The sequence below is a fragment of the Silene latifolia genome, chromosome 11 (assembly GCF_048544455.1).
Source record: "Silene latifolia isolate original U9 population chromosome 11, ASM4854445v1, whole genome shotgun sequence".
Classification (NCBI taxonomy): domain Eukaryota; kingdom Viridiplantae; phylum Streptophyta; class Magnoliopsida; order Caryophyllales; family Caryophyllaceae; genus Silene; species Silene latifolia.
Genome location: NC_133536.1, coordinates 27,264,458 through 27,336,546, shown reverse-complemented (window position 1 = coordinate 27,336,546; position 72,089 = coordinate 27,264,458). Strand labels below are relative to the sequence as shown.

Genomic DNA, 72,089 nt, shown 5'->3' with positions numbered 1-72,089 from the left:
CTTATATAATTTCTTCTATTATGTGCCCAAATACTTGTCAATATTCTTATACTTATTTTTACCAAGTAGAATCTTCAATACTTGTTTTACATACTGCATTTTATTTAAAACAAATCTTAAAGATTGGAGGCCACCCCACCAATATCCAACTGATACCCAATTTTCAGTTGCAAAACAGGCCTTAAAATACTGAGCTCAACTTAACATACAAACCTGGAAAATCTATTCCTGGATTGTATAACATAGATGGGTCGTATGCCCTCTAGACAGGCAAGGGACGTAAGCCCTCCAGACAGGCAACAACCCCACCCATAACACAATAAACTTGCGGATCCAAAGGCAAAAATGGCCCGATCCAGTCGAATAACTGGCCAGATCCAGTAAGACATTCAATACTACAAATGCATTATCAAAACACAAAAAGGAACCAACAAAGACCAAATATTTATTTACCCAAAATAGCTGGCCTCGCCACAAACCTAATTATTCATTCCAGGAACATTCCCCCTGGATAAGCCAAAAAATACCTAAATATTCATTCCAGGAACATCCCCCCTGGATGGGCCAAAACAAAAAGAAAAAACTCCAAACTAAGTAGGTTTTTCACCAGTAACCGACTCACAACCATCCACCATTTCCTGATCACCAGATTTTCCCTTGGAAGGAGGAGAATCCGCCTCATCTTCTTGACCCATATTGGCCAAATCAGGATACTGGGCGTCCAAAGCTGCCTCATCACGGTCCGGGTCCCAATTAGCCCGATCAGAATCCGGATCCCTCATAGCATTAACCCGGCCTTTCCCAAAGAAATACTGAGAAGCATCAGCAAGCCGCGCCTCCACTAGTTCCTTCTCAGCACCAAGCTCTTCATTTTTCTTCAGCTGGTCTTGCATAGCCTGCTTCTCAGCAGCCAACTCCTCCCTTACAAACTCTAACTCTTGCCTGACAGCCTTCTCAGCATTTTTTGCAGCCACCTCACATACTATAGCAGCCCTGGACGCCTCTCTAGCTGTCCCTAGATGAGATTGAAGCACTATCTCATTACTCCTGGATGTATGCAGCTCACGGTTAACTTTATCCACTTTCTCTTCCAAGCTAGAAACCTTGGCCTGGGAATCCCTGAGTTGACAAGCAGTAGCCAACCCAACATCCAATCCCTACAAAAAATAAAATCAATCAGCCAAATATAAAAGTGACACAAAGAACACACAACAAATAAAATATCTCTTTATAGCTAACCTCCTTAGCTTGAGAAGCAAGTTCAGCAGCCTTTGTCACAAGAGAAGTCAAGATAGAGACCACCTTAGTGGAAGACTCAAGGGTATTAGCGGATAAAAGCTGGCTGCCCATCTTGGCAGAAAATTCATCTATCCGTGCCCGGGCAGCATCCATATCATCAATCCTAGCAGACACCTGCCTGATACTCCTGATCGGTTGAGCCTGAATAGGCTCTTTCTCTTTCTCCTTCTCCTCCTCCTCCTCTTCAGGGATGACATCTTCCCTCCTCCTTTTGGGAGCCTGGACTACCTCCGGTGATACTAGCATGGGTGGATCTTGAGGAGGCTGGACATCAGAAACCAGAATGTCAAGCGTCTTGTCACTCCCACTAGCCTCCTGGCTCTTGGACTGTTCAGCAATCCTAGCCACCCCAGCCTTTAAATCTTTTGCAGTAAAGCTAGCCAGCCTAGCAGAAGACCTGAACACTGAATATATAAAGAATGCACATGAATATGAGAAGAGAAGTCATAACAAGACAATAATCAAACACAGAAACATGCAGAAAACATACAGGAAAGAGCAGTGGAACTAGGCTTGCCTTTGGGCACCCTAACAGCACTCAGCTTAGTCTTCATATACCGGCGCAATAATTCCCTGCCCAGACTAGCAAGCCAGGCCCTCTCTTCCTCAGGAATAGCGAGGAAAGCCTCTATCCTGGAAATAGCTTCCTCATCGAGGGGATCAGAGTTCCAATCAGGGGCTGCAAAAATTGTCAAATACAAAGGTGAAAACTCAAAACATCCTAATTTCGTATAATATATATTGCAAATTAACGGTACAGGAAACCTACCACTTTCCAGAGGGGGATATCTCAGGTAATCAAAGCCTGACCCCAGGCTCTCAATCCGGACAAACATGAAAGTCTTTGCCCAGCTTTTATCATCTCCAGAGTCCAGGTTAGTAATTAATGGGGACATTTTCGACTTGATTCTCAAATTAAAACGACCATTAACAGGATTTTTCATATGATATATTGCCTTGATATCATTAATAGTAATTACCAGGTTGTGTTTAGCACATAAATTTTCAATGGAATGAACAAGTTTCCAAACCATTGGCATAATCTGGAAAGGTGATACTTCCATAGCACGAATAGTGTCAATCATTAAGGGAGTAAAAGGTAACTTACAGCCTGCTTTATACGCCCATTCAAAAATACAGAACCAACCAGGTGACACCCAGTTAGCTCTGACTGGACAAGACTCAGGAATCCATACCTCAGTCGATTCAGGAATTATTTTCTTCTCCCTGAATACCCTATCATAGTTTGTTTCCAATAAGTTTTTCTCAGGAAAGTAAGGATCCAAAGATTGAAGGGCAGTGAAAATAGAATCCTGATATTTAAAAGCCACAGCACGAGCAGGAGGGTCAATTTCCATCACTTCTTCCTCCTGGACGTCTGAGGGTTCAGACTCAACAGCAGCCTTCTGGGATGCAGCAGCTTTCTGGGTGCAGGACGCTTTTTGGCTCCCATATCCTTTATTATATAGTTTATTATGACGGAAATTATGAATTAGCAGAGTAAGATTCCTAGGAAATACGGGAGAATTTTAGAGAAAGTTGAGCAAGAAAAGTGGAAGAAATTTTGTGAAAAACAAATCCATCGCAAGTACCATATTTATAGGAAAGGAGTAACGGTGCAAAAACCCTAGAAATTGCAAAACTGTCAGCATGACATCACTTAGCCGTTGCAGTGTTTTACGGTAACTAGGAGTCTAAGAGTCATTGAGTAAATATGATTCTTTTCATTAATTAACCCGGTAGAATTGACATCTCACCCCTGGCCTGATCCAGCACGGGTAAAATGTCAAGGGGCAATTGTTAGGCCCAGTTTAGCCTGGCTCGACTCTTACCCGGCTCGACCAACTAGGCCGACTAAGGCATCCGAGACCGGACAAATCTAACTACTATTTAGCTGTTGAAGAATATTATAGCAAGCAGGCTACTAAATCCTGGAAGAGAAGCCTGATGGTCAGTATAGAATAGCCTGGCGGAGTATTAAAGCAGGCTGGATTAAGAAGATGAACAAGAAATGCAGTTGTACAAGTCAATAACCGTGTCCTATTCTCAAGGAAGACCAAGTCTAATTATGAGACTATATCATCCATGAACTTTAGACGTGCAAGAGGGGAAAAGGCTAAGAATCAATCGAAGAAGAACGAGTCAACCGAATTAATAGGGAGTGTGCCCTATTAATCCGGCAACAACCCCGACAAAAGAGAAGAACGTTGAAGATCAATACAACGTTCATGTTTATGAATATAAATATTGTAATCTGGCATTTGTAAATTCATTCATCATTCATCAGTGTTGAACTACTTCACTATTTATTTTTCATTATTTTACGAGCATCCAATTACTTAAACAAATTTGTATTCAGCTTATCTAAATAATATAAACATTATTCTTTATACATAGTCTCTCCTTGTTATTCATTTACAATATTCCAAACTTATAGAGCTAGATACCCATATTATTCTTTAATCAAGCCGGACCCATTCAGGGAAAATCCTGCTAAAACATAGGACATCCTAAATACTTACCCAAATGAGCTTCCTCGTTCATATGGAGAATGCCTCTAAATGATTCACGAAGAGAACGCTCAATGTTTCTAGTGCATTGAAAAGTGGATTTGTCAAAATTAACAAATTGTCCGGAAATCGTGCAAAATTTATCTAAAATAGACTTAATAGTTCTACAACTCTGGTTAGAGGCTTTAGCGAAAATGATAGTGTCATCCGCAAAAGTGAGAAACGGAATTTTCTCCACCCCGGATCCAATTCTAACACCAATATCACTAGAGCTAACATCACTATTGTTTTGTAGAGATCTTGCTAAAATCTCGACGCACATAATAAATATGTATGGCGAAAGTGGGTCTCCTTGTCGAATACCTCGAGTGGGTCTAAAAACGTCTCCCGGTGTTCCATTTACTAATACTGAGTAAGAAACAGTGTTTATACATGCCATAATCCATGAAATCCACTTAGCATTAAAACCCATTTGTTTAAAAGTTTCCTCGATAAAATTCCATTCTAGTCTGTCGTATGCTTTCTCCATATCAAGTTTGATTGCAATCCAACCTCCTTTTCCCTTTTTACGTTTAAACGATTTGAAAATATCGTGTGCTAAAAGAATATTATCTTGAATGAATCGATTAGGTGTAAAAGCACCTTGAAACGGGTGTATAATCTTATGCAAGACATTTCGAAGACGATTAGCCAAGATTTTTGCAATAATTTTATAAATTGTTGAACAAAGACTAATCGGGCGAAAATGGTTTGTTGTTTGAGGATTTTCAATTTTAGGAATCAATGCTATGAAAGTATGATTTATTTCTTTTAGTAATTTCTCAGAATGGAAAAATGCTAAAACTGCATTAGTGACAGAATTTCCTACAATATCCCAGTATTTTTGAAAAAACTCTGCAGGAAATCCATCGGGACCTGGACATTTATCAGCGGCTAAACTAAACGCAGTTTGTTTAACCTCTTCCCTACTAATATTACCTGTAAGAAATCTGTTATCTTCGTCTGTAATTAAACCACAAATAGACTTAAAATCCTCATTCTTGTCAAAATTACAAAGTTGATTTTTCGCAAACCTAAGTTTAAACTCCTCGGATATTTCTTGCTTAATAAGATTCTGATCAGTAATACAAGCACCATTCTTATTTATAAACTGCTTAATACCATTTCTACTACGTCTAATTGTGGCATGAGTTTGAAAAAACTTTGTATTATTATCTCCAAAATTAGCTTTGTTTATACGAGCTTTTTGTTGCCAGTAAACACGTTTATAGTCAAGGAGTGCATCACGCTTTTTCAACCATCTCACTTGCGCGACTTCTAAATTGGTAATATGAAATGTGCCTAGTTGATTTTGAATATTTTCTAATTTTTTTTCAGCAATTGAAAGTTGTCTAAAAATATTTCCAAAAGTAGACCGGTTCCATTTCTTAGCCTTTTGTTTTAGCAATTTGCATTTTTGGGAGAGACAGAACATATAAGATCCCTGAAACTGATATTGTCAACACTTTTTTACCATTTTACTAAAATCATCTCGAAGAGTCCACATAAGTTCAAATCGAAAAGGAGGAGCTTTCATATGAATTTGGTCATGAAACTTCACATATATAGGACAATGGTCGGAGCTAGTGAACGCATGGTGCACAAACTGCATGTTTGGATAAATACTAATCCAATTAGGAGATGCTAAGGCTCTATCCAGGATTTCAAAAAAATTTTCAGAACCAGCTTTCTTTTTTCTCCAAGTAAAAAAATTACCAGAAAAAGGTAGATCCACACAATTAGTATTACTTAAAAATTTAGTTAATCTCAAACAACGCGCATTTGTAACTTTGGCACCCCTTTCTTTTTCACTAGGACTCTTAATCTCGTTAAGATCGCCTAATAATAGGAAAGGCAAATCAAGACTAAGCAAAAAAATTTGAAATTCATTCCAAAAGTCCGTTTTCTCAGCCGCTTGAGCAGGAGCATAAACAAAAATAAGGCAAAACACCACATTTTTGGTTAAATCACACACTTCACAAGCAATGAATCTATTCGACTTAAATATGACATTAATCGAAAAATCATTGAGATAGACTCTTTCCAAAATAACCAAATACCGCCAGATAAGCCAGTACTAGGAATAAAATCGTGGGGATGGGATTTTCTAACCTTTCAAAAATAAAAAAAATTAAAAAAATTAAAAAAAATTAAAAAAAATCTCAAAAATCCAAAAACAAGCTCATTCCTTTGTAGTGTAAATTATACATATTGTATATATTTGTGGTTGTTTGTTACTCTTATCACATTGGACCGACTACGCGACATTCGAGGCATAAAGGAAATAGAAGACCGCATGGTATGATCTTTCCAAATCTGCTTCCTCCTTTTTTATGTTAATGACAATGTGACTTTATTTTGGTTGATGCGGTACAAACCAATGTGTTGTTAAGAGCTTGCATATAGTTTATATGGCATACTAGTAGATAGAAGCATTTGCATTAGGTTGTATATATGCTAGTTGCATCATGGCATGTAGTTACATTCTAGAAAAATTTTGTGAAAACATCTATTTGGGAAGCTTAATAAGTATAAATAAGGCCCTTGTAGATAATTTTCTTCTTGAGACTTTGCTCATTAGAATATCTCCAAAACAACCTAAGATGTGTTATGCTAGTATCCTTTAACCCATGGATTAAGGCCTAGTCAAGAGTACCTTGTGGTGTGATAACTCCTTGTCTACCGTTTATTCCAAGGTGACCCTTGAAACCATGCAACCATCTTCCACTTATATCATATCTTTCACACAAAAGGGAATAGGCACAAAATTCTCAATTTGAGTTCAAGCATCAAAATGTAAATCAAAAAGGTTGCAAAATTGCATCAAAGAAAAGAGGAGTAGAAAAATGAGAACTCCTATGCTTCAATAAAATCACCCTCATTACAAATAAAAAGGATGACTTTGAAAAAAGTTCAAACAATGCAAAATTGAAAAAAATTGCCAAGTATCAAAATGTCAACCACCAAAGAAATGGCACGAAATTGTTCTCAAAATGTCAAAATTCCACAATAATTTGGGGGAGGGGGGGGATAACAAATCAAAAGCAAACTCCCATTATGAAACTCAAAATCATATTGATCCCTTTATCCATTGATTCCACTTTTGTGCATGGTGGAGAGGGGACGACCCTTCTTCGTGTCTAGTCAAGAAGGGAAATTCCGCGATCCTACAGTGTTTCTAACACCATAGGGAGTCTACTCTTAACAAAATCATTTAGCGATAGTGGACAAAGGTACCCTAACTTGACACAACTTGGAGGTGATTTGTTGGTATCCTCCTAGGCTTAGTAACTTGAAGAAACCATATCTATAATGGAGTGTGTACCCTTAGATTGCTTCCCTTTTAGATAATATCCGACACTTAGATGAGGAAAGTGGCTATTCCTTTTTTTAGATGCATCCATTACTTGTTTTGTGTGCTTAATGATTGGATGTATCGCCATTTCAGCAAGCCCCACTTTGCCTTGCAAGAAGGCATCTTACCTCATGGATGTCTTGTTGTGAGTTGAAGGGGCGGGGTGAGACCCGCTAATTTTCTCAGATCGGCTATATTAGTAGGCTATTTTAAATAAAGGTCATAGCTATAGTCACCTCTTTACTCGAGACGAGCAAAGGTTCGATTTGGGAATATTTGATGTGACTCATATTTGTGCACATTTAGTCCCCGAATTAGCCTCGTTCCCATACTTTCTAGCAACTATTAGGGTCATTTCTTATCTTTAGTTCCCTACTTTGCATATTCTTTGAGGTTTTGTATCCTTGGTAGGAGAGGATTGCTAGCATTGCATTTACGGAGCAAAATGGAGCTAAATGGATTGCATCTAATGACCAAGCATCGAAGAGGAGACTAATACTAAAGGCCTAAGCAAATAAATCAATTGAATTGGGCAACGATGAAGATCCCCACGGCCCTAAGACAGTCCCCACGTATTGTTAGGCAGCCAAGAATAAGAGGAAGAACCCTGTTCCAGGATCCGGGCGTCCCGAGCTCAGGACGAGCGTCCCAGCCCATGATTCGGGTGTCCCGAGCATTCTCAAGGCCAGGACGCGCGTGTCCCTGAGGACTAGCTACTCAGCCCACGCGTGTCCCTCGGGATTTACAAATCATCAAGCTTCTCTTAGGGTCTTAATCGTCTTTTAAGCCCTTAGTAACCCTGATTCTTGTACTTAATTTTAGTATAAATACCCTATTGTACTACCTAGATGATTATCAATCTTAGAATAAAGTCCTAATCTCCTTCTTAATCTCTTAATTTAGTCTTAATCCAAGTTGTAATACATATTTGAATATTAATCACATATTAATCCTTCCTTAATCTCTTAATTGTTCTTAGTTTTAGTTGGGTAATTAGAATATTATTTGGGGTTTATTGGAGGATTGACAACTCTCCATCAATCATCAAGTATCCTTCTATTATTATTTCCTTTATTATTTGGATCATCTCAAGTTGGTATAATCCCTTTTACCTTTGCTTAATTATTGTTATTTCCATTACTTAATCATCATGTTTTGCTTTGTTAATATGATTGACATCCTTATTAGCATGTTAAACTTGATCATGAGTGAGTAGTCTCTTAGTTAGGGTTAATGGAAGATTAGGGGAATCAATCATGGGATTAGATCTATGCTTAATTTAATATGCTTTCATAATTTAATGCTTGCTTGTTGTGATTTCAACCTATGCACATGTTATGTTTGATGAAATGCTAGACTATGAAACCTTGCATTTATTTACTTCTCTTATCTTTTCAATTAGGCTTGTAAGATATAAGCCAACTCAAGCCTTGTTAGACCATGCATAGAGTTGAATAGGAAGAGACTAAGTCGACTTGTAGGTGTTGTAAAGTCTTGATCGACTCGGCTCCGGGACCTAAATCTTCCTAGGAATTGTAAGATATACACTAACTCGATTCCATCACAACAATAAGTTGCTTGCATCTATTTGAAAACATGTTTGTATGATCTATTTCCATGATACCCTTATGAACCCATGACACCCTAGTGCCCTTAATCAATTGTTTACAAACTCCTTTAATTGCTTTACTTTGCTTTCATTAATGTACATTTATCTTGTTGATTATTTTAGATTGCATCTCATCTTAACCCAAATTCATGACACCTTAAGACATAACTACTTCCAATTTAAATCTTAAATTAATACCCGTCTCTTGGGATCCGACCTTTGCTTATCGCTCTACTAAGAGTAGTTTGTAAAGAAATAAATTTAGTTTTGGTGAAAAGCAATAACGACACACACACGACTCAACACCACCTAGATCACCTCACTCTCAATCCTGAGGTACTACTTCTGATGCTCTTGCGAATTATATTAGCTGCAATAATTTTTCTATCCGCCATAGACAATTTATTGCAACTATGACTACAGATGTTGAACCTCATACCTTTCGCGTGGCTACTAATGATCCTTCTTGGTGTAAAGCGTAAGCGAGATGAAATTGCTGCACTCGAGAGTAATGGTACCTGGGAACTTACCGATCTCCCCCTAGACGAAAAAGCTCTCGGTTGTCGTTGGGTTTACCGAATCAAATATAACTCTTAGGGTAGCATTGAAGGTTTTATATCGATTGTAACACCCCCATACTCCAAGTGCCTTACCAGGACCACTCAGGTATAAAAGTGTTACCATCTCGGTTTCCCGAGGCAACGATAATCATAAGACAATAACGAAACGACATTTAAATAGTATAAGTTTAGTGAATAAAATACAATCCAAAACCAAATACCAAAATACGGTTACATGTTCTCAAAACCAACTGTCTAATCAACTAAATGAAAATGTCTGACAAACTACTCAAGCTACAACGGAAGACTCTATCATCTGAAAGTGGCACATCCCAGCTATCCCATGTAACTCGAATCATACCTGCTCAACAACTGCTCACCATCCCCGAATGGATCACCACAGTTTTTAAAACAATAAACGGGGTCAGAACTAATCACACAATTTATATAACTCAACAATACAACAAACAACACAGCTCAATCGTCACAGATATAGTCCAAACTCCATTACCAACTCCACAATACTGACTACACACTAAAGTGTGTAGCCCTGCCAGAGTACCCATCGCAACAGGTTACTCCTCACCGCCAGTGGGGGACCGCAGCCGTTTCCACATAAGCCCCGCTCATCTCCATTGAGCGATAAACCCAAATCCATTAATGTGCACATCCCTTCTGTGGCGGGTTCCACAAAAGGCGAATAATGGGCGTGAAGCCACTCCCGCAAGTGACTCTACTCAGCCAGGGATGCACCCCGAAAAACACAGACAGATACAATCAATCATAACTACTAATCAGCAATCAAAACCAACAACCGTCACAATACTTGTATGATAACAATCAACAATCACAAATCACCACCAACACATTATGGGACTAATACTGAGTAGGGAAACCCTACCTGGAATGCAATACAGTCAAACGATCTCAACAGCTGTTATCAAAAAGCCTCCTCTACGAATCCTCCTCCAAACATAACAGCACATATATCACTAACCACACATAACTAACACAAATCCCCCAATTCCCAAAATTAGGGTTTAACAAGACTTAATTAAATATAACAAATTCGGTACGTAGATCTTACTCTCGACGTAAGGATCACAAAGATTTAAAGAAAGATGAATTCCGACCTTCCAAGCTCCAGGATTTGTCAATAATGCGAAGAATGCGAAGTACGTAGGTTGAAATCTCTTTTTCAAAGTAATTAGGTTTGTAAAGCGTATTATGAAAGTGACGGAAGTGTTTATATACTAATTCGCATTATTAACAAAACCCGACAAAACATTACACGTAAACCGGGCTACTCGGTCGAGTAACTGACGTACTCGATCGAGTACCGCCTACTCGATCGAGTACCAAGGCTACTCGATCGAGTACCCTACAGGTCAGAAACTATTTTAAAAAGCAAAATACCCTTACTCGACAGAGTAAGGCCCACTCGATAGAGTACCCAGAGACTCATAAAACCGTAGTATTACAGTCTTCCCTCCTTAAAAAGAACTCCATCCCCGAAGTTTAAACCACAACAAAACAAAACACACTACCATACTCTCGACACAACAACCAAAACAAAATTTAACATAAAACATGTTACCAACCAAACTCAGCCCGACTCAACCACTACCAAAACATACCGAAACAACACAAAATGGGTATAAAAACTCTTAAAAACTCTTTGCGATCATCTTCTACCCCCCTAAAAGAAACAAGGTTACGTCCCCGTAGCCATACATACCTGATAAAAAAGAAAAGGGTAACGCTCTCTCATGGCCTCCTCTGCCTCCCATGTAGCTTCCTCAGTCTCGTGATTAGACCAAAGGATCTTAAGCAAAACCGTCTCACCACTCCTAGTCTTCCTAACCTTCCGGTCAAGAATCTGCTTAGGCACCTCAAGATAAGACAAGGACTCATCTAGCTCTATGCTCTCTGCCTCTAACACATGTGACGGATCACTCACATACTTGCGCAACTGAGATACATGAAACACATTATGCACCCTCTCCAACGCAGCTGGTAAAGCCAAACGATAAGCAACCTCTCCAACCCGTTCCAAGATCTCATAAGGGCCTATGAAATTCTAACTCAGCTTGCCTTTCTTCCCAAATCTCATAACCCCACGCATAGGGGACACTTTCAGAAGAACCTTGTCCCCAACCTGAAACTCTATATGCCTGCAATGTAGATCTGCATAACTCTTTTGCCTATCCTGAGCCGCTCTCATCCTTTCCCTGATCATCTTAATCTGCTCAACCATGTCATGTACCATCTCTGGTCCTAGAACCACTGCCTCAGCACTATCGTCCCAACAAATCGGACTCCTACATCTCCTCCCATATAAGGCCTCAAACGGCGCCATGCCAATACTAGAGTGATAGCTGTTGTTGTAAGAAAACTCAATCAAATCTAACCTCTGTTCCCAGCTACCACCAAAGTCCATCACACAAGCTCGTAACATATCCTCAAGAGTCTTGATTATCCTCTCAGTTTGACCGTCTGTCGCAGGATGAAATGATGTACTCATCTTCAACGTCGTTCCCAAAGATTCCTGCAACTCTTTCCAAAACTTTGAGATAAATCTCGCATCTCTGTCAGATACTATGTCCTTAGGGACTCTATGCAATCTCAACACATGCCTCCGATAAGCCATAGCTAATTGTTCCTTAGTCCATGTATCTTTCATTGGCACAAAATGAGCTGACTTGGTCAATCGATCCACTATTACCCATATCATGTTGTTACCCTGTTGACTCTTTGGTAAACCCACGATAAAATCCATAGAAATGGATTCCGACTTCCACTCAGGTACCTCTAAAGACTGAATCTTACCTTGTGGTCGTCGCTGTTCCCCTTTAACTCTCTGGCATGTCAAACAATGGGCCACAAACTCAGCTGTCTCTTTCTTCATCCCAGGCCACCAAAACGTGTTCTTTAAATCCTTGTATAGCTTGTCACCACCTGGATGTACTGAATACGGTGTACAATGTGCCTCTGTCATGATTGTCTTTTTCAGCTCCTCATCATTAGGGACACACCCCCCCCCCCCATCAAACCTCAAACTACCATCTAAATGAATAGAGAATCGAGACATTGTCCCTTTCTCTACTCCAACCCTCCACTCTACCATCTTAGGATCCAACGCCTGTTTACCTCGAATATCATCATAAAGATCAGGCTGCACTGTCAAATCTCCCATGGCATCCCCTCTTTGCATCATATGTATCCCAAACTTCCCCACCTCATCTCTCAACCTCATCAAAAATAAAGCTGTACACAAAGAATGTACACTCTTCCTGCTCAAAGCATCTGCAACAACATTGGCTTTCCCTTCATGGTAGATAATATCCATGTCATAATCGCCAATCAGCTCCATCCACCTCCTCTGTCTCATGTTCAACTCCTTTTGAGTGAAGATGTACTTGAGACTCTTGTGATCAGAAAATACTTTAAAGGTCGCCCCATAAAGGTAATGTCTCCAAATCTTGAGAGCAAACACCACTGCACCCAACTCTAGATCGTGTGTAGGATAATTCTCCACATAAGGCTTCAATTGCCTAGAAGCATAGGCAATCACTTTACCGTTCTGCATCAGCACACACCCCAACCCATTCTTTGAGGCATCTGTATAAACCTCAAAGTTCTCAATCCCTTCAGGCAATGCTAAGATAGGAGCTGTGGTCAAACGCTCCTTTAATGTTTGGAACGCCGTCTCACAACTCTCATCCCAACGAAACCTGTTCTCTTTCCTCATCAAAGCTGTTATAGGTCTAGCAATCTTGGAGAAATCCTTCACGAACCGTCTGTAATATCCAGCTAAACCCAAGAAACTCCTGATCTCAGCAACATTCTTTGGTGCTTCCCACTTGGTCACTGCCTCAATCTTTGTCGGATCCACAGCTACCCCATCCTTAGAGATCACATGCCCCAGAAAATTAACTCTCTCTAACCAGAACTCACACTTGGACAACTTAGCATATAACTCATGCTCCCTTACGGTCTGCAACACAATCCTCAGATGCTCCTCATGTTCCTCCTTAGTCTTGGAATTGACTAAGATGTCATCGATAAACACCACCACAAACTTGTCTAAAAACTGTCTGAAGATTCTGTTCATCATATCCATAAATAGAGCCGGTGCATTAGATAACCCAAAAGGCATCACCACATACTCATAATGGCCATACCTCGATGTAAAAGCTGTCTATGGTATGTCCACCTCTCTAATCTTCACCTGATGGTACCCCGACCTCAAATCAATCTTGGAAAAGACTGATGCACCACTCAACTGATCAAACAGGGCATCTATCCTTTACAAAGGATACTTGTTCTTCACCGTCACTCGGTTCAGCTCCCTGTAATCTATACACAACTTCAAGCTCCCATCTTTCTTCTTCACAAAAAGAACTGGTGCTCCCCACGGCGATACACTAGGTCTAATGTATCCCTTCTCTATCAGATCATCTAACTGTTTCCTGAGCTCCTCCATCTCCTTAGGACCCATCCGGTACGGTGCCTTAGAGATTGGCCCCGTCCCCGGTTTTAACTTGACCGTGAAATCTATCTCCCTTTTCGGTGGCAACCCCGGAATCTCCTCCGGATAGACATCTGCAAACTCACCCACCACTTGTATCTGATCAACTGTCGGACTCTCTATCCGGTCATCTCTCACATGGCACAAGATCAAAAGGCATCCCTTCCTCAGATAGGACTTCAAGGTCACAGCTGCAATCAACTTAACTTTGGGTTTGACCACAAACCCACGATAAGACACACTAACGCCCTTAGGACCACTCAAAGACACTTTCTTTTGATGACAGTCTATCTTAGCTTTGTACTTTCCCAACCAATCCATCCCGACTATCATCTCAAAACCGTCTAAAGGAAACTCTAGCAAGTCTACAGGTAGATCAACTTGCCCAACTATCATAGATACATCCCTAAACAACCTCCCACATGATGCAGACTCACCTAAAGGTATAAAAAATTTCTCACTTACAGACTCATATACCCTCAGACCCAACCGTTTAACATGACTCCAAGATATAAACGACTGAGACGCCCCCGAATCAAACAAAACAAAGGTATGAATACCGTTAACAAGAAAGGTACCAGTGATAACATGTGCATCGTCCTCAACTGCTTTCTTGTCCATCGTAAACATGACTTTCCCTTTGGTCTTCCGCCCACCTCCCGGACAAGATCTTGGTGATGTGGTCGGCTTAGCACCCGACCCACGATTGTTCTTTGTTGTTCGTAGCTGGTTTGGTTTCGATAAGAATTACCGCCATTGCGGTTACCTCCACCCTGGTTGCTCGACCTCCCGGTTGGACCATGACCCAGTGGTCATTTGCTCGCATAATAACTCGTGCCGGACCCTGAGAATAGCTCCCCTGAGCCGGTCTCTGAAAAGCTCCCGGTACACTCGTGCACTCATGTCTCTTGTGGCCTACACCACCACAGCCAAAGCAGGTCATCCCCCAACTACCATTATCGCTTCCACGCCCACGCCCAAAGGAAGCCCCAGTACTGAACCTCGAACCAGAAGAAAACGCTCTAGCCAGATTGTGGTTGCCTTTCTTGTAGTTAGATTGGCCACCACCCTCACTCTCAGACTTTCTTTTCTCACCTCCTCTCTCCCGGGCCATCTCCACCAACCTCTCAGCTCTCCCAACCCTCTCATAAGCTTCCTTGACATCAGTAAGGACTCCCACGGGTAACTTGTCCATAATCTTGGGGGTCAGCCCCCTCTCAAATCTCAGCGCTAGGTTCTCCTCACTCAAACCCATGTCCTCAGCATATCTGGACTTCTCATTAAACTGCTTGTAGTACTCAGCAACCGACATATCATATGTCATCCTAAACCCATCAAACTCCTCCCTCAGCTTGCTCCTCACATGTTCAGGTACAAACTCTCTCCTCATAGCCCTCCGAACTCTTCCCAAGGTATAGCAGGCAGACCCTGCTTCGCATACATCTCCCTAGAACTCACCTTCACCTTATCCCACCACTCACCAGCCGCTTCCCTCAAGTAGAACGTAGCCTGTTCTACTTTCATCTCATCAGGACCATGTACCAGTTCCAGAATGTTCTCCATCTCATGATGCCAATTGTCAAGAAGAATTGGCTCCCCGGTTCCCTTGTACTCTTTTGGGTTGAACCTCGCTATATAAAGACTGATCTTAGAATGATCAACCTCCTTATCCTTCCCCACTCTATTAAGGGCCTCCATAAGAGCATCTTGATGCTCCAACATCTTAACGATATCATCGATGTTCATGCTCTCAGCTCTCGCATACAAAGCGGTTCTCTTTGGCGGCATCTTGAAACTATATAAGAAAAGGTAGATATAAACATACGTACTATAACCCCAAACACGAAAACATCCTGCCCAGAACCCACTCGATCGAGTAGAGGCTACTCGATCGAGTGCCCAACATACTCGATCGAGTGCCCCGACTCCAGACCCAAAACAGACCTTCTAATCTCTAACATACTCGACCGAGTAGCCTAGCCACTCTATCTAGTGACCCCCTACTCGATCGAGTGCCCATATGTACTCGATCGAGTACCCAAAAACACGCTTCTGATCATAAAACGTCAAAATACCCACTCGTTCGAGTCAGACCCATTCAATCGAGTACCTCACCTACTCGATCGAATGCCCCCTACTCGATCGAGTCATGTTGACTCGTACATACTACCCGCATATTATCTCACATAACCCAACATGTTATTGCAACTTCATAATCTCAACATTATAATATAATTACGCATGCAATTCTACACAATTCCTCATATGATCAACAAATACACTACTTCATGTTATCAAATGCCACATAATAAACAACCATCATGCTTCTTTATATAAGCCAACATATAAACACACTTCACCAACTTTGCAATCACAATTTCAATCCTCCTCTCCCAGCATCCAACAACTCACAACATATACCGTTACTTTCACATACAAACCAACAGACACCACATACGACCTTGACATATATCCCCCATGTGACCGGTTCAAAATTGTAGGGCGAGTTCGCGACTTTAGGATGTCTCCCAATCCTTTGCATTAGCTCCCACAAACTTTACCCCGGGTTCATTTTAATTGACTCCCTATGTTCATTAGATTCATTAGTTACAGGTTTCAGGATCGTCGCTCTGATACCATTTTGTAACACCCCCATACTCCAAGTGCCTTACCAGGACCACTCAGGTATAAAAGTGTTACCATCTCGGTTTCCCGAGGCAACGATAATCATAAGACAATAACGAAACGACATTTAAATAGTATAAGTTTAGTGAATAAAATACAATCCAAAACCAAATACCAAAATACGGTTACATGTTCTCAAAACCAACTGTCTAATCAACTAAATGAAAATGTCTGACAAACTACTCAAGCTACAGCAGAAGAATCTATCATCTGAAAGTGGCACATCCCAGCTATCCCATGTAACTCGACTCAAACCTGCTCAACAACTGCTCACCATCCCCGAATGGATCACCATAGTTTTTAAAACAATAAACGGGGGCAGTACTAATCACACAATTTATATAACTCAACAATACAACAAACAACACAGCTCAATCGTCACAGATATAGTCCAAACTCCATTACCAACTCCACAATACTGACTACACACTAAAGTGTGTAGCCCTGCCAGAGTACCCATCGCAACAGGTTACTCCTCGACGCCAGTGGGGTACCGCAGCCGTTCTCACCTAAACCCCGCTCATCTCCATTGAGCGATAAACCCAAATCCATTAATGTGCACATCCCTTCTGTGGCGGGTACCATAGAAGGCGAATAATAGGCGTGAAGCCACTCCCGCAAGTGACTCCACTCAGCCAGGGACGCACCCCGAAGAATACAGACAGATACAATCAATCATAACTACTAATCAGCAATCAAAACCAACAACCGTCACAATACTTGTATGATAACAATCAACAATCAAAAATCACCACCAACACATTATGGGACTAATACTGAGTAGGGAAACCCTGCCTGGAATGCAATACAGTCAGACGATCTCAATAGCTGTTATCAAAAAGCCTCCTCTACGAATCCTCCTCCTAACATAACATCACATATATCACTAACCACACAAAACTAACACAAATCCCCCAATTCCCAAAATTAGGGTTTAACAAGACTTATTTAAATATAACAAATTCGGTACGTAGATCTTACCCTCGACGCAAGGATCACAAAGATGTAAAGAAAGATGAATTCCGACCTTCCAAGTTCCGGGATTTGTCAGTAATGCGAAGAATGCGAAGTACGTAGGTTGAAATCTCTTTTTCAAAGTAATTAGGTTTGTAAAGCGTATTATGAAAGTGACGGAAGTGTTTATATACTAATTCGCATTATTAACAAAACCCGACAAAACATTACCCGTAAACCGGGCTACTTGATCGAGTAACTGACGTACTCGATCGAGTACCGCCTACTCGATCGAATACCAAGGCTACTCGATCGAGTACCCTATAGGTCAGAAACTATTTTAAAACGCAAAACACCCTTACTCGACAGAGTAAGGCCCACTCGATAGAGTACCCAAAAACTCATAAAACTGTAGTATTACATCGATATTGTTCATTATTTGTAACCATAAAGTAGAAGGTATTGACTACGGGGAGACTTTTGCAAATATTTTTAAAATGGTGAATATACGAGCCTTTCTTGTTGTGCCCGCTATTAAAAATGGGAACTTCATTAGATGGACGTGCACAATATTTTTTTGCACGGTCATCTAACTGAGGAAGTATATATGAAGCTAGCACCGGATTGCAGCAAGGGTAAGGAAGGTAAAGTATGTCATTTGCGGAAGTCGTTGTACGGTCTATGCCAGGCTCCGAGGTGTTGGTTTGCCAAGCATGGTTTTGGTTTGCCAAGTTAGATGCTGCCTTGCAAACATATGGATTTTTTCAATCCTATTCCAATTACTCCTTATTCAAGTTGTTTAAGGGCAAGGTATGTCTCCATGTTTTGGTTTATGTTGACTATCTTGTTATTGCTGGGAATGGCTCGGCTGCCATGTCCTGCTTCACGTCTGATGTTGGTAAATGCTTCCATATGAAAGATCTGGGCACCTTGAAATATTACTTGAGAATAGAGATTACCCGGAACTCTGAAGGAATTTTCTTAAATCAGCGGAAATATGTCGGTTCATATTATATCTGAGACAGGCCTTTTGGGTGCAAAGCCTATTATTACTCATATAGAGCAACACCACTCGCTTGGCCTGGCAAAGGGGGATATTCTTGATGATGTAGAAGCTTATCATTTGTTAGTTGTTCGTCTTGTATATCTTGTTGTGACGCGTACCGATCTCTCTTATGCCATACACAATTTATCCCAATTTCTACACCAACCGCCTAAAGAGCGAGGCCAGGGGATTCTGCTATGTTCTGATAGTGATTTTTCTACTTTTGGTTGGTGGGACTCATATTAGGCAGGTTGTCCTTTGACTCGACATTCTATTACGGGTTGGATCATTTTTCTCCGTAATTCTCCGATTTTGTGGAAAACCAAAAAGCAACAGACAGTTTCTCGCTCCTCTGCTGAAGCCGAATACAATTCCATGGCGTCTGTTCTTTTTGAATTAAAAGGGGTTATGGGATTTTTTATTAGTTTGGGGGTGTCTACCCCGCGTCCCATGCTCTTTTTTGTGATAGTCAGTCAGCTCTACACATCGCTCAAATCCTGTCTTCCATGAACGAACGAGGCGTATTGAAGTGGACTACCACTTTATTTGTAATCCTATTTCCGAAGGTTTGATTCTACCTTTTCATGTAACTACTCATGACCGTATTGTGGCTATTTTCACTGTAGCCTTGGTTTCAGTCCAATTTGATTTTCTTCTTCAAGTTGGCATTCTTGATCTTCATGCTGCTCCAGTTTGAGGGGGGGTGTATTTGGCCGTCTTTGATGTATTATTTAATTTATGGGCTATGACCCATTATCACTTATATTTATATCCCAATTATGCTAATGAGAAGGCAAGACACATTTCCACAAAATACAATACATTAACAGCCTCATAACAAAACTCGAAAAACACGTGAATACCACGAGAAATAAAATTAGTTGAAGTGCTAAAAAAAAGATAAAAACCTTACAAATAATTTATTTCTCACGTGTTACAATATGTGGTGAGACAAGTATCTCAGAGATTCTGTAATAGGAATTCCAAGGCCTTAACGAGCAGAGACTCTGACTGGCTCAAGTCCCTCATTTAACTGTCCTTTTAATGTATTTTGTAAGTTCATATTTGAATTCATAGGCGGAGATTATTTTGTACAATATTCAGTTCATCTTTGAATTCATAAGCGAAGATTCTTTTGTACAATATGGACAACTTCGATGGAATCTTATTTTTACTAATATAGAAGCATTTCCTGCAATTCTGTGCGTCCACGTCATCATGTTCAGTTTTTTTTTCAGAAAACAGCAATTGTGGGGCCCGTGACAGTACAACTGAATTAATAAATATACATATTTTAGTTTTTAAAAGTGGTCTCCTCATTTTCAGAAGTTTTATTTCTATTCCTCCACTCTATTTATACAGAATTTTAACAATCTATAATTATACAATCAAATGAAAAATCCATAAATAAAATATTAATTACTTAAGATATTACAAAAGTGATGTGAATCAAGTTGCTCTATTTGCATAAAACTCCAAAATTCAATTTAAATCCCATAGACTATCACAAAAAATGTCATCTTCATTAAAGAAAAACCTGCAAAAATATAAGATCTGGGAAAATAAGTTCAAGGCATTATTAAACCTAAAAAATACACCAAGAAATAGGAAAACTCAATACTTAAAAGGGTTATTTCATGTGAATAATCCATTCTATACCCCTTCTTTTCATATTAATCCGTCCTAATATTTAACTGAGAAAAATCTCATCTTTGACCTTATTTAACATATATTACACTGAGGCCATAGTTGACCTGTTACTAAGTGTTTTCCAACCGGTCATTTTTTTTAATTTTGTTAATGGTTTCTCCATTATTACTGTATCATCAGCCATCATCGCGCCCCTCCACTTATCGGAGTAAATTCCTCGTTGAAGGGTTTGTAGCTAAATTCCCAGTTCATTACTGAAGAATGAAGAACAGCAAACAAGAACCAGCAAACACGACATTCATCATTCTCCTTCAGCGACCTCCCACACCACCGCCACCGCCTCTACTATCTCTTCTTTGGCCACCATAATTTCAGATCTGCTCGTGGGTCGTTCATTGGTGCCTGGTGGTGCATGCGGTGTCAGGTAAGAAATTGGGTCCTTGGAGGTAACTAATGGGGTATGGTGAATTAAATGGAGGAGGTAGGATTCGAAGATGATGGGACTATGGTGGTTAATTAATGGATGCAATTTGTGGTTGATAATTGAAATTGAGGGCGTGGCTATTACGGAGTAGATTGAAATTTTGGTCAATGTGCATAAAAAATGCTTAAAGTTACAGGAGGGAAGGCCGAAGGGGAGGAAGGGAAGGGGTTAAGGTTAGTATTATTTTTATTGATTTTACTTTCTTTTTTTTTTGGAAATGTGACCCGGCAAACTAGTACACATATAAATACAAGTCCCACACATGAAAGTTACACCCTTTATTACACTCCCCTGAAGTCCGTTTAAACTACAATTCTAATCACCACTTTAAGAGGAAGTGGTTTCCTCCTCTGGTTCCTCCTCTTCCTTTGGTTCCACTTTCTCATTCTCCTCATAACTATCTAAAGAAATCACATCATCGGGTATCTCAATAATGTAGTTTTCCTCAAATATAATAAGCTCCCTAACCAAATCTTCAAAAGTTGGATACCATATATCATAGGTACCCGACGTAGATATTTATCGTAGTTTGGGAGTCCGTGTATCAATAGGTCAGTGACGAGAGTGTCGTTGGGGCTCTCAATTAAACACATTTTTCCTACTTTTAAAATGCATCAATTTATAGACACACACACACAAGTATTATTAAGAAGATATTTTTCCAACTTTTAAAATGCATCAACAATTTATAGAAAAATATACACGTGTATTATTTAAGAAAATAGTATCAAACTGGACCGAATTAATTTAGTTCTATTTTCCAAGTGTTAAAAAATAATTATAAACGCTGAAGATTGTGCTGCGTGCGACTGTGCGAGAAATAATTAAAGAGAACAATTAAGGGATGACTTTACAATTATTTAGATCAGTAGATCAAAATAAAATAAAAGAATAAAAACGAGAAAAAAAATTAAGCAAGCGTTGGGAAATAATTAAAAACAAAGAAAATGGTGAAAATAATGATGGATGCGAGTAAATAAAATGAAGGACATCATACCTCCAGAAGGCTAAAAGTTAATGCCATGTAATCTTTGATGGCAATTGTTTTATCTAGATTCTGCACAGGGCTGAATCAGGTCAGGGTAGAGAGTTAGCAGGGTTAACTAGCTCGTTTATCTTGTATGTGGCTGCAAGGTAGGCTTAATGTAATGCAAATGAAAAAAAATAAAGAGAACAAATAAGACAACAATTTTTGTACGTGAAAAACCCTTAAATTGGGAAAATACCACGGGCACCAAGTCCGGAGAAATTCCACTATGATATTTAGGAGAATAATCGTATGTTAAGCTTAAACAATGTAATGTTGTTCTAAGTGTTGTGATAGTAGGGCCCGTAAGCTTCTCTTGTATGATAATGTGTAATAGGATGTGTCTTCAAATGGCCTTCAGCTCTTCTTATAGCAATCTTCATATAACCGCAAGATCTTCTCCTTTAATGACATAATATTCTCTATTCATGAGTCCCTTGATTGCTGTCTTGAACGCGCCTAATTAGCCGAATAAATGCTCCATGATTATGACTAATTATTCTCCTTTACTGATGTTTTAATTACCATAATTATATGATAATTACTCCATATATTCCTTGCTGGCTTGGTCGACTGATGTCTTCGTATTTGACCGTTGTCCTCTTCCGCCTGGTGCCTAGCCTGAATTATCTTTAGGCTTCTGTCTCAATGTTAGAGCAGTGCATAATAATACCATGTATATATCGTGGAATTATCAGGCTTAACAATTGCCCCTTTATCATGTTCAAGCTTAAACATAAATGAAAAGGCCGGATAGAACATAAATTATAGACCAGAAATCGGAATTGACCAATTTTTTTTCATATATTGATTATCTCTTCGAGATCTATAATTTGATAAAATAAAAAATGGTCATTCGAAGATTTAAGATCGAAGTTATGGTCGATTTTAGAATTCCATGATAAAAATCCCTAGAAAAATTCAATCGACAATTTTTTTTTCTCAAATCGTAGATTATGACAAGAAAATGTGTGTAGAACAAAAAATTGTCCGATTCCGAATTCCGGTGCATGGGTTATGCTGAATTTAAGTTTGTTAGAGCGACAAAAAAGACATGGTGTGTGTAAATATCTAACGTAAAGGGCAACATGTACACAAACTTAAAATATTGGGTATCATGCGCAAAGTGGCAAAGTTTAGGGGTACTACGTGAATTTTCCGTTATTATTATTATTATTATTATTATTATTATTATTATTATTATTATTATTAAAAGAAAAATAAATGTTTACATGAAATTGGTGGGGAGCCGAGAGACAATCTGGTCTCCCACACCCTTAGCAACAACAAAGCTAAGTCTAGTAAAAATGTAAGCGGCCACCCGAGCCCCCGCATCCTGAGATACCGAGAATTTCTGAATCCGCTTGAGCAAGGCAACAGCATCCGAACCCAGCTCCCCAAGTGAAGAGAAAGAAAAAGGAAGGAAACCATAACCCGCTGCCGCGCACAAATCCCCGTACTTAGCACACTTACGCTGAGCAGCATCAGCGACAACCTGGCCAGGCACAAAATCCGTCATCCTACTCTGAGTCAAAGGAGAAGACCCTGTCAAGTCAACGCACACATCACGCCCTCTGTCCCAAGAATAAAGCAACAAATCCGCAGGACGAAGAGAGCCATCATGCCCATCAACCAAACCGATATCAACCTCCTTTCCGGCAGTAATACCAGATCCATAACAGATGTCGAAAAGAGTGTCCCAGACGAGGTTATGCCGATGTTTAACGCCCACAGTACCAGTACAAGAAACAGCGTGGTCCCCAAAAACATCCCCAGCGAAAACCCGAGAGCAAGCAGGACAGGGCCTAGATGCCGTGAATAATGGAACACCCAGACGATACCCAAGCACACTACGGTAAGTCCTCCCGTTCATAGTCTGACCCAACCCCGAGATAAGAACAGCACGTAACCAATCAGAGGAGTGAGAACCCTGCTGATACTGCCATAAAGCAAGCTGACGCGGTGTCAAAGAGAAAACAGACTATGAGGCAGCAGCAACCGTCGCGAAATAAATGTCTGCCGATTTCTTCATAAGTTTGGGGGCAGTAATTTCACTAGGGTTACCTAAGATACCAGAGCCTGTAGTCGCAGTAAACACCCACACGGCATCATCAAAAGCAGGGCCAGCAGCTACAATACCAGAAGGGTCGAGGAGCTTAGCCTGCAAGCCAGCAGACTGCAAACGGGACGCAATAAAACGCATAAAATAAAACATCTCCCGCCGCATAGACACCAAGACCACCAAGATGAAAAGGTAATGTAGCAAGGCGCCACTGCCAATCCGAAAACCCGGCCCAGACGCGGTGACAATACGTTCCAAGCTGGAACGAAGAGCGACATCAAAAGGAAGATGGACCGACCCAAAAACACTAGGGGAGCAAGTACGAAGTGAGAAATAGAGCTTAGAAATACCAGTACAAGCTCGAAGTAGAAGCAACTCACATTGCGGATCCTCAATCCTCGCAACCAAGTCCATTAGCTCAATGGTCTTAGTTACTCTCTTCGCCACAATCTCTCCTTTGCCAAAACCGGGACAAATCTTGACAGTCCACCCAAAACTGTAACACCACGCAATGGCCGAGAAATAGAAGGGGGGACCCAGGAAGCCGACTCTAAGGATCCTAAACAGGCCAAAAGACTTCCGTCTTGGAGACATTAAGATGCAGTCCAAAACGAGGGTCATCCACCATAATCAAATCCAAGACCTTCCCCACATCGAAAGTATTACCCACGATTATTAATATTATTGTTGTTGTTGTTGTTGTTGTTGTTGTTGTTGTTGTTGTTGTTGTTGTTGTTGTTGTTGTTGTTGTTGTTGTTGTTGTTGTTGTTGTTGTTGTTGTTGTTGTTGTTGTTGTTGTTATTGTTATTATTGTTGTTATTGTTATTGTTAATGTTGTTATTGTTATTGTTATTGTTATTGTTATTATTGTTATTATTATTATTATTATTGTTATTGTTATTATTATTGCTATTATTGTTATTGTTATTATTATTGTTGTTATTATTGTTATTGTTGTTATTGTTGTTACTGTTGTTGTTGTTGTTATTATTATTATTATTATTATTATTATTAAATACTCCTTAGTTTATTAGACCACTAGTATAAGACCTTACCTTAGACAATTAGAATTAGAAATTAGAAGAACTTAGATTGTTTTTCTCCTCTCAACATTTATAGAACCCTAATATTTCTCCTCTCTCGATATTTTCTTCAATTAAATTTGTAATCTTTACTTAATATTAGTGTAATTGTTCTCTAGTTTATCCAAGCTCATCTCCTTTCACCAGTTTACATTTAAATCTTGGGTTGTATTTGGAGAATTGAAGAATCCTTCCATTATTATCCAAGCTTGCTCATTTCCTCTTAGTTGCTATAATTCTCATCTTTTGTTTACATTTACTTCATTAGTTTACATCTTTTATGTTGGTTAATTGTTATTCACTCAAAGTTACAATCTTTATCATGTTTACCATGCTTGTTTGTATTTTGTTGGAAATTGTTGGTAATTTCTCATCCATGAACATGTGTGAGTAGTCTCATCTAGAGTTTAGGGGGATCTTGGGTCATTAATGGGTGTAAAATTAGGTTATTAACATTTGGAATTGGGTGATTACTTGGTATTTACTTTCATGCATATGAAGTGCTCGATGAAATGTTTGAACAAAAGTTTGAGTCTTTCATTAGCATGTTTAACTTATCTTGGTGCATTATGCTATTAGATGGTCTTTATGCTATGATTAGTAGATCGATATACCGATCCGAGATCTTGGAATTCGGTCGGATGCTTTGATTTACAATCTTTAATTACGACAGAGAAAATGATGCCATTCCCTGTCTTTTTTCTTGCAACTGTGATTTCCACTCTTGTTCTCATTCATATTAAGTGTTCGTAGAATCGTTTGAATGCAAGTTTGAACCTTTCTTTGACATGTTATTGGAAGGTCTATATGCCATATTAGTGTTGAGTTCATCTTAATTAAGTGACAACTTGTTAATGAACTTAAGGTGACTAGGAAATTAGTCTTAATTCCTTGACGGCTTGACCATTGTCATCACCCACATCTTGTTTTAATCTTGTTTTATGCCCTCCTACCCAAGTGAACCCGAAGACTCTAGTTCTCCCATTAATTGAATACAACTACATTTAGTTTAATTTTATTTTTTATTTACATCTTAGTTTACAATTAATCAACCTCTTACATTTGTTTGACTAAACTAAAGACTTAAACAAACCAAGTATCTAACCCCCGCCATCTTTATGTCTGACCCCAATTAAATACTACTTTTTAATTGGGTTTTATAAATTGTTTTTGATACCGGAAGTGACGGCAAAAACCGGTCATCACTAAGTACCTTACTTGCTTGTTGATCCCTCCCGTGTATGTTGGGATCACGATCTCTCCTAGTGAGTTAGTTGTTTCCCCACTAAATCCCGCCAGTGGGATGGTTTTCTTATGTAGGTCCTTCTCATTGAATCCCATGTTTTTTATGGTTTTCAGCATGACCAAATTGACTGAGCTTCCAGTATCTATCAGGACTTTTCTCACTGTACAATTGGCTATGGACAGTGCTAAAATAAGTGCGTCATGGTGCTCCTGACTCTCGTGGATATCTATTTCATCGAAGATGACAACGGGCAGGTCCCTGTGGGAGACTCTGCAAGAGGTTTCTAGCCTATCGCCCTTGGTTTCTGTAGTGTGTCTCTTTGCTGCTGAATATGTCAAACCACTCAGATTTGAGCCGCCCGTTATCACGTTTATTATTTTGGTACATGTAGGCGGCGTGGAGAGCTTAACCTGCTTTGAGGACCCTACTTTGTCTTGCTGCTTGCCCCAACGTGGTAATAGGTGGCTCAGGTCTCCTTGCTCGTACATGCGCCTGATCTCCCTGCACAAAGTGTAACAATCCTCCGTAGTGTGTCCAATATCGCGATGAAATTCGCACTTCTTCGTGTTGTCCTTCCTCCATGCTTGTCCTTCTATTGGCGGTCTGGGCCATTTCACCCTGTCTCCAATTTCCCTTAGTGCTTTCAGGATTCCCCCGATTCTAGTTGTGAACGCATACTCGGCCAGCGTTGGAAGCTATTGAGTCTCCTCCCTGTTGTCGATTTTGTTTACTCCTCGGCCATATGGTTTGTATCTATCTTCTTTTTTCTCAGTAGGTTGTTTCCTGCCTGACTTCTCTACAGCTAGTGTACTTGATACGCTTGGCGTGCTCGGTATGCTTGCTCTAGTGAGCATATCTTCTTCCAGTCTGATTGCTGCCGCGGCCTTTTCCTGGACTACCTCAAAGCTGTGGCAAGGATACTGTTATCAGATTGTATAGATCTGAATCATGGTGTAGGCCCCTCCTAAATGCTTCTACTGCGGTAGACACGTCACACTCTCGTACTGCTACCTTCTCGTTATTGAACTTGGTATTGAAGTCTTCAATCGTCTCATCGAAGCGTTGGACTATTCGGTACAAATCGCCAGCGTGCTTTCGTGGTTTCATGCTGCTAGCGAACTACTGAGTGAACGCGTTTACCAAGTCGTCAAATGTTGCTATTCATCTGTTAGGTAGACTTACGAGCCATCGGAGCGCTGGACCTGACAGTGTTGACCTGAATCCCTTGCACATGCAAGCTTTCTTCACATGCCCAATGGCTGTTACTATCATCATTTTTTGTTTGTATTGGCTCACATGGTCAAAAGGGTCCGTCATGCAGTCAAAGAGCGTCATATTTGGGTTGTTGAACCCTTTTGGCATGGCGACAACTGATATCGCGCCCATATATGGTGAGTCTGCGTAGCTATCAGGGTCTGCCTTCTCAAGTGGGGGAGGCATTCCTGGTACCCTACTTAGCATTTCTCTTAACTCTAAATATTGCTGGTTTGTCAGGCTGCCTGGGCTTGCACCGAGGTTGCTAGCTGGTTCCGGATGCTGCTTCTTGGCCAGAATTATCCAAGCTTTGATTTTGTCCGTTATCTAGAGGGGTTGTTATTACAAGCATCCCCGGGTGCCAGCCTATCTGTGTCCTGCCTACGAACCCTGCGCCAGGTAGGGATGGCAGTCCCACTCTTACACTGTGGATATCCATCCACCCGAAATTAAATGGGTGGGATATGGATGACGATTTTTTTTCGAATTTAGGGTAGGATATGGATATGGGTGAATTTAGGGTGGGATATGGATTATCGTCTGTCACCCGCTTAACCACCCTATGGATATCCGAAATTAATATTTATAATTAATTTTTTATTAAGTTAATAATTATTTAGGTCATTAATAATTTCCTTCAAAAGTATATTTATTTATCAGAAGTTTTACTTAATTTTAATATCATACTGTTATTTAGGAAAAGTAAAACTTGTGTTTATGTGGATGTTATTTTCACTAATCAAAGTAACTTACTTTTGTTAGTTTAATCAATAATATAATGCGTTGGTGGTTTCTTTGTAGGTGGCGTGGCGTATTTGTATGGTCACTTGCTTTGCAAAGACACTTTGTTGTTGGATCACTGGGTTGCTATTTGCTAACACATATTGTTACTTGAATTATGTATGCCTTTTAATTTTATCGCCACAATTTTTTATGATATATTATCTTTAAATTTTATAAGTTGTGAAAATATCCAACGGGTACCCGCTCCACCCGCTTCACCTAGTGGATATAGATATGGATGGATAAAAAAGTATTAAATGGATGAGGGTGGGATATGGATGACCATAAATTAAATGGATATGGAAATGGCTCCACCCCATCCATATCTCACCCATTGCCATCCCTAGCGTCAGGTGTTTGATTAGCCATAAATAAATTATTGGTTGGAGTATAACCTGGTATTATCTCTATGCTGTTGGCAGCCTGCCAGCTGTCTGGTGTCAGGTGACCTAACCCTTGTGGGGCTATTCTTTCTTCTGACGGCACCACTGCCAGATCTAGTCTGGTAACCAACTCGGTGAGGATCTGCCGTGTTTGGCTCCTGCTGCATGATGCCTCATATAAGTGCTCTACTACTAGGGCCTGGCTTCTACCTTCCACGTTTGTTGGCGTGTTTGCTTGTTGCTTCACGAGGTCTATCTGTGCCCAGAGCTCCCTGTTCCTCTTTGTTGCTTGGGCTTTTGCCTTCCTCTGGTCTTCCAGCATGCCGTCTATTGCCTTCTGCAAATTGTCCGTGCCGTTAAGTAGTGTCTGCGTTGGGCTTGGTGGCGGGGTGAGATGCACGCCTTATGGCCCCTTACCTAACTTAGGGTTTGATCCCGCAGTAAGAGTCTTGGGAGGTAAGATGACCTTGGCTGAGTGTATGACTCTCGACGTGTGCCCGGACACCTGAACCTGGGTCGTTGATGTCGGCTTCTGGATGGGATTTGGCGGTATCAACGGCGGCTGGATGCCTTTCGACCTGGTTGGTGATGCTAAGGTTGCGTTCTTGCTTCCGTCCATTCTATGTTGAGTAATTAACGATGACGACCACTATATCCCACGGTGGGCGCCAAACTGTTTTGGTATTTTTCTACCGAATTATGTTATTTTAGGTCAAAGTGGTCTTATACGTTATTTGTGAGGCTATAGACGTAAGTATGGTTGATTTGTAAATAAATAAAGACGTAAATAAGAGATTAACACAAAAGCTCTGGTGACGCGGAAAACCCAATGTGGGAAACGACCGCGGGAAGGGGGGGGGGTACCTTTCCAAGGATTGCACTAGCTTTCTAATATGGAGGACGAATACAGTAATGGTGGCACAACTATTTTGCTAGTATAATGTCTAGGGTTTTGTATGTGAATGAATGATCTTTTTCTCTTTCTTCGCCTTATATATAGGACCCAAACCTTAGTAGGGTTTAGGTTTCTTGCCCAGTAAGTTAATCGTATAACATCCTTGATGGGGTCTTTCGCTGCCGGGTTACAGCTCGCTAGCTGAGGCCCAATGCTTCTTGATCTGCCGCTAGCCCATCGGGTTCCTTCTTGCTCACGGGCTCCTCAAGGTTGCTGGATTACTTGGCCCAATTCGTCCTTCATACCTCCTCTAATAGATCAGTCTTATTCTTGGCCTAATATGCAGATTTTGACCCAAACAATAGGTTGGTCCTACCTTGGAGGATCAATCTAGTTTTGTTAACTTATCGGGAAAAAAATCGGTCAAGTAACAACCACTTGCATGTCATGGGACAAACAATTTAGCAATCACAATTAGAGGTAACAATTGGGTTAGTCGGGTCGGGTCATATCGAGTTCGGGTCAGATCAGGTCAGCCTACCCTTTCGGGTCGAGTCAGGTTTGGGTCAGGTTGCTATCGGGTCAAGTCATTTCGGGTCAATTGATGTATCGGGTCGGGTCAGGTTTGGGTTGCGTCAATTAACGGGTCCGGTTACTTTATCGCATTACTTCTATTTTTGACCATTAAATTTAGTTTTTAACCATTATATGGTTTAGTTACTTCATTAGTAAGTCAAACATATCAATCTAAACACTAAATCACTTTGATTTTGATCGATATTAAGCTTAAGTCGGGTTATCAATTTAATCGGGTTTAAATCGGGTCCTGTCTTATTCGGTTCAGATCACTGATTATTGGGTCGTATTGGGTTACAGGTCATCATCGGGTCAGGTCGGTTTCGGGTTGCAAAATTCTCGTATTCAATCGGTCGGATTTGCTCGGATTCGGATCCGCTTAAACTTGTCAGCTCTAACACATTATGTTTTTGTTTTTTGCATAATATTTGACCCGAAAACTACGACAAATATGTTCATTTTAGATGTGAACTAGTTTTCTTGCCCGTGCGTTGCACGGATATTAAACCAATATGTGATAAATTTCACAATAAAATGGAATATAGACATATAGTACATCGTTCATGTCTAAGATTTTATGTATGCCGCATGACCAACAAATAATTCCCGTTAACATAATATTGACATAAGAATAAAAGAGTGTTTGATTAATAAAATACTTTTTTTAGGAAAATAAAACCAATATGAAGTTTATATATATATGATACTTGGACTGATAGTTTTTAGAATTTCTTCATTAATACCTGTTTGTTTTTCAATTCGTCAAGGAAAACAATAATATCTACTCTGCATAATCAACTTAATGATGCAACAAATCTCCTTTTTTCCAATAACAACCATAATTTAATCATTGTTGGATCAAATTGTAATTATGTAAAAACATTTAGAGGTAGTTAGAATGTTATATCTCCTGGTCAAACTATAGAAGTACGTTTGAATGTGAACCAAATTCCGACACAATACTACATGGCTAGGGCTGTTTATGACCCTCTCTCTCTCTCTCTCTCTCTCTCTCTCTCTCTCTCTCTCTCTCTCTCTCTCTCTCTCTAGCAATAGTCTTGCCCCCATCTTCTCATTTGAAACAAAATCTTTCACGCAGACCCTTATTTTTCTTCCCTATTCACACGCATGATCTGAAATAATCTCATCCCTTGAAAGATCGATCCTTGTCTCCGAAACTTATCTCAAATTTATCCAACCAAGTGAAAAACTAAACCCCTATTTCTATAAATATCTAGCATCCAATGGAAACTAACCCTTGCTCTCGACAATGTTGTTTTTTTAGGAAAATAAAACCAATATAAAGTTTATATATATGATACTTGAGACTGAGAGTTTTTAGATTTTGTTCATTAATACCTGTTTGTTTTTCAATTGGTCAAGTAAAACAATAATATCTACTTTGCATAATCTACTTAATGATACAACAAATCTTCTTCTTTAGAATAACAAACATAATTTAATCATTGTTAGGTTAAATGGTAGTTACGTAAAAACATTTACAGGTAGTTAAATGTTATATCTCCCGGTCAAACTATAGACGTACCTTTGAATGTGAACCAAATTCCAACGCAATACTACGTAGCATTGTATTATACATAACGAATATGTCTCACCCTTCCCCAATTCGTATCTCTCCCTAAATTATAGTGATGATGTGCTCAATTTACAAAAAAAAAAAAATAGCATAAACAATAATTAGTTTGCTCCATATAATTGAATAGTATCGTTTTTTATGCATGTAAATTTGTCAGAAGAAAAGCTTGAGAGAGACGGTCTTCAATATGTTAGGGAAAGACTACTCTTACCCTTTTATGTGTTTTTCATGACATTTTTTTTTAATATTGATCGTTGCTTGAATTGAATATTAACCATCTACATATTTCTATAATAAGTGTATCTAATTTACCTTCAAACCTCATTCAAATCTATTTTATTACGCGTGTTACCATTTTTACTTTAAATTGTAAAACAATCGCATAATAAAGTTTTTCAAAACATTTACTCATTTGTCATAATATGATATTTCGATTCGCAAATTAGCAGCAACTTTCTTTATCTTTTAATACTTTTTGAAAAATAGATATCAAACTTTGTACTTATCAATAATTTGTGAATATCTTATTTAAAAATTGATTAATATACTTTTATATAATGACAAATGAATGTAAATAATATAATAATAAATTATCAATAGAAGTTGAAGTGTATTGTGAGGGAAATAACTTTAAAATTAGTAGGAGAAATACATATGACATTTGAAAAATAAACTTTGTCTTATGTATAATTAAATATGACATTAGCAATAACAAAAGACGTAGGGGCATATTTCAGCGTTCATTTTACTTTTTACATGAGTAAATTCCATGTAGTACGTATTATACATGCACATTTCTCACAACCCAGTTTGGCCTAGGGCCTTTTAGCCTCATAATACCTCTTTTTTTTTAATCGGAAGTTGTTATATAATTGGATATTATAAATATATCAAAGGTTTTTTTTTCCTTCTAATTTAATAAAAAGTGAACAAATACTAATGAATAATTTTTTAATATTAATAAATTGTAGATAATTAAGTTATTTCCTGTTTCTAATAATAAAATTGTAAAATAATTTATTAATTCTCATTTATAATAGGAAAATTATATTCTTAATTATAATAGAAAAAATTTGAATAATTATTATCTCCTAATTCTAATAGTATAATTAGGAAAAAAAAGCCTTAATAAATTGTTAATTTATTTTCTATTTCTAATAGGAAAATTGTAAAATAATTAATTAATTATCATTTCTAATAGGAAAATTATATTCCTAATTATAATAGAAAAATTATAAATAATTATTTATCTCCTAATTCTAATGCTAATAGTATAATTATAAAAAAAAAAAAAGCATCCTAGATTTAATGCCCGTGCGATGCACGGGCCTATTTGTATAATATTCTATATTGACTCTGTAGTAATTGTAGAACGGTCAAGTTTATTACCTGTGCGATGCACGTGCCTATCTCTAATATTCTTTCGTATATATTGCAAATGTAATTAAATGATAAGATGTCGCCTGTGTAAGTTGGGGTTTTCACAGCTAGTGCTCAAGACAATTCTTGACTCTATTTTTCTCTATTTATACATTATCTTAGATGTTTTGTAATCTTTTTGTCTCTGAAATATATTCCCTTTTTCATTACCTGATCGTTTCATAAATGCCTTTCATTTTATTTTGCCATCCCGGAGGGTTCAATTTAACTTTTTTTCTGGATTGTATACACTCACTTATCCGCAATCGTGTTTATCTTTAATTATTTAATATAAGTCAAGTCTCTGAGAGACACTAAAAAGCATTGTGTTTTTAAGTCAACCTGATTGAAAGGTAAATCAGGAAAATCAAGAAAGGATCTTACAGAGGGAGAATGATTTCTAGAGGGAGAAAATCCTCTCTAGGAAATTAGGGTTTCGGTTGCACCATGGCAAAGAAACCACGATCAAAATCTTCTCTCAACAAACAAAAACTACAATCAAAGGCAAAATTACGACTTTCTTTCACAAATACTGCTGATCTTCACCTGGATAATAGTGATAACAGTGACGAAATGGGGGAACCTACTGATTTAGTGATACCAGCTTGTTCTGAAGGTCCTGTGATTCCGCAATCTTCTGATGCGAAGACCATCCGTTCGGTTAGTGAGATTGTGGGGATTCCGGTCCTTGATATGGATACTGTGGTTGAAGATGTTGAATATGAAGAATCTGAAGTCTCTGAGGCAGAGGATGAACCAGTACCTGCAGAATCTGGATGGACTCAATTTCATGGTAAGCGTCGTCCTAACACTCCTAAGAAATCTGTTCAAATCACCCTTGATGACGTTAAACCAGAACTTGAATATTGGTCAACTGCGGTCATCTGCTATGTGTTGGGGGGTAACCCTCAATGGGCACAGTTATCTGGCTTTATTAAGACTATTTGGGGTCAATATAAATACGATAAAGTGTCTTTCTTGCCTAACGGGGCGTTTCTGGTTCACTTTCCGACTATGGAGTGTAGAGACCTGGTTTTGAAGCAGGGTTTTCCAATGTTTGGGAACAAACCTCTTGTTGTTAAACCATGGACTGAAAATGCTTCTTTGGCTAAGGAACCTGACAAGGCTGTACCAGTTTGGCTTCGTTTATGTGGGTTGGAACTTAAATTCTGGGGAGCGTCTAGCCTGGAGAAAATTGCGTCTCTTATTGGTAAGTTTCTGCGTGCTGATGCTTCTACAATGGATAAGACCAAAATTGGATATGCTCGTCTTCTGGTGGAGGTTGAAATAGGGCAGGAATTACCGGATAGAATTTATTTTAAGGATGAAAATGGGGTAGATGTCAGTGTTGGTGTGGAATATGAGTGGAAACCAGTAAGTTGTGGAGCCTGTAAAGGTATTGGTCACACTAAAGAGGATTGTATTAAGAAGGCTGCTGCACCACGCATAATTCAGGTGTGGAGGCCAATGGTGAAAGCCCCTGGTCCCGTGGCTCCTCCTACACAGCCTCCTGCATCAGTGGAGCCGGTGCCTGAGACTCTTTTTGGTGGTCCTACTCATCATGACTCCTCTCTGATACCTATTGCTAGCCCTATTCTTCAGGTCACTAGGCAGGAACTGGTGCACCATCCTTCTACCAGTCCTGGCAAAACTTATGCTGAGGCTGTGTCACCAACTCAGGATAAGGGGAAGGGTATTGATCATGTGTCTGTAGATGGTGGAGAATCATCTTCTAGTGCTAATGGATAAATTAGGATTTTGGAATGTTCGTGGAATGAATAATCCAAATAAACAGCTAGATATTAAGAGATTTCTTTATCAGAATAAGGTTGGTTTATTTGGTTTAGTAGAAACTAAAATAAAAGAGCATGACTTCTTAAATGTTCTGCATAGGTTAGGTCATTACTGGGAGGGAGTTAATAATAATAGTCATCATCCTGGAGGAAGAGTTTGGATAATGTGGCTTCCACAGTTATTTTCTATTCATCTTCTTGCTAGTTCAGAGCAGCATATTACTGTAGAGGCTACTGAAATTAGCTCTGGAGATTCCTTTTAGTATACTATGGTTTATGGATTCAATTCTGAAGGGGAGAGGCAGGGTTTATGGAATCAACTCAACAATCTTAAAGATAATTGTTCTAAACCTTGGTGCATATGTGGTGACTTTAATTCCTTGCTTAACTATAATGAGAGGCTTGGGAGTGATGTGACTTGGAATGAAATCAGAGAGTTTAGGCAGTGTGTGAGTTATTGTGAAGTTACTGATATTCAAGCTTATGGTTCCTTCTTTACTTGGAACAATAAGCAGGATCCATCCACAAGGGTTTTCTCTAGAATTGACAGATTCATGGTTAATATTGATTGGATGCTTCTTTATCCTGATAGCAAGGCATATTTCATGAATGAAGGCAATTTTGATCACTGTTTCTGCATTGTCTCTAGGAAACCCGATACCCCTGCTAGGAAACCTAGCTTCAGATACTTCAACATGTGGAGTCTTGACCCTCAGTTTAAGGAAATTATTCAACATGAGTGGAATAGATCTGTGGTGGGGGTCAAAATGTATCAAGTGGTTACTAAACTTAGAAATTTAAAGAAACCACTTAAGCTTCTTAATAAGAATAAATTTTCTGATGTGGAACGCACTGCTGATATGGCTAGACTTATGTTGGATGATTTGCAAACCCAGCTCCATCAGAACCCTCATGACACTCATCTCAGTCTTGCTGAAAGAGAGGCTGCTGCTTCATATGACACCTTACAGAAAGCAAAAATTAGCTACTTGAAACAAAAGTCCAAAGCTGATTGGTTGCAAGGAGGTGATGAAAACTCCAGGTATTTTCATAGTCAGATAAAACAGAGACAAATTCAGAACAAAGTCTTTCAGATTAAAGATGTTCATGGGAGTCTTCATCAGGATCCTCAAGATATTGAGAGTGCATTCTTGGAGTATTATGAAGGCCTATTGGGAACTAGCAAGCCTACTACTAAAGTTCATAAAGCCACTGTTAGATCTGGTAAAGTAGTTGATGCTTCCTTGGCTAACATTCTTTTACAGCCTGTGACTTGTGAGGAAATTAAGGATTGTTTCTTCTCTATTCTTGCTTCTAAAAGTCCTGGTCCTGATGGTTTTAATAGTCAGTTCTTTAAGGACTCTTGGGACATGGTGGCCTTGGTGGGGCATGGAATTTGTGATGCTATTAAGGACTTTTTTTCTACTGGCAAACTCCTCAAACAGCTCAATACTACCAATATTACTCTTATCCCAAAAGTCAGTAACCCTACAAGTGTCCTTGAATTTAGACCTATAGCCTGTTGTAATACTATATACAAATGTATTGCTAAACTCCTTTGCAACAGGTTGGGTAAGGTCTTGCCTGATCTTGTGAGTGTTAATCAAGGGGGCTTCATTAAAGGTAGAAATATTGTTGAGAATGTCCTTATTTGTCAGGACCTTGTGAGGCTATATAATAGGAAAGCTACCTCCCCTAGGTGTCTTGTCAATATTGACCTGAGGAAGGCTTATGATAGTATTGAGTGGGACTTCCTCTCTCAGATGCTCCATCATCTTTAGTTCCCTGAATAGTTCATTGGGTGGATTATGAGTTGTGTCTCTTCTCCTACTTATTCCTTAACTCTTAATGGAAATTCTTTTGGTTTTTTCAAAGGCAAACGTGGGTTTAGACAAGGTGATCCTCTATCCCCACTCCTCTTTACTATTTGTATGGAGTACCTCTCCAAGATTCTCAATGTTGTAGGGCAACAAGATGATTTTAGATTCCACCCACTGTGTGGTCATTTGAGACTGAATCACCTCTTATTTGCTGATGACCTTCTTCTCTTCTCTAAAGGCACTGATACTTCTATTATGTGGCTCCTAAGGGATTTTGCTACCTTCTCAGCTGCCTCTGGGTTATGTCTCAACAAAGAGAAGACTGAATTTTACTTCAATGGTGTTCTACCTCAGACTGTGGAGGCTATTTTGCAGGTTTCTGTAATTAAGAAGGGCTCCCTTCCCTTCAAATATTTGGGGGTCCCTATCTCGTCTAAGAAGCTCACTAAAACTGAGGGAAGGAAACTTATGGATAAGATTACTGCTAGGATTAGATCTTGGGGGGCTAATCATTTGTCTTATGCTGGTAGACTCACATTGGTCACCTCAGTTTTACAGTCCTTGCATTCTTATTGGTCTACTATCTTCTTAATTCCTAATGGCATAATGAATAGGATTGATAGTCTGTGTAGGAATTTCTTATGAGGGGGCAAGGATTCTTACTTACGGACCCCTGCAGTGAGCTGGGATAAATGTTGCCTGCCCAAAGCTGAAGGTGGTTTGGGGATCAAGCACTCAAAAAATTGGAACAAGGCATTGCTTGGGAAGTATGTGTGGTGGATTGCCTCAAAGAAAGATCATTTGTGGGTGAAGTGGATTTATCATATCTATTTGAAGGGCACTCATTGGACCAACTATAATCCCCCACCTGATTGTAGTTGGTCTTGGAAAAAAATTGCACATATTATGACCATCTTTAGGCCTGCTTACTCTGTTGATTGCTGGATGGGGAAGCAGGCTGCCTACACTGTTAAAGAGGGGTACAACTGGTTAAGGGGGCCTAATCCTGAAGTCAGTTGGTGGAGAGTTTGCTGGAACTCTATGAATGTCCCTAAAGCTTCTTTTATTTATTGGGTTGTTGTTCTAGGCAGATTACTTACTAAAGACCGTCTTACTCGTATGGAAGGTGCCTCTGATCTTAGATGCTTTCTTTGTTACAGTCAAGATGAATCTCATGACCATCTCTTTTTTGACTGCGTATATACTACCAGATGTGTGCAGTTACTGCAACAAAAGCTTCAATTCTCTTTTGATCCTCGTGGACTTGTCGGCTGGTGTAGAAGAGGGAGAAGGAATAGTCTTTTGGTGAGAAGGATCACCAGTGCTTGTTATATTCAGTTGATCTATCTTATATGGCAGGAACGTAACAAAGCAAGATTGTACTCCAAAGTCACCCAACCTGGCATTATTGTTACCCAGGGAATTCAGTCTGTGTGCACTCGGTTCAGAACTCGAAACAAATCTGTTATTCCTAGAGAAGATGACGCTTGGATCCAACATTTGACACAATAGATTGTTAGTAGGACAGTTTTGCTTATACTTGATAGATACTAGTTTGTAATCAGTCACATATACGAACTTTTTGTACTCCTTTGTTGATGATTAATATACTTAACCTTTCCCAAAAAAAAAAAAAAAAAAAAAAGATCGAAAGGTAAATCCTTGATTCGATACTTATAATATATCGTTATTTTCGTGTAAAATATAGTAGTCTATATGATATTCCAGCATAACTACTAATTATAATATATCTAGTTTGATTCACGCTTTCATGTTTTGTATACAAATTCAAATAGGGTATAGTCTCTTACACTTCTTTAATATTCAAATAGGATATTGATTGATTGTGGTTTTGTATTTATTTATTATCCTACCAATGCTTAGAAAAATACTCCGTATATGTATTTTTTCATAAATAAGATTGTACATCCAGTTGTATAAAAGTATTGTACAACTAACGTATAAGAATCTGAACTTATATATATATATTTTTTCGTGGTATAGTCCATGAATTGGTATTTTTTTTATCACCATACGTTGATGATTTCATTATTTATGTTTGAGTGACATGTGAATAATGACATTCAAAATGGTCAAAGACTGCTATTATCTCTTGGCTAAGTTAGAGCAATAGCAATAGAAGAACTTTATATTAAGTTATTCTTATGCCATGTTATATTTTATTAGTTCCAATATTTAAGAACTTTTGCACACAATAAATGATATTTGTATAAAGTTTTTAAATAAAAATATAAAATAAGTAATTGGTCTTCCACATTTTTCAAAGTATGCTTATTGGTACTCAAATTCCCATGTATAAACAATGGTACACCTTCTAAGGATTTTCGGCCTACTAGAGGGCTCAGACAAGGTGACCCGTTATCACCTTACTTATTTATTCTCTGTGCTGAGGCGTTATCTAATCTTATGAGACGGGCTGTTGAAGAAAATTCGCTTCATGGGATCCGTATAGCAAGGAGTGCTCCCGCTATTTCTCATTTGCTGTTTGCAGACGATAGTAGTTTCTTTGCTCGAGCTACTTTGGATGAGGCGGATATAATCAACAATGTGTTACGTCAATATGAATCGGCCTCGGGCCAATTGATCAGCCTGGAAAAGACTACGGTCTCGTTCAGCCAGAGGGTGTCAAATGAGCAGCGAACTAGGGTGGCGGAGAGGCTGGGAGTGGGAGTTGTGGAGGAGAAGAAACGCTACCTGGGATTACCCACTGTAATTGGGAGGTCGAAGAAGGTCATCACTTATATCATTCGAGACAAATTGTGTAAAATACTGCAAGGTTGGCGTGGGAAATTATTGTCTAGGGCGGGTAAGGAAGTTCTCATAAAGGCCGTGGCCAATTCTCTTCCTACCTATGTGATGAGTGTGTTCAAAATTCCAGCCAACTTTTGTGACGAGCTTCGATCCATGATAACGCGGTTCTGGTGGGGCCATGAGGAGGGCAAGAGAGGTATTTTCTGGATTGCGTGGAAGAAGTTGTGTAAGCCAAAGGGAAGTGGGGGTATGGGTTTCCGTGACTTTAGATTATTCAATCTCGCTCTTCTAGCTAAACAAGCTTGGAGGCTGTTGACTTGTCCGGATAGTTTGTGGGCGAGGATGATGAAGGCTAAGAACTACTCGGGGAGTGACTTTCTTGGAGCGGAGTTGGGGCATAACCCCAGCTATGCGTGGCGTAGTATCTGGGAAGCGCGGGAAGTGTTGGTGAAGGGCTTGCGGCGGAGGATAGGCGACGGGAATCACACCCGGGTTTGGGGAGATGCATGGGTGCCAAGTACTCGGTCAGGTAGGGTAATTTCACCTTGCCCGGCTGGTCAAGAAGAGCTTCTGGTGGCGAACTTGATTACGGGTGATCGGACATGGGATGTGGAGAGAATTAACATGCTTTTCCTGCCTTTTGAGCGAGAACGAATCACAAATATTCGGTTGAGCCCGAACAGGCCGAGAGATGAGTGGTATTGGAGTGGAGAGCGGGACGAGGTCTTCACAGTGAAGTCTGCTTATCGATTGTTGGCAGGAGACTGGTTAGACATGGCAGAACAGTCGGATTCGACGAATACAAGATGGCTATGGAATAAACTATGGAAGGTACCGGTTTGGCCACGCGTAAAACTCTTCTTTTGGCAACTGTGTAATGATGCGCTAGCAACAAAGGCAAACATCGCTGCTCGAGTGAAAGGTGAGTCCTCTCTTTATTCCTTGTGTAATTTGTCTGACGAGTCTAGTATACACTTATTTCGAGATTGCAGGATGGCGAGATGGGTGTGGGAGCAGCTGGAGCTACGGTGGGAAGCTGAGGAACGAATGGGTGGAATTCGGTGTTGGGTGGAGGAGCGTTGGAGGGACATGAGTGTAGCGGAGTATGGTACGTTTATGGTAGGGTGTTGGGCAATTTGGGAACATCGGAACAAGATTGTTTTCGATGAAATGGAGGTGGAACCCGAGAGGGTGTGCAGACGGGTTCGGGATGTTCTAAGTGAGGGGGAGGGGATTGTGGACAGTGGGTGGAGAAACCGTGGTAGAACAGGCCGACGAGGGGATGGGGAAAAGGTCGATGCGTGGAAGGCGGCTCCGAGGGGATATGTAAAGATAAATGTGGATGCAGGAGCGAAAGAGGGAGAAGGGACTAGCACGGGAATTGTCTGCAGGGGGGAAGGCGGGGAGGTGTTGTGGGGGTTGACAACGGTCCGAGTGGAGTACTGGGAGTCGTGTATTGCGGAGGCGGTGGCGATGTGGGAGGGCTTAAATGAAGCGAAAGCGAGAGGTCTGCGGAAGGTTGTGATGGAAAGTGACTGTCTACAGCTGATTGAATCACTTAAGGGAAAGCGGAGTGGGAGGAGTATTTTTTCACAAGTTACGGATGATATTTTACTTTTATGTAATGTTTTTGAGTCTGTTTTATGGTCACATACTAGTCGGGTCAATAATTGCGTAGCGCATTGTTTAGCTCATATTTATCCTAGGGTCGTTGGTAGAACAGAATGGTCGAATGTATTACCGACGAATGCTCAGAATGCTGTACGTTTTGATATTTCAATGCTAGAGTAACACCTTTGGGTGTTTTCATCAAAAAAAAAATCCCATGTATAAACAACCAAGTTCTTATTTTGGAACTCAATTCTTAAAATTAAGAACAACCTTTTACTTGCAATAGAAGAACTTTTTATTTTGAGTTCTTAGTGATCACCACAAGACTAAGAATATTTCTCTTGGAGATTACATTTTATCTTTTAATTAGCATTAATTTTCATATGATAACTTTTATTATTTCTAAATAGGAAAATGAAAGAGCGCCACCGGGTGACACCCAATTTGGGCGCCACCGTCTCACATGGGGTGAGTGGGGACTCCAACAATTAAGAATGGTTATAAGAGGGTGGCACCCAATTTAGACGTCACCCGATGACGCCCTATCACTATCCAATGCAGAGTATACATGTTTGGCTTGAGGAACCTTTGAATCATCCTGAACATACCATCCCACTTACTGATTTACCAATATTTTTGCATTCCAATTCCACAATATTCTTCGTCGACTCGTTCCGTAGACGAAATTCAAAGAAATTAACACCCAAAGTATAGAATAATTGTATATGACAATATAAAAAGTTGGACAACAAAAATAAGAATATAAGGGAAAGCAATAATAATATATCTAAAGTCAGCCAACACGGCCGCGTCTTATCAACTCGATATGTTTTTATATACTCCAAATACACCTTTGTGAGATCACACATACTTGTGTAAGGCGGTTTTACAAAAAATTATGGTAAAACGGTATCTTATAATAAACATTTTTACCCATTAATAAGGTTCCATCTCTGAATTCAACAACCAGATCTACGCACAAATTGCAATCCCGATTGTACCTGAAAATTTATCGCAAACAATAATATTAGAGATCGATACTTTATATCTTTGTAATATACTTCCTAAAAAAAAGCATCTAATATATACACAATCAATGTTTGAGCTAAAAAATTAGCTTAACATGCAATCGTAATAAATTAGAGAAGGGAGAGATATAGATGAATTTGATTCAATCGTGCATTCATGCATGTATATATATCACAAAGTTATTCAAGTTTAATAGAAGTCCTTTTTTGTTTAATGATTACGGAGCGTGTTTGTTTGAGAAAATAATATAGTATTTGGCTTGTATAAGGTGTAGTGTGTTACCACCGATTTTGGAGATTTTACGTGGGAAATATAGCATAAATAAATAATAAATAAATCTATAAAATTTTACGAGATATGTTTAGTTGTTCATAGTTGATATAGTTTCATTCATTATTTAATTCATGTAGTTTATCTTTTTTTTTAATATTTACTTTAAGAGTTTCGCGGAGGTTGGAGTCTCTATAATCGCTCGAAAAAAATTTTCTTTATTAATATAGATAGATAGATAGATAGATAGATAGATATTGATTGATTGATTTGTGTTAAACTTGTGTCAACACAATGACACAAACTCAGGGCATTAGCAATAGAAGTTCATCATGAGGTTTGTAGGATGACATGTCCAATTATTTAGAGGTTTGTCTACAAACCTTCTATTGTTTGTGATGAGTGTTGAGGTTCATGGATGAAAAGGGTTACAAATTAGGGCATTAGCCATAGAGGTTCATCATAAGGTTTGTATGATGACATGTCCATCATTTTAGAGGTTTGTCTACAAACCTTCTATTGTTAGTGATAAGTGTTGAAGTTCAAGGATCAGAGGGGTTACAAATTGATATGAATGTTTTTTTTTTTAATTAATATGAAGGTTTGTGGAAACAGAATATAAGGAGAAAAAATTTAGTGGGCCATGATATGAACACTTTAAAGAGGTTTATTTGTTGTTACTTGTTAGTAGGGGGTTTGTAGCTAAATGAGTTTGTATAGTCCCTCCTATTCACTATATTCTTCCCTATTTCCTTATTCGGATTATTCGGGTTTTCTTCCTTATTTCCTTTTTTTGGTTAATTTGTGTGGTCCAAATTAAATTGCATGTGGAGTAGTGTGTTTTTTGTGGTCCAAATTCACTTTCTTATTTCTTGTGCAAAAAGGAAAAGGGAAGAATCTATATATATATATATATATATATAAAAGAGAGTTTTTTCGAGGGATCTGAGAGCGTCCACATCATCAAAAATCAATTTAGGAAAATATAATTTTTTATGTAAAAAATAAAGTGGAAAATCTTTTAATTATTATAATATGTATATTTCCTAAATTATATTCAAATGATATTTCCAATTTTTATATCAAACTTTTACATTTCATTTGGCAAAAAAATATCGCTAAAAAAATTATGAAAATAATATAATTAGCTTTGTGGTAAAAAATGCTATTATTAGAGTATAAATTTCATATTATTTGCACATATTAAAGATGGTGTACTTCTTAATATGTAAAATTGTGTAATTTTTAGTATGTTTTGTCCCACATTGGAAAATAACGTAGGTGTGGTGAATATACTACATATAAATAGTAGAATTGTTCCACATCCAAAGATTAGTATAAGGTGATTTGATCCTATGATTATAAATAGGATGCATATTTGGAACTTATGTATCCACCCAAAATTTGTTGAGTCTCATAAATATTGTTTTAAAGAGCTCTTAAGATTTTCTATCATTATTATCTACGATATGATATAAAAAATAAAGTGAAAATCGTTGGAAAATACCCGGGAAAGAGTTAAGAACATGAACATGAAAATCAAAAAATACAAAACTAAAGGTTTTACTAATGGTAGTCTCCTGACACAGTACAAAACTAAAGATTTTACTAATGGTTGTCTTCTGAATGCAGTAGTAAAGCGTTAATGAGTCGTTATATGTACGATGTAGAGATCCCTATCTAATTAATGATCGAGACTAAGTGGTTTTACCTTTAAAGAAAAATAATATGTATACAGTAGTGGTTTTTTTAAGAAGAGATATGTAATTCTTGGTATGTTATATCTTTCACATTGAAAAATAATGTAGGCATGATGAACATACTACGTCTAAATAATTAAATTATGTATCTCACATCGAAAGAATAGTATATGGTAGAGTGATTCTATAAATATAAATATGAGGAATCCTTGAAACTTAGGTATTAACCCAAATTTTTTTGATATAAAAAATATATACTTTTTAGTATGTTATATGTCCCACATTGAAAAAAAATGTAGGTGTGGTGAATATATTATGTATAAATAATAGAACTGTCACATATATATACATTTTCTATATTATATTAAAGTGATGTTTATAATTTTGATATAAAAACTTTATATTTCATTTGACAAAAAAGTATCGTATGAAAATTATAAAATTAGATTGTGACAAAAAAATGTTATCATTATTCATTAGATTGTAGATTTTATTGTAATTTCTCATTATTAAATCGGGTTGATGTCAAAGCAGGTGCAAAAAAAATGGTGTATTTAGTATGTTATTTGTTCTACATTGAAAAGTAATGTAAGTGTGGTGAATATACTATGTATAAATATTAGAATTGTCCCACATCGAAAGATTACCATAAGGCAAAGTGATCTTATGATTATAAATAGAAGTCATAACCCAAAATCTTTTAAGTATTGTCAGAGAGAGCTCTTAAAAGAGTTTGTATTACTGTCTCTAGAATATTGATCTCTAACCTAAGTTAATCTTTAGAAAATCTTTTAGTTATTATATATAATATATACTCTGTATTTCTTATTTTATATTCAAGTGGTATTTTGGGAAAGAAAAAGGTAAAGACATGGGTACCATTTGTAGAAACTTAAAATTAGGGGTACCATGTGTAATCTATCAAAGTTCAATGTTACCATGAAAAATTTCCAATATTATAATGATATAGTTAATTAAATTTTCATTTAAAAGAGAGAGAAATCTGTACCAATAAAACAATAAAGGGGGTATTATTTTTTAATTTTTATTTTATTGTCACGCTATCAAACTTAACGTCCATTTAACAGCCTTTACATTAGGGGGTACCATGGAAAAAAAAATGGAACCTCAAGAGTACCATAGGCAGGTTCTTAAAAGTAGGGGTAACATGGAAAATCTGACAAAATTAAGGGGTACCACGAGAAATTTCTGTATCTCAATTATGATAAAAAAAAAATTGAAGAAAAACAAAATACAAATATTAATTGAAAGTACTTGATCATATTATTAAATTTAAATATAACTATTAGATATAATGAGTAGCAATTGTCCGTATTCGGTATTCGGGATCTGTTGGATGTCGAACTAAGTGCCAAAAAAATGGTGTAATTCTGAGTATGATATTTGTCCCACATTGAAAAACAATGCATGTTTGATGAATATATACTATGTATAAATAGTAGAATTGTCCCACATCAGAAAAATAATCCAAGTTTGGTGAATATATTACTTATAAATAGTAGAATTGTACCACACCAAAAGATTAGTATAAGGTGGAGTGATTATATGATTATAAATAAGTTAACCCACGTATATATTAATCCTTTATTTTTTTTGAAAGAAATATTTTAATAATATGTAAACAAATCATTAGACATAGTCTCACATAGAATATAAATATTAAACCCTTATAACGTTTTTTTTTTTTGCATTATAAATAAGTTAATTACCCCGTTGCAACACACGGGCATTCAAACTAAGTTAATATCGAACATTATTAATGGAGAGTACTTGATCATATTATTAAATCTAAATATAAATATTAGATATAATGAGTAGCAATTGTCCGTATTCGGGATCTGGTTGGATGTCGAACTAAGTGCAAAAAAAATGGTGTAATTCTGACTATGATATTTGTCCCACTCTGAAAAACAATGCAGGTTTGATGAATATATACTACGTATAAATAGTAAAATTGTCCCACAGCAAAAAAATAATCCAAGTTTGGTGAATATATTACTTATAAATAGTAGAATTGTACCACACCAAAAGATTAGTATAAGGCGAAGTGATTATATGATTATAAATAAGTTAACCCACGTATATATTAATCCTTTATTTCTTTGGAAAAAGATATTTTAATAATATGTAAACAAATCATTAGACATAGAATGTAAATATTATATTCAGGATCTGGTTGGATGTCGAACTAAATGCAAAAAAAGATGGTGTAATTATGAGTATGTTATTTGTCCCACATTGAAAAACAATGCAGGTTTGATAAATATATACTACGTATAAATAGTAGAATTGTCTCACATCAGAAAAATAAGTTAAGTTTGTTGAATATTACTTATAAATAGTATAACTGTCCCACAACGAAAGATTAATATAAGGTTAGGTGATTATAAATAGGAGTTAACCTACGTATATATTAATCTTTTATTTTTTTTGAAAGAATATTTTAATAATATGTAAGAAAATCATTAGACATGGAATGTAAATATTAAACCCTTATAACGTTTTTTTTTTGCATTATAAATAATTTAATTATCCCGTTGCAACGCACGGGCATTCAAACTAGTATAGTGAATAGGAGGGAGTATTAGATTTTGTGGCACAATGTGCCTTGATTTTTGTGTAAACCAAAAATCACCACCAGTTGACATCTCCTCATTCTTCCGTTCACCTCCACCCATGGAACCACTCACCACCACCACCACCATACCACCACCACCACCACCACACCCACATTCTCTCCTTAACTTGCAAACAACTCCTCACCCTCACAAACACTCTCCCTTTCACCCTCACCCTTTCTCAACCTCTCCTCCCTAACCTCCCCGCTATCCTCCGCCGCTTCTCCACCTCCCTACACACCCTCTTCGCCACCGACACCAACCCCGCCGCCCTCTCCTCCGCCGCCGCCGCCACCAACCTCCACTCTCTGCACCTCACCGACTTCGACGCCCCACCTATTGACGCTATCCGCCTCCTGGGTTGGACCCCGAATCGTCTTAAACTCCTTACTCTCTCTAATATCCAAGGTTTATCTGATCTCCTTGTTGTTGATATTTCTGTTGTTTTGCCGTTAGTTTTAATGATTTATCTGATAAGGGTATTTTGGGTATTGCCAATAATTTGAAATTTTTGAGGAGGGTTAATTTGTCCGGAAATGTGTTGCTTACGGATAAGTCATTGATGGCACTGTCTGATTGTTGTTTGGATCTTGAGGAGGTTGAGGTGTTAGGTTGTAGTGTTGTGACTCAATATGGGATTGGTTATGTTATGCATCGTAGCTCCAAGTTGAGGAGGGTTTCTATGAATACGTTGATTCATTCGAGGGTGGAAATGTCAAATTCTTTGTTTAGTATTGAGACTTCTGTTGGGTTTTGTAAGAAATTGTCGAATATTGAATTTTATACTATGAATGTAGATGATGCATTCTTGTGTTCCATTGCCAAAGCTAACTTGCCTTTGACTAAGTTTACGGCTTCTTACTGTTATAAGGTTTCATTGAGTGGGCTTTCGACCTTTTTGTGTGCGTATAGGAGGTTAGAGAAGTTGGGCTTTGAAGGGTATGTGATTTTGACGGATGAGGCAATCAAAGGGTTGGTTTGTTACTAGGGCAATTTGGTTGAGATTGATTTAAGCTATTGTTATGAATTGACTAGTTCTACATTCCAAATGCTTGTGAAGAATTGTCCCGCTCTTGAAGAGATGAAAATGGAGTGTACACTTCTTGGAGATGGAGAACTGTGTGAATCATTGGTCAAGGGGAACAATATTCGGTGTTTAAAACTTGATTCAAATAATCGTCTGACGGATGATATGCTTGGAAAAATTGGGCTCATGTGCCCAAATGTAGTTTATCTTGATGCAAGTGATTGTCGGAATCTCACTAGTGAAGGGATAAGGAAATTAGTGAACTGCTGTCGCAAACTGGAGTATTTGGTAGTAGCTGGATGGAAGAAATCAGTTTTATTTGGAACGGGTTTTGAAGATACAAGTTATGATTTGGAGATGTTACAGCTTGAGGAAGGAAAATTTGGTGACGAATGCATTTCAGCAATTGCTAAAGCATGTCCTAAGCTGCTATATGTTAACTTGGCAGGTTGTACGGCTCTAACGTCAACGAGCGTGAAAGAGCTAGTAGAAAACTGCGAAAACTTACGGGAACTTAATCTGTCGAGATGTTCCAATCTGAGCTCTGAAAGTCTGGCTGGCATTGTGTCTACTAGACCGTCTCTAAGGACAATAACTTCTCCAATTAAATATACTTCAACTAGTAGTGGAACAAAACTGGTCTCGTACCATGGTTTCTTCCGTCAAGCAAGGAGATTTATTTAATCCATTTCGATATGTATCTCTACCGATATCTGCTTAGTCATCCTGGTATGTTCCACTGGTTCAACACTGATACATGTTTCCTCGGCATTTCTTTCACCGGAAAATGCTCTACTAGTGATTAGTTACTAAGCTACTTGAGAAATGCTTTACTTGTCTTTCAAAGAGAGAAGAAAAAAAAATGGTGTGTGCCAGTTGTTTTGAGTATATTGCCTTGTTTGCGTCAAGAGTTCCAAGTTCTGCCTTTTCAAGTTGTTGTACTGTTATGGTCAAGTGCTTCACTTTCGATGAAATTTGAATTTACTTATCTCTGTAGGTAAGATCTCTCGTGAGCCTATTTTGAGAGGTTAGGAACTTCATTTTGCTCTCCTGATGCATATTGGTGTCAGCGTGTCATTTCTCTTCGTTTTTTTGTACATGGGCAACACCTCCTTGGTGTCCTTTAATTGATATCCTATGATACCTATATTTAAATAATGTATATTTTAAGAATCGAGAAGGGAAGTCTGAACTTTAAAGTGTACAGTTTAAGCTACAATGTTGAGGTATCATAGAGGTGACTGGTGAGATGAAATTTGCTCAATAGTAGAAGCTGTAATAATGGATCTTAATGTCCATGAAATGTAGGCCTTATATTCGGGGACATAAGGGTGTATGCATAGACCTGCAGGCTTCTTTAATGTATAAAGGCGGGTTTTCTTATACGATTGGTAATAGAATGGCCTTCAGAAGTTTAGATGAAGTCTCTATATTTTATATATGCAACTTTTTTGCATTTATGATAAAAGCTATAAGCAATCAGAAGACCCTTTGTGGCAACCCCAAATATCACAACAAACAAAATGGAGATGCCGTATTTGTAGGGGGTTTCCATACCATCCTTGGCCAATGCTTTAGTCTATCTCAACAGTGGTGATAGGAGAGGTGGTGGTGGCGGCCTTGGTCTGTGCTGAAATGAATTATCACTGGCCATTGTCCATGGCTAGTAAATGGATAAATATACCGTGAATCACAATTAGAACCTGCATCTGCTTTTTCACTTCAAAAAATTCCTGGAGGTTTATGACTCTATCCTTGCCACTTCTATTAATTTTACTAGTCCATTTTTAGCTAGTACTCCGTAAATGGATAAACTCGAATTAATCCGGACATAAAAGAATATCACAAATTCTTGTATAAAATAATCGTACATGAATTATTTATTGTTCTAGCCAGTAGAAAGTAAAACCAGTCTCCTGTGTCTCTCTATATTCTCAGCACAGTTAGTCTTGCTAAAGACGGGTCGGAGCAAGTGACGGATAATATCACTCACAAAACGGATAGGGGGGACAAGGTGGGGGCACCCCCATATGCTTCCCTCTCTCCTCTATTTGGGTCATTTGTGAGAGAAAATGGTATCCGTCACTTCAAAGTGACGGATACGTGCCGTCTTCAATGAGATTTTGTGTTCTCAGCAGGGCTCTCAAGTCTGCGGATTCCCTCAGCAAATGACGGACGATTCGGTCAGTCAAAGTCTACATAATTTTTTATTACTCCCTTTGTTTTTTCGAGACACTCCCTTCTTTCTTCAATATCTCTTAAAATATAAGACTAAATATTATAATATGTATACTCATATTAAAGAGTTTTTCGTAAGGAATTTAATGGTATCATTTTTATATTTTTTGAACAAATATATTTTTGTAAATATGAAACTCAAATGCTTACCTCGTAAATACAAAACGTCATATATAAAAAAATGGAGGGAGTATCTTTTTCTGCTTTTTAATACTAAGATGTTTATGTCAGTGGACGATTAGTTAACTACTTCCACTCTCCCACTGCCCATTGGGGTTCTGATTAGTTACTCCGTGTTTAATCAAGTACTTTATACGTCTTGTTTATATAATCCTTTTTCACTTTAGATTTTCCTGAATTAGCTATTTAGCTGTCTCAATTATAAGTATCTTTTGTCTATACTTTCTTCCGTTCCGATCATTTGTTTTTCTCTAATTAAAATACTCTCACAAAGAATGGAAAAGTAAACAAATAATTAGCCCAAATGAAGTATTGTTGTTTCAATCTCAATTATTCATTAATTCATAGCCAAACGGTACTTTAGCAATGACACTATATAAATGGGATGAAAAAAGTAGAAATTTTGCATTTAAGTTTTACCACCGTCAACGATTTTTATTCGGCTTTTCTTGTACATCTGTATCACTCATTCGTCACCAGTTTTCCTTCGTTTATTTCGAATTTTCATAATCAGGTGTACAGATATTCAGCAAGTGCGGATGAGATTGTATATAGTCAACATACACGAATTCTCATTTAAGACGGACACTGTCCGTTTTAAGATTTGAGAAGGATATTCCGTCTTAAGCAATAGAAGTACCTTCTGGTCAACGTAAGCTAAAAAATTTGGGTCATTGAATCTACACCCCTTACTAAAATGTGGGTAAGGAAACTTACTGTTCAAAATGAACAGTACCCGGGTGTAGCGATTTACCTATTTTCCAACCAAAACGCACCGTTTTAGCCTTTCTCCGTATTATTATATTACATTATTCTTCCTTTTTCTTTCGGTCTCTCACCTGCACCTCATTATCACTTCCTCTAGAATCATCACTCTCTCTAATCTTCATCTTTAGCACCTAAAAAACAAACAAATCCATCAAACCTAAATCCTAACCTTAGTTTCAACATGCCTGACAAAATGGTAAAGGAAAGAAGGCGCAGATCAATTGATTGTATTTTAGGTGATAGGAGAGATCAGAGACGATGAAGTCGAGTTTGGATATACTGATGCTCTCAAGAACAATACCAGGATCAAGGTATGTGACTATTTTTATCTGATTTCAATTTGATTTGGTACATTATAGTGATCACTGTTGTCATCGACGGGTAAAGGACAATGCCGCGACAAGGATCAATTTATGCAACCGTTCCTTAATTTTATTTTGGGTGTGTGTTAGGGTTTTTACTCTTAGTCCGAAGGTTTGATACTATCTATTCTTCAAGTTTGAGTTTGATTTCGTCAATTTAGGTGTGATTTCATTAATTTTGGTGTAATTTTGATACCTTTTTAACCAGTTATTTGAGATTAGCTTGTAGAAAAAACATGTTTCCATATTACAGCATACACATTATCGTAATATGCCCAATAGGGCGATCTTTACTACACCACTTATGCTTGTTTATTTACTTAATCGCCTTTTGTTTGATTTAGATTCGTAAAAGTTGCATAGAAAAAAAAAAAAGGAATGAGACGGAGGGAGTAACGATTAATTTGGTCTTAAATACTTGGTTTTCTTATGTTTGTTTACACCAAGGAATAGTTTATTTAGTCGTAAAATGTTGTTGTATATGTGTATTACAGGTGAATGTGTTCTTGAGAATTGCTAGAAAGAGGAAGGATGTTTTTCATGATTTGGCATCTTTATTCCATGTAAGTCGTTAGTTCAATTATTCATGTATTAAATTTTTAATTCTGTCGTTTCTATCGAAAGTAGAGTATATGTATCAATGTTATACGGAGTATTTTTTTTTAATGTGTTGTGGACCTTTGCTGCAAAGATTGAAGCTTCTCTGGTGAATCAAGTTGGTGATGAGTCGATAATGTTCTTATCTTCATATTGCTAAATATTCGGAGTAATTGTAATGTGATGAATCATTTTAGTAGCTTATATTTTATACTCCATTAAAATACTCGAATGTCTCCCTTAACACCAAAACATGAAGTGAGTACTTTTTTGTTTTGATGTTATTTTTTAAGAATTGTATTAAAGAGACATACTTTTGGTATTATATGTTTTGCTAATATCGAGCGATTGAGAAATAGAATAGGTTACATTAGTAATGGAATAGATGTAGGGTGCGTTTAATTTAAAGTTGTATGTTTTGAGGAGCTGACTTACTTGAATATCAATATTTGGTCGCTATGAGGTACAAAGTAAGTTGAAATCACTTCGAAATACGTCTACGCTGACCTGCTTGGATCTTTGCTTGTAAAAATGATTGATTAGGAGGAAAGCTGTAAGAGCATTAGGCCAATGCTAGGTTTGCCAAATTTATGTAAAGTGAGCTGTGTATAACAAACAATACATACAACTGACTTTTTTTCGATTTTTTTGGTCTGCAAATTAATTGAGGAAGTTAGCCATTGGGTTACATATTACGGACTCATTCAATCAACATAGTTGAGATTGACAAACCCTCTTTTATTTACTTATTATTTTTATTATAATAGAGAAATGTACCCATGAAGGCACCTGTATGTACTTGTCGGGGATCATAAAATAGGTAGGGTCATAATTCTTATTCTCATGGCTTGTTTTTAATACAACTTGTAGTAGAAGTAGAGGACGAGTCCAATCTGGTACGAGAGGGAAGGGTCAAGGTTCAAGAGGTGGTGTTGGTCGTGGAACAGCTACTGGTGGCATTTCAAACATAGTTGACGCACTTGGCAGAAGCTTGTAAGCATCAAAAGACCTTTATTCCAAGCTTCTCATTCGAAAGAAAGAAGAGGGGGCATTTAACTATTTATAGTTTTCTGACTTTACTGGTTGATGTGTCTAAATTGAATTGTCATTATCTTAGTTGGTGAAGGCATTGATAAGTTGTACTAATGATGAATTTGAAATCCGCCAGCATCATAGTTTCCCTTGTGCGTTTTTTCACCAAATAACGTCGAATGTTGTGTGAAAAACATGCATTTTTGTCGCCTATGGTAGATGTGTTCAAATTTATCAATATTATGCTTTGTCTAAATAACCAACTATGTTAATTAATGTCACTGCTTCTTAGGGTGTGCATACTGAGGCATATGGCTACAGAATTGAATTATGATATGCGGAGTGATGGATATGTTAGAGTTCAAGATTTGCTGAAGCTAAATGTGAAAAGTAGGGCAAATATCCCTCTGAAATCTCTCTCTATTGATGAAATTTGAGAGGTTAGTTCTAATATTCTTTTTGTTCTCACTTCTTTTAAGTTTTTATTTGCTTAAATCGTGTATTTAATGTTTTCTCTCCCTTCTTAATTAACTTCCGTTTTTAATTAATATATTCAAAATAGTTAATCATAGTGAAAAGAGCGTAAAAAGGAAACTAAGGAGTAAAATATTGAAACTTGAGGTTCAAAATTGGAAGATTATATGTATTTTTTTTATTAATCCGGATTTATTTTTTGTATCACCGAAACTTTTCACCTATCAATTTGGTCCAAACACGTAATTTGCATAGTTTTATACTTTAATGCCAGTTTGGTTATTTGGTTATTTGGTCTGGCAAACCTTATGAGCCACATTACTGGCGATGGAGTAATTCTGTTGTTTCTGTATCAAAAGTAGAGTATATATTTATTTTACCTAATGAAGTGAGACTTTACAATTTTCCATTTCGTGTTGTTATAATGGTGATAAATGGTTGTTGTCGTGCCGTGAATCGCTTTATACACGTCATTACGCAGCTTAATTAGTCATCTGTTTGCTCATGGATATGTTTATATTTGCATTTTAGCTTGGAAAAACTGTTAGGTTCGACAAAGAGTATAAGAGGATGTTTAAAGTGATTCAAGAGACAGAAACAAACCATTTTTCATCATTCTAACAACACAGTTACTATGTTTTTGGTCTTTTCAAAGTTACTTTGTTTATTTATCGTTTGTTTGTGGTCTTTGCTCACTATGTTTTTTCTTTGGTTAGAACTGGTTTGTTTGAATTGTTTCTGGTCTCTGCCCCCAATTACCATGTTTTTCCTTTGGTCGGTCTGTTTCGTAGTCTTTGATTCGCTTTTATTGTTAATGTCCAAATTTATTAAATCCCTTAAATATATATGTCGCGTGTTATTCAGAGTTGAATTGGATGATGCTATTTTGCGTTGGACTTCGCTTCTTCTTTCATGTGATGTATAGTAATCTTATTGATTAATTAGTTTCATATTCATGTAAATAATTAGTTCAAACAAGCACTAACAAATGAAATAAGACATCGTTTTCTTTACGTTCCCCAAACCTCATACCGGATGCTTCCTAAAAAAAGTTCTACAATATATATAGTTCAAACAAGCACTAACAAAAGAAATAAGAGATTATTTTCTTTACGTTCCCCAAAACCTCATACCAGATGCTTCCTAAATTTTTTTTACAATATATATGGCTAGGAAAATAAATCTCGACGAACAGTAATATCTTGGGGTATCGTGCGTGAAGAAGACAGTCTTACCTCACATGAGTTCCTCTCCTTAGTTGGCCAAAGATTCATCAAATTGCAAGTTTTAGTAACAATACACATTATTTTCAGAGGGTTTTCTGATGTTGCTTATTCTCTCATTTATTGGAATCGCTACATATGACCCTTTTTTAAGAGATAATGGAATGTAGAACTTGCTTGCTTTTGTAAAGATGTTTTGACATTTAAGGGTGACTTTATATCCATTTGGGAAATTGTGGTGAATTAGTTTGGATGGATCATGTTGACACAAACATCTAGCATAACACTTGGCCTGTCTTTTCTCTTAAGCCACCTACTCAGAAGATTGATGAGATAAGACCTGTTATTAAATAGAACCCCGTTGTTGTTAATATCTTGAGTAGTACTCTAACAAGTAGTAATTTCATTAAATTGGATAATCTATACTCTTGAGGACTAAAACTTGAGTTCTGCAATGGATACACATGGAGGAGTTTGACTTGAGAAAAAATAGAGAAAGAGGGGAGAACCTCAAGGGCAAGCTATAAGGAAGAATTTGGCTTGAGAAAAAATAGACTAGGTTAGCTCAATGTATAACAAGTGGGAAAAGAGAAGAGGGTGGTGGGGAAGCTCAATGGATGACAGGTGACAAGTAGGTGACATGTTAGCTGACAAAAGAGAGGATGACATTGGATCAAAGAAGACATAAGAAGTATGGAGGAGGGGAGGGAGATGAGTGAGAGGGTGTAGGGGGAGCTCAGTGTAGAACTGTGTAGAACCAGTGTATAACCACCTGTTGGACTGAGAGGAAAGGGAGGGGGCGTGACATGTTGAGGATGAGGGAGAGGGAGAGGGATGGCGGGAAAGAGAAAGAAGTTAGAAGAGGGAGCTCAGTGGAAAATAAATGGAAAACAAATGAGCTGGAGAAAGAAAGGATGATATATTGATCAAAGTAAAACAGGGGGAGAAGAAGGAGAGGATGTGAGGCAAGCTGAGTGTATGACCAGTAACGCAGTGGGCTACCAATGGGGTGAGGGGAGAGGGAATGAGAGAAAGAGAGGGAGGGGGAGGTGGAAACAAGAAGGGGAGGGAAGGATGGAGGGGGAGGGGGAGGGGGAGGGAGAGGAAGAAGAGGGTGTGAGGGACATGCGACTCGCAAAAAAAGTTGTTTACAATTTTTTTTATTTGCATTTTGTTAGGTTGGGTTTTATTGGTAATGCCTATGAAGGGTAATCAGGCATGATTCGGATAATTGGATTGTGTTCGTCAATTGCCGATGATATTTTACACTAAGTTATGGTAGTAGCAGTCTGGGCTAGGCTTAATCCCTATGACTTCAATAACCCGCGCAAGCCAGCTACCACACACTCCAAATTTAAGGATATATTTGGAAAGATTTGAGATTATTGAAATGTTGTGAAATCCTATTGGCATGTTTGTTTAAGTGCTTTTGAGAGTTTTACATCAATTGTGCTGACTTGTGGTTATTGATATAATGATATGTAACTAAAATGTCAAAGTGGCCAGGTATGTTGCAGGTTACCCGTAGTGCGTATGAGAGACGGGGTTACCCGTAGTATGTAAGAGAGACGGGGATGTTGAAGTTGATGTAGAGGCCATGAAGAAAATGGGAGAAAGAGATTCAGGGACAGAGGTAGAGAGGCTTTGCGGTTAACAAATTTCACGTCTTTTTAGTTGGATGTTTAATTCGTTTGTGATGTAGTTATAACATATAAACTACAACTTTTGCTGTAATTCAAATCATGGGCTTTCTTTTACTCTCATTGCATCACTCAAAAAAGGAACATCAATAGCGCACGACCTCACTACGATCAAAGATAAAACTATGTTGGTATAACTATCTTGGGGTACGGTGCGCGAAGCGCGCCGTACAACAACTAGTAATGTCTAAATGTCGAAACGAAGTTGCCCAGAAGCTGAACAACCAACCACAGTTTACTAGCTTTAATTAATTAATGACTAATGCAAAATTTCCAGCTCAATGTGTCCCATAAGACAAGACAATAGCAGGGCACTGTGATTAGGAACTAATAAAAATCAACCCCCTTGATTAATATTTTGCATCAGTTTCTGCCATTTGCTTTTTTTTTTGCCTGTTAGTTTCTTTCAAAACTTGACACAATGGCTACCGGAGTCGTGATCACTGTCACTGAGAAGCTTTTCACTGTCCTGACAAGTCAAGAGTTCAAAGAAATATGCGCCATGTTTGGGTATGAATCCCAACTTGATGAGCTAGCTGTCACTGTTTCCACCATTAAGGCTGTTCTCCTTGACGCCGACTTGAAGCACCAAGAGCTCACCCATGGTGGCCGAGAGTTCATTGAGAGGCTTAAGGATGCTGTCTACGATGTTGATGATGTGCTTGATGAGTTCAACACCATGGTTCTCAAGGCGAAGAAAAAAAATGGTGGCAAAACCCTAAAGAAGGTACGACGTTTCTTTTCCAGATCTAATCAGTTCCTTGTCGCTTTTAATATGTCCCGTGAAATTAAGAAGCTTAGGGAAAAGTTGGATAATATTTCCAAAAATCGTCAACAGTTTGGGTTTAGTGATGTTTTTGTGCCTCCTAAGCAAAGAAAGGAGACGGGTTCATATGCGAGGGATGATAGCATTATTGGAAGAGAAGCCGACAAGGCAGCCATTATGGGGGTGATGCTAGGTCAGTCGGATCCTCAACCTGATATTCAAGAGAATGTTAACTTTGCCACTATTGTAGGGATGGGGGGATTGGGGAAAACCGCTCTTGCCCAACTTGTGTACAATGATGAGAAAGTTAAGAATGAATTTAAAGTGAGGTCCTGGGTTTGTGTGTCTAACGAATTTGGCATGGAACAAATCTTTGCTAAGATGATTGGGAAGAATGTTGGGATTGGAGTGGAAGAGCTACAAACAGAAGTCCGAAACCTAATCGAGGGAAGGAAGTATTTGCTTGTTCTAGATGATGTTTGGGATGAAAATCATAACAAATGGGTTGAACTAAGAGACTTTTTGATGCTAGGTGGAAAGGGGAGTAGAGTACTGATAACTAGCCGCTCGAAAGCAGTTGCAAGAGCCATAGGCAACAATCATACTTATGAGTTGCAAGGTCTCTCGGATGAGCATTCTTGGCTATTGTTTAAGAAAATGGCTTTTGAGACGGGGAAACTGCCATTAGACCATGAACTTGTTGACATGGGAAAGGACATTGTTAAGAAATGCGCAAATGTTCCTCTCTCGATAAGGGTTGTGGGTAGCCTGCTCTATGGACAACATAAGAGCAAGTGGTTATCATTTAATAGTATAGACTTGAGAAAGTTGGGAAGTAGCGAGGATGGCCAAGCTGAGGATGGCATAATGCCTATACTGAAGTACAGCTACTTTCATCTTAGTCCCTCATTGAAGAGTTGTTTTAGCTATTGTGCTCTCTTTCCTAAGGATTTTGAAATAAGAAAATACACCCTGATTTGGCTGTGGATGGCTCACGGTTGTCTTGACCTATTAAATGATGGGCGAAGCATAGAAGATGTCGGTGACGAGTACTTTTCAATTTTACTTCACAGATGTTTTTTTCAAGAAGTTAGAGAGGATGGCTATGGTAATATTAATACTTGTAAAATGCATGATTTGATACATGATCTTGCTCAAGAAGTTGCAGGTCAAGAGTCATTTGCACTACAAACTGCTACATTCCAATTTAAGCAGAAAATTCGCCATCTATCAATTAGCAATGATGGGTGTAAGCTCTTGACTAGACCCGGAGATCGTTTTGGTGAGATGAAGAAGTTACGTTCATTGTGTCACAATTTTGATCAAAGTTTCTATCCAGAAGCTAATGTATCAAATGTTGACACTATTTGTTCAAATCTTAGGAGTTTGAGGGTGTTAGACTTGGCTTTTTTTGAGCTAAAAACCTTGCCTAGTTCCATAGGTAATTTATCGCATTTAAGGTATCTTGATCTTTCTTTGAATGACAGTTTAGAGATTCTCCCCGAGTCAATTACCAAACTTCAGAATTTGCAAGTATTGAACTTGATGCATTCTGGTGTAAAGGAATTACCAAAGGGCTTGAGAAAACTTCACAATCTTAGGCACTTGGTCTTAACTTACTGCACCAAATTGACTCATATGCCTGTTGGGATGGATACTATGACCGGTCTTATGACTTTGAGTAAGTTTGTTGTGGCCAGCAAAACTTGCAAGCATGGCAAGACAGGCCGTTTAGAAGATTTGAGAAGCCTCGTGCATCTCACTGGGACTCTTGAAATCGTTTTTAAAAGCGGGTTTTGTTATGAGTTGGCAAACGATAGGGAAGGTTTGCTGAGCAACAAGGTACATCTCCGAAATATCGCAATACGGTGGGAAGATGACCCTGATAATGAATACAGCGTAGGAGCTGTCCATGAGAAATTGTTGGAAGGCCTCCGCCCTCATTGTAATATAATGGGGATTGAAATTTCGGGGTACAAAGGCATCAAAATACCGAGTTGGGTGGGATCATTGGCAACGTTCTTCCCATGTCTTATTAGAGTTGCACTAAGTGGTTTTGATTGGTTATATAATCTACATTCACTTGGTAAACTTGTCCACCTCAAAGTTCTTGAACTCTCATCTATGCCCATAGTGGAGCTTACAGAGAGTGATGACAACACTACAGTTTCTGATACAATGTCAACAGTACCAGATGGATTACCATTGTTCCGGTCTCTTGAGAAGCTTCTGCTTAAAAGGCTCCCCAAGTTAAACGGACTAACTTCTGTCCGATCATTTCCTCGCCTCCATAAATTGGTAATAGAGGACTGCCCAAGCATGACAGCTATTCCTCATTGCCCTAGTCTCAATGATTTGCGGTTAGTTGGAGTAAACGAAGATTTCAGGTTTACAGGTAACCACAAAGTTGACCCTATCTCTTCCAGCTTGGCTTCCCTTGACTTGTTACCCCATCCTAATGATGATTCTTCCTGTGATTCAACTTACTATTTGAAATTTCTGAGTATAGATAAGGTGGGACTTGTTAACTTGATATTTGGCGAGTCTCTGAAAGGTATAGATTTCCTCACCCTACGTGGCTTAAACCAGGAGAGCTTGTCAGCAGCTGCAGATTTATTCCAAAAACACGCCTCTTCAATTAGAGACCTAGAGCTTACATATTGTCATGGGCTAAAGAGTTTGTGCGGAGGAGGAATAGAGCATCTCACTAATCTAAGATACCTCTGCATCGATGACTCTGATGGATTAGACTTGGGAAAGTTAGAAGAGTTAAAACCCCTTAAAAACCTCAGCCAGTTAACCATATCGGTCCCCAAGTTGATACATTTGCCAGAGGGGTTACAGCACCTGACTACTCTTCGAACTCTCCGAATTTGTGATTGCAAGTTAGAATCTTTGCCGGAATGGCTTTCCTCCCTCCCTTTTCTGAGCTTGCTGTGGTTACAGTCCTGCATGGAACTTAAATCATTGCCAGAAGCAATTCGCCACATGCCTTCCCTCCGAGAACTTCGAGTCTGGTACTGTAAAGGCTTGACAGATAGATGCAGAGAACCAGATGGTCAAGACTGGCCAAAAATAAGCCATATCCACATTTTGAGTGTCATGACAGACTGGTAGCTCTACAATAGCCAACCCTTTTATTGCCAAAGCAGAACTTACCACAAAATGCCCCTGACATACCACTGATTGCGACCCTTTCTGATTTAATCCAAATTCTAATGTTTCTAGGTAGCATTTCTTATCGCCTTCTATCTTGGTTTTGGTGTTATAGGCTGTAATTCATTATTACATATCCTTCATCCTAATCTACTGTATATGTTGAAACTTTTATTGCAACGCATTCAACTCCGTTCTATATCAATTAATTGTGCTTCGGAATTATTTTTCCCCCTGCAATGTGGTTCACAAATTTTTTTCCTATACTGATAAATTGATCAAAGGGTCCTGTGAAAAAGACTGTTTCTAAATGATCCTTCTACCAAAGGACGGTGAAAAAACTAAATCAGGTTAGGAACTTGTTGGCAGTTTGAATATTTCGTATAGTCGCAATTCCCAGTACCAGATTTGAGAATACTAAGATCATCTCGAGAGGACCGCGATGAGTCAGGAACCAAATGCGCCTAGTAGAAACACTCCCCTTCCCATTTATGAGCGCCTTTATATCCATAAACGTTAGCTACACAACCCTTTTCACCAGAAAACTCTTTCGCAGATAATTTGGAAGTTAAAGAGAGCTTATTAAAATATCAATGTAAAGGTTAGGGAACCCGGACAGGACGTCGCTCCACGGCTTCATCTAAACCCACAGTTAAATGTACGGAGTAAAAATTACAGAATTGGCTTTTCTTCGACACACTGGACATGAAGTCTAAATTTGCGATTTTATCTAAGATGGTAATTGCAGATTTATTGCTGCTAAAACTCTCTTTTTAACTAGCACGGCTTCGATCGGTATTCCTACGGCTAGAGGTTTTGCAAGGGTCATTATTATCAGGGTACACACCAGATGGTTCATATGCCAATAGGTGACCAGTTCTGCTAAGGCCACATTGGTCCTAGTAAATGGTAGAAGATGAATGTAACTAGTTGGTTAAATCAGTAGGAAAAATATATGTAATGTATGCAATTGTTTAAGCTGAGAGCAATCCTACTGAATACTGACCAGTCAGTTTAATGCATGATCTAAAAAAAAGTCAGTTTAATGCACACATCTCAACTATTTTTAAGATAGTGTATCCGTCTTTAGATGAAACAGATAAAATATGCTCTGACTTGCATCCAATTACTTGGAAGATGCTACACATACACGAGGATCGAGGTGTACGAGCTTTTTCCATACACAACCAATTACATTGTAACAAGTGGCAAACTAGAATTAACCTCCATTATATTAGTTAGTTTAAGATTAGATTAGTAATTTAACATCTATAAATCTATAAATAATATAAAAAGGCAATACAAAACCACCATACTACACAAATCCATTTTTGAGACAATTCTAGCAAGTCACCTCATCACCATTATTTAGAAAAGAAAAAACAAAAATTTAATTAATTTGCAAACATTAAATGCGTACTAAGTTTTAAATAGCATAATAATAAAGAACAAACTTCGACCTTTTAATTTTTTTAAAATTAAACAACAATTAACAAATCAAAATACATACTAAATTAAAATTCCGGCATTTATTGTTAGAATATGTTGAACGACAAATAAAAATCACATCATTTTAATTTTTCATTGTTCATTAATGCAACTCTTTCTTTTTGTTATAAACTTACACAATTTCATTAAATTATTATATACATCTATATATACAATTCAAAAAGTGTATCTAAGAAATTGAAAATATTTATTATATCTCACAAATTATCTAAAAAAAATTAAAATAAAGGGGAAGATTAATAGGTGAAATTGATAACTTCTAATACACTTTTGACCTTTCTTCTCTCAATAATAATTTTTAGAATTTATCCAATGTCTTATCTTCGACATTAAAGTTCTTATGAATATTAACTAATTTATTCGTTAATCATAAGTAGAAAAATATATTGTATAAATAGTATACATATGCAATATAATTAAAATACTAACTTAAGTAATTTTTAATCTCCGCGTGTCAAGTTAAGCTATTTACAAAGTATTTATCTAAAAAATTAAGAATTAAAATTAATTACTATATTTCACAAGTCATCTAAAAAAATATTCAAAGGGATATTAAAGGGGAAAAGTTAATAGGTGAAGTTAATAGCTCCTAACATACTTTTGACCTTTCTTCTCTCAATATTAATTTTTAGAATTTATCCACATTAATACTCTAAAATTTTATCTTCAACATTAAAGTTATTAAGGAATATCAAAAGTAACTAATTTACTCCTTACTCATAAGTGAAAAAGTTTATATATAAATAGTGTCAAAATGGTAACAATATCTATAAAATACTATTAAAAGCCTAAGCTAAAATGGCTCATAAAGTCCACGTCAACAAAGCCACGTGTGATTGTAAAATGCCACGTCATTGATATATCATCATCATTAATCCCTAGAAGGCTCCACGTGTCATATGGCATGAAATAGTATTGAAGCAGCTTCAAACTCTGAAAGAAAAGAGTTGTTTCAGCTTCCCTTAACTCATTCAACACGCACATTATGATAATTTATGGCCTAATTCATTCCAAATTAATCTCAACTTCTTCAATGCAGTATTAAACATGCAAAATTATTGATTTCAGCCGTTTCATTCTTTAAGATCCTATACAAATACTTTTTAATATTAACGCTTCTAGGTTGATTGACATAAATGAGCTCTATAAATATGTACTACGGGTCCGTAATACACAAATTGCCTTTCGATCGATTCATCGAACCCGTAAGCCATTGTCAAATAAATAAAAGGTATTCCAATTCCAATTTTTCCCACCTTCCGATTGTAGTTATTTTTCTAAAAAGTTGATTTACGGAGTAATTACTTCAATTGCTTTGGTCAACTTCTTGTGATTAATTCTCAATTCCGTTTACCATTTTATTGCTAATCGTAATTGAATTATTAGTCAACAATGATAATGAAAAATAATGAACCGGATATACCGATCTATATCTTTTGTTTTTGTTGATTATTGTAGATCAATGATCGTCCGTTTAGCGGTGTCCGATTTCATGTTCGCAGTTCCACAACCATCTTTGTTACAAAATCAAAAATTGTACTCTGATTGCTATTGTGGGGTTTCCTAAAATATCATGTCCGAATTCGACATGCTTACCGTCTTTAAATTTGAGAATATGAATAATGATTAATTGTACATGCTTACCATCTTTAAATTTGAGAGTACAATTAATGATTAATTGTACATAATGCGATGTCCCATGTAGAATTCCATACTAATCAATTTAATTAGCTTCTCCATTAGCACACAAACAATTGATAGGTCATGGGTGTGAATGAGTAATTTGTACGTAGTTTACTAAATAATTTTTGTAAAGTTAAATGATACTGATTTGTTAACACGTGCAAGTATGCAAGTCTTACTTAACAACTGAATAATTCATAATATTCTTTACATTCCATTTATATCGTCCTAATTTCTATTTTGGATTGTTTAAAGGAAAGCTAATAAAATGGGAAGTATTGAGTGTCTGTAGTGTAAATACTTACTTAATTTAGAAAGAGGATAATTATTTTGAATAATTTTTTTAATAAAGGGTACAATAATTTGGGATGGAGAGAGTATATGATAATTTTATTTGCAGCGAAATTAGGGTTAACAAATAAGTGAATAACAAGATTCTTGCTAAATCCGTTGATATTGATAATTTACACTCCTGTTCAGGAAGAAATGAGATTCGGGCTAATAGCATTGAATGAGCTCATGCCAACAGACAATATGGGGTAACAAACTAACAAAAGAGACGTAGGATTATTTATGCAAATTAGTCTTTTTAATTAAACTTTATTATGTAATAGTTGTGTAGTTCCATAATGGATGGTAGAGATGATATTTCTTTCATTTAATCATGTGTGGCCTTTTGTTTTCCTTAGCACTAAATTTGTGCACGAGTGACTATTTAATTACAACAAATGAGTAATGCTAAATGACAGGTAAAATGGGTTTATGTGATTTCAATGCATAAATTGTACTCCGCATTGGGGGGAAATTGAGCACAAATTTATTGAATTTGGTAAAAGACGAATGAAATTTGATATTTATTGAGTGTTCACAAGTTGATCACACAAATATTACTATGCAACCAGTTGTATAATAAGTATTGTACAACCCTATACATTAATCCGAGCTTATGTGCAATTTTATTGAGTTTTGTAAGAGTTTATTTTTTTATGTTGAAGTGTGTGAGTTCAAAAACTTTAAAACACAGCTCAAATTCTTTTTAACAAAACTCGAAAACTTTAGTACACAGCTCGAATTCTACACCATACAACCATATACAACTGGTTGTATAATCTACTAATTGAGTTGATCATGTGCAAAAAAAGTAGGCGACAAAAATAATAAGTACTCCGTATTATTTTTAAATTCGTAAACAATTTTATTTGTAATTTGTTTCCGAAAAGGGTAGAGTTACACCAGGTGTATGAGGGCTCTCATACACCACCAATTAAAATGCGCCATTTGTCAAAGTTGAAGAATCTATTTTTTATTCTTAATTCCCTTGATTCCTTCATTAATTAGCCTTAATAATTGTTCTCGGTATTGACAACCTACCCTATTAATTAAAATTACTTTTCTCCTAATTTTTTTATTTTAACTCTATTTTATAATTAATACATGTATTTATGTATAAATTTGTTTTCGTATATTTATACTGAGAGGCGTATACATTTCTTTTTTTGTATATTTGTACTTTAACTTATACGATATTAATTAGCTCTTTATGTATTTTTCTTTGTACTTTTTCTTGTGTTGTATTATTATTCAATATTAATTAGCCTGTTATGTATTTTTCTTTGTAATTTTTTTTTGTTGTATTATTATTTACGGTGATTATTTTATCTTTGTAATTTCTTTGACATAATTCTTTTTTTTTTTAACTTTACTTTTTATTGACTTAAAAAATAATTATTTGAGATTTTCACTGTTAAATTTTTGTAGATATGATATCATTTCAAATAAATTACGTGTAATTTCAAGCGAATAAAGCGTAATTTGGATCGGATATTGTGTAACTCCCAATTCACGGAGCAGTACTAAAAAATTCAAAAACTCAATCGTCTACGAAAATATTTCCATTGCGTTGGGCTCGAAAAAATAATAAATTTAGGCTTTTGTTTCGCCTTAATCGGAGTCTGAATGACGATTTACGGAGTCTTTTACGAACTCGCTTATATTTTATGCGGGAAAAAAATTTCGATTTTTAAATCCTATATTTTGATATTTGAAATATAAATGATAGCATTAATTTAATAAATTATCTCATAAGAAGAAGAAAGTAATTAATTAGATAAATGGGAAATTGAAATTATGAGAGACAAAGCATTAATTACATGTTGGTGAGTGTTTTTTTTTTGTTTTAATCTCAACCGTTCATCATGTAAGATCTAATGGTAGAGATGAGAATTTAGGGACTCAAAGAAATTTGGTTTATTTTTTGGGTTTTTTGATAACTGCTACCACAAGTAAACCACTTTTGGAGAACTGCTACCAAGGTAAAAAAAGTTTAAAAAATGCTACCATAATTCTTGCTTCGTTAAAAATTCAGTACCAATTCATTAAACGAGGCTAAATGAATCAATCTCAGCCATTCATTTCAAATGTTTAGTTTAAGTTATATTTTCCATTCCTATTATACCCTTCCCCTTTTCCTTATAACATTTCTCTCCTACTTATTACACTACCTTCTACTCCATTAAATCATTAATGCCTCTTCAATCTCTCCATTGTTTTCCCCTATTTCTTATTTCATCAATTAGATCTATTCATTCATTCTTCCTCTATTTAATCAGGTAACATTACCATTCAATTCAATTATTCTCTCTCCTACTACATTAATCATTATTCAATTGAATCTATTCATTCATTCTCTCTATTTCTTTGAATGAAATCTGGGTTTTTTTTTTATTTGAATTTTGGAGCAATGTCGAGGGCTTCTTATTCTGGGTGAAGACGGGGTTGAAAAGTGTGTATGTGACATCTCAATTACCCCAGTGAAGCCATGAACACAAGAAAACAATTTCTGCATAAATAAAAATTCGAAAATTAGGGTTTGTGAAATTTAATCAAGCAATCGATCTAACAAACAATTAACTCAAAAAATCAATCTGAAATTTGTACTACTAAATTAAAGGTAAATTAAGAATAAAGAGTAAATAAGGATGGATAACAAACCTTACAATGAGTACAAAATGCCGATAGAGGGCTTTTCCAAGTAAATAAAGTCAAGTGATGAAGGTGAATTTTATTAGGTTAAATTCTCCAAATTTGTATGTCAATTTGATAGAGTATGATGATGAATTTGAAAAGTTAAGTGATGAAGGTTTGATAGAGTAGGAGGGTAAATTGTGTTTTATCACTGGGTAAGAGAGGGGAAGAGGTTGAAGAAGGGGTAATTTTGTCTTTTCAAATCAAAAATTGAGCTTCGGTGTTAATTGGTACTGACTTTTAACCGAACCGAGAATTATGGTAGCATTTTTTAAACTTTTTTTACCTTGGTAGCAGTTCTCAAAAAGTAGTTTACTTGTGGTACCAGTTATCAAAAAACCCTTATTTTTTTTACATGTTATTTGTATCGTCCTTTTTAATATTAATGAAAAATTATTTCCTTCTCATCTTACCTTTTTTTTTAAATATCTTTATAAATTAAAATCAATAAATAAAAAACAAAAAGAGCGACCCTTATCATTCTCAAATAAAATAGAATTAAAAAAAAAGGGTAACTCTTACCATTCTTCATAAAATTAAATTATATAAACGTTTGAGTTCCCTATGCAGCTTAATTTATTTTACATTATTCGAGAAGGTAAATAGATAAAAAGTATTGATGACTAATATAATTATTAAAAATAATAGAAATGACATTTTCTTAATTTATTTACATGTTCTTATATTATTGAAAGTAAATAATTTACGTAACTTCGTAGAATAAAGTAACATATTATTGTCAAAGCATATTTTTATCCAAACGCAAACTATGTTAGTTAAATTAGATGGTAAAATATAAGTTTTATTTTGTTAACAAAGGGAAAATTACATTTAACAAATGAATAATTACTTTGTTAAGAAATTATCCAAAAAAATTACTTTTGTCATTTTTCGAAAATCTATTAGTAAATATGAAAAATTACGGTTAAATTAGATAGTAAAATATAAGTTTTGATTTGTTAAGAAATTAATAATTACATTTAATTAATTTATTTTGTTTATTAAATGAAAATATTAAAACATAAATTATATGTTTGAAACATAAAACAAATGTACTACATAGCTCCTTGCGTTGATCGTATGTTCATCCAAGTTTTAGCCCATCTTCGATTAATTAAAATATAATTTTAGGGTTTGTAGAGTTTTTTAGGGGTTTAGGGTTTATTTGGGGTTTAGGGTTTAGGGTTTAGGGTTTGTAGGGTTTATTTGTGGTTTTAGGGTTTAGGGTTTCTTAGGGGTTTAGGGTTTGTAGGTTTTATTTGGGGTTTTAGGGTTTAGGGTTAATTGTCCCAATGAACATGGTACAACTAATTATAGCAATGTTTGATCAATATGAGTTTATATATGATCGAAAAGTAAGACTTAATATTAAGATGTCATGCCACTTGTGGTTAAGATGCTATCGATCATACGTTGTTATTGACTAATCATAGCAATATATGATCAATACGGGTTTATATAAGATCGGAACGTAAGGCTCAAAGACTTAAAGTTAAGATGTTACTGATTGTACGTTGCTATAAATAGTTAATTGTCCCGATCAACAATGTACGAGTAATCATACCAATGTATGATCAATACGGGTTTATATGTTATCGGAACGTAAGACATAAATTTAAGACCTAAGGTTAAGATGTTATTCCACTTATGGTTTAAGATGTTATCGATCGTATGTTGATATAATTAGTTAATTGTTCCGATCAACAGTGTGTGACTAATCATAGAAACGTTTGATCAATGTATGATCGGAACGTAAGACTTACGTTTAAAATGTCATGCACGTCACTTATGTTTTAAGATGTTATCGATCGTACATTGCTATTGACTAATCGTTGCAACGTACGATCAATAGGATTGTACGATTATTTTTATATTCAACGGTTGAAAATGTTGCATTTGGCGGGAAAACATCAATTGAGGATTAGAACAACATAAAAACTGGATGATACTTAAGAGTGAATCGTGGTCGTTCAGTTGTAAATAGATTATTAGATAATATTTAACATTAAATCGTGGTCGTTCATCCTATGACTGACCAATCACAAAGAAAACCACGGATTAGTGAATATTACAACCTTTATAAGCATTTTTCGGTGTGTATCATATCAACTAAAACATAATCACTCTCTCTCTAACTTCTCTCAGTAATACTTTCTTCATCTCTATTTTATTCAACTTATCTCTCTCTATTACTTCTTTTCTATTTTATTATTTAATTTCTCTTGTTAAATATTTTATCCTTTAATCTTCTTCCTTTTCCTATTTTTCCTTATTTCCCAGATTTTTTGTTTAACAATTTGCTTACTTTTTCTTCAAACAGTCCCCTTATAGTCATGTCTTCTTCTTCAAATACTTCCAAAAACTACCCAATAATGGGGATGGAGTTTCTCAATCAACCTTGCTATCGTTTTGGACGGAATGCAGTAATAAAAATTTCCGGATCCGCAAACAACCCACGAAAAGCTTACTTTAAGTGTCAAGAATGTAATATATTTGTTAGTTGGTTGACAGAGAATCATATTATTCATACTCGAAAGCAAGAATTGAAGAATTGTTATGAAGAGGGAGATGGGTCAAGTGGTGTTGAAGGGGAAAATGAAGACATTTTTAAGTTGAAGAAAGAAATTGTTTGATTAGCAAATGTTGTCAAGTTTTATGTTAAGTTGGTTGGTTTTATGTTAATGTTATTTGTAGTAGTTTTCATTTATAAGTTGTAATTTTCTGGGTATTGTGAAATAAATTGAGATCTGCAAAAAAAAAAAAAAAAAAAAAAAAAAAAAAAAAACTGATTTGAACAAGTTGTGATTGTGACATGAAATGCGATTTGCATAAATTGCTGTTACATGTTCTTGAACCAAAATGCAAGTACACTTTTGTTTTTTAAGTTTATCTTAATATTATTTCATTAATTGTTGAAATACAATAATTAAAAAATAACTTCCTAAATAAAAATATACTCAGTATTATGTTAATTAATATTTATTAAAATACAATTCATTGTATTGGAAGATTAAAGGACACATTGTCATTTCCTAAACATATTAATTAAAAAACAATTTCCTATACAAAAATATATTAATTTAAATTTATTAACTAAAAAAGAACTTTTGGCATAGGCAACGACACATGTGTAATCTTTTTTTCCTTAATATTGTAATCTTTAATTTAGTTTTAGTTTTTATTAATTTAGTTTTCCTTAATATTGTAATCTTTATTTTCCTTAATATTGTAATCTTTAATTTTCCCTAATATTGTTATTTTCCTTAATATTGCAATCTTAGAAAATTATGTCTTTTAGTATTCCGAGGCGTCTTATTTAATTTAATAGTTTAATTGAATTTATTCATGAACCACCAAATTTATTTAATTTAATTAAATTTATTCATGTCATGGTTCACCGAAGGTCACCATCCTTATTATAAATACGGGTGAGTTAAAAGAAAAATCTCATTTCTACCTAACCTTTTCTTACTCATCCTTATTACTCATTCACTTTATCTCAAAACAAATAGAAGGTTGTAAATAGGAAATATGAATTTTTTTTGTATATCACTTGACTTCTTTAAACAAATAATTTATGATCAATCAAAATCAATGACTATTTTTCTTAATTCATTTTCACAGTATTGAGTCTATGTTTTCAAGTATTAGAATAGCATTTGGTTAACTTGTGCAAATTTATGCCCAAAAAAAAAAAGAAAAACCCACAAGAGGATTCGAACACGAGACACTTAGTAAGGAAAGTATCAACTAAACCACTACACCACTAACTAACTTATTACATCATATATCCATCTGTATATATATATATATATATATATATATATATATATATATATATATATATATATATATATATATATATATATATATATATATATATATATATATATATATATATATATATATATATATATATATAGATTTAGGATCCTATGAGAACCCCCTTCCCATGAGAACCATGAGAACCCTTATCTACCCTTGGATCAAACAATCTAACGCCTCAGATTTGATGCGTGTGTCAGTTATTTTAAGTAAAGGAAGCTGACGTCTTTCCCACTTTATTCACTCTTCCTGCCATTTTTTCCCATTTATACTTCACAGTTGACTAAATCTCTTTTTATACCATGTACACACTCTCAATTTTTTTCATTTATTGCTTCAATCGATCTCGGTTTTTCTTATCATCAAGGTACAAATAATTCAATCTGTATTTTATTTACCTTTTAATCCACGATTGTTTATGTTCTTTTCACACCGATGTTACTTTTTTATCTGAATTTTAATTGAGAGGGATGACATGAGAGAATGAGAAAAAAACATCTAATTTTGTCATTTCCCCCCTCAATCTAACCTTTATCAATTGCATTTCTTTTATATCATCCTTATACATTGTTCTTGTTCATGTTCATTTTCGATATTTCTGCTCAATTTTACTCGTTGAAGTTCTTGTTCATTTTTCGATTTTTCTGCTTGATTTTAATCATTAAACTTAACGATAATTGTTTCAATCGATTTTCAACTTTCATCCCTCAATCAAGGTAAGAATCATTCAATTTGTTTATATACTTTTGATTGATTCATGATTATTTGTATTCTATTCGCATTTCTCTAAATTTATAAATTTGTTTATTTTCGATGTTTTTTTCTCGATTGTACACGTTAACATCATCGCTGGCCGCTGCTAAGTTAAATTTAAGCCTGATTAGTTTAATTTATTGTGATACACAAATTCTGACGTAAAGTGTGAGACACAATTTGTTCATTTTTCGATTTTTGATTAGTTGCTTAGTGATTGTGACTGTAAAAGGCCAGTGCATCTTCACTGTTCTTCGTCCATAAAATTTGTGCATTGTAGGTGATTTAGGAAATTGCATTTTTACGGAAAGAAACATCGAGTATTCTGAACCTATGGCACAAACTTTCTGAACATTTCGTACATAAGTTCTGAACCTATGGCACAAACTTTCTGAACCTTTCGTATTAAAATTCTGAACTTTTGGTATATATACAACATAATGTGCCTTTGGGAGAATTTAACTATACATCTTATACAAAGCAATTTCCATATAAACTCCTTTGAAAAATAATTTTATAATGAGCATTAAAAGATTCTTAGATTATCGGTAACACATGAATTAAAATTAGCTCATTTGACATTTAAAAATTAAAAAAAAAGCGGAAGCGGATTTTAACTACTTAGAAGTGCCAAATTAAGGCAAGTAAGATGAACTCTTATTTCGCAATCGACAATTAATATTCATTTTGTGAATCTGATTCTTCACACCCACTGCATCCCTGTTTGGTAAAATGGCAACCCTCAGAACCTTTGATACAAAGGTTCTGAACCTGATGTATAAAAATTCTGAACCTTTAATACAAAGTTTCTGTACCTATGGTTCTCACGGTTCTCATGGGAAGAGGGTTCTCATAGGATCTCAACCCTATATATATATATATATATATATATATATATATATATATATATATATATATATATGGCCCTTTTCATTTCCCGTCATGGATATTAGCAAATATAAATTAAACAAATAAAATATTAATCAATTTAATTAAAATTTTAAACCAGTGTGTATAAAACAAAACCTTATGCAAAAAAAAGAAATTACAACGAAATTTAGATATAATTTAAAATAAAAAATTTTAACAAAAA

At 36.7% G+C, this 72,089-nt stretch overlaps 2 protein-coding genes across 4 annotated transcripts; both read left to right on the top strand.

Annotated features, from left to right (window-relative positions):
- Positions 1 to 36,646: 36,646 nt before the first annotated feature.
- On the top strand, positions 36,647 to 38,170 carry LOC141613157 (uncharacterized). The gene is made up of 2 exons (XM_074431895.1): positions 36,647 to 37,184; positions 37,338 to 38,170. The coding sequence occupies exons 1-2, from the start codon at positions 36,647 to 36,649 to the stop codon at positions 38,168 to 38,170; spliced, it is 1,371 nt and encodes a 456-aa protein (XP_074287996.1).
- Positions 38,171 to 50,120: 11,950 nt separating this feature from the next.
- LOC141611454 (putative disease resistance protein RGA1) lies at positions 50,121 to 60,426 on the top strand. Of its 3 annotated transcripts, none has more exons than XM_074429987.1 (5): positions 50,124 to 51,203; positions 51,749 to 51,817; positions 52,725 to 52,844; positions 53,176 to 53,323; positions 56,087 to 60,426. In XM_074429987.1, the coding sequence occupies exon 5, from the start codon at positions 56,702 to 56,704 to the stop codon at positions 60,161 to 60,163; it is 3,462 nt and encodes a 1,153-aa protein (XP_074286088.1). In that variant the 5' UTR covers positions 50,124 to 51,203; positions 51,749 to 51,817; positions 52,725 to 52,844; positions 53,176 to 53,323; positions 56,087 to 56,701; the 3' UTR covers positions 60,164 to 60,426. The 3 variants fall into 3 exon arrangements, with proteins under 3 accessions (XP_074286089.1, XP_074286088.1, XP_074286086.1); XM_074429985.1 differs by having other exon boundaries at positions 50,287 to 51,203; positions 52,722 to 52,844; XM_074429988.1 differs by lacking the exon at positions 52,725 to 52,844 and having other exon boundaries at positions 50,121 to 51,203.
- The last annotated feature ends 11,663 nt before the right edge of the window (positions 60,427 to 72,089 follow it).

Excerpts from the sequence above, each read along its gene's own strand:
- LOC141613157 (XM_074431895.1), top strand. The coding sequence starts at position 36,647 with ATGAGTTGTGTCTCTTCTCCTACTTATTCCTTAACTCTTAATGGAAAT. Across the intron at positions 37,185-37,337 it reads TAATCATTTGTCTTATGCTG|TGAGCTGGGATAAATGTTGC; the intron begins GTAGACTCACAT and ends GGACCCCTGCAG.
- LOC141611454 (XM_074429988.1), top strand. The coding sequence starts at position 56,702 with ATGGCTACCGGAGTCGTGATCACTGTCACTGAGAAGCTTTTCACTGTC.